This window comes from Rhynchophorus ferrugineus, unplaced genomic scaffold (assembly GCF_030347505.1).
Source record: "Rhynchophorus ferrugineus isolate W39M unplaced genomic scaffold, kcgeb_rfMv2 rfM7, whole genome shotgun sequence".
Taxonomy (NCBI): domain Eukaryota; kingdom Metazoa; phylum Arthropoda; class Insecta; order Coleoptera; family Curculionidae; genus Rhynchophorus; species Rhynchophorus ferrugineus.
In genome coordinates, this window is record NW_027472586.1 from 26,740,183 (window position 1) to 26,812,271 (window position 72,089).

The 72,089-nt window shown below is 32.1% G+C and overlaps 7 protein-coding genes across 7 annotated transcripts; 2 read left to right on the forward strand and 5 right to left on the reverse strand.

Moving 5' to 3' along the window:
• Positions 1-1,295: 1,295 nt before the first annotated feature.
• On the forward strand, positions 1,296-6,435 carry LOC143199872 (uncharacterized). Its single transcript, XM_076409990.1, has 3 exons — positions 1,296-1,414; positions 2,380-2,603; positions 6,178-6,435. Exons 1-3 carry the CDS (start codon positions 1,297-1,299, stop codon positions 6,226-6,228), a joined length of 393 nt encoding a protein of 130 aa, XP_076266105.1. The 5' UTR covers position 1,296; the 3' UTR covers positions 6,229-6,435.
• A 4,262-nt stretch (positions 6,436-10,697) lies between these two features.
• On the forward strand, positions 10,698-13,159 carry Osi14 (DUF1676 domain-containing protein Osi14). Its single transcript, XM_076410614.1, has 6 exons — positions 10,698-10,701; positions 10,814-10,977; positions 11,040-11,081; positions 12,242-12,393; positions 12,449-12,821; positions 12,888-13,159. The coding sequence occupies exons 1-6, from the start codon at positions 10,698-10,700 to the stop codon at positions 13,089-13,091; spliced, it is 939 nt and encodes a 312-aa protein (XP_076266729.1). The 3' UTR covers positions 13,092-13,159.
• A 3,664-nt stretch (positions 13,160-16,823) lies between these two features.
• Positions 16,824-17,612, reverse strand: LOC143200218 (uncharacterized). The gene has a single exon (XM_076410615.1). The coding sequence runs from the start codon at positions 17,610-17,612 to the stop codon at positions 16,824-16,826; it is 789 nt and encodes a 262-aa protein (XP_076266730.1).
• A 10,720-nt stretch (positions 17,613-28,332) lies between these two features.
• On the reverse strand, positions 28,333-29,099 carry LOC143200219 (uncharacterized). The gene has a single exon (XM_076410616.1). The coding sequence runs from the start codon at positions 29,095-29,097 to the stop codon at positions 28,333-28,335; it is 765 nt and encodes a 254-aa protein (XP_076266731.1). The 5' UTR covers positions 29,098-29,099.
• A 7,728-nt stretch (positions 29,100-36,827) lies between these two features.
• On the reverse strand, positions 36,828-37,615 carry LOC143200221 (uncharacterized). The gene has a single exon (XM_076410617.1). It carries the CDS (start codon positions 37,584-37,586, stop codon positions 36,828-36,830), a length of 759 nt encoding a protein of 252 aa, XP_076266732.1. The 5' UTR covers positions 37,587-37,615.
• Positions 37,616-43,861: 6,246 nt separating this feature from the next.
• Positions 43,862-44,623, reverse strand: LOC143200222 (uncharacterized). The gene has a single exon (XM_076410618.1). It carries the CDS (start codon positions 44,621-44,623, stop codon positions 43,862-43,864), a length of 762 nt encoding a protein of 253 aa, XP_076266733.1.
• Positions 44,624-45,573: 950 nt separating this feature from the next.
• On the reverse strand, positions 45,574-59,984 carry LOC143200223 (uncharacterized). Its single transcript, XM_076410619.1, has 4 exons — positions 59,444-59,984; positions 53,643-53,838; positions 45,755-45,791; positions 45,574-45,699 (listed from the first exon to the last, which is right to left on the reverse strand). Exons 1-4 carry the CDS (start codon positions 59,982-59,984, stop codon positions 45,574-45,576), a joined length of 900 nt encoding a protein of 299 aa, XP_076266734.1.
• Positions 59,985-72,089: the final 12,105 nt, after the last annotated feature.

A 72,089-nucleotide genomic window follows, 5' to 3' on the forward strand; every position in this document is an offset into this window, starting at 1 on the left:
CGACTACTACACAGTGTTATTGGACCGTTTGAAGGACGAAAAACGCATTTGAAGAAAAAGAAAGTAGTGCTTCAACAAGACAATGCACCGCGTCACAAGTCACTGAAGACGATGGCAAGAATCCATGAATTGAGCGTCGAATTGCTTCCTCATCCACCGTATTCTCTAGATCTGGCTCCCAGCGACTATTTACTGTTCTTAGATCTCAAAAGAATGCTCGCTGGGAAGAAATTTTTATCGAATGAAGAGGTGCCGAAAATGAAGCCTTTTTGGAAGCAAAGGACAAATTGTACTAAAAATATGGTATAGAAATATTTGAGAGTCGCTATAATCTGTGAATTACCATTGAAGGAAATTATGTGGAATAAAATAAATAAATTTTGCCAAAAAAAAATGTGTTTTACTATGGTAAGCCGGAGACTTTTCAATTAACCTGTTATATAACATAAGTTATGAAATGTGAAGCGATTAAAAGTGGTAGATGTTTTTCAGAAGATCAGAAATTTTTGGAAAGGTATATGAAAGAACAATTTTGTAATTAAAAATGTGCTATTTTTATGTGTTATTTTGATTCAAATTTATCTTTTTTCTTCTGCGAATCTCAAGTTTTTCCACAATTTTTCCACACAAAACGTCATAACAATCTAGGTTTGTTTCCAAAAAGCCAGCTCTAACGCTCTCCGCTATGATTCACAACGTTCCAAAATCTCGTCTTCTGATTCAAGATCTTATGGTAGACCCAACCACATTACAATAATTGCCTCGAAAAGTTGGATTTGGCAGTATGTTTTTTTCTAAACGTCCGTATATAAACGTAGTTATTTAATACTGCACTTTAAACATATATCGATAAACTGTATCGACGCAAAAACATAAAATTTACCACTTCTAAACTGGATAATGCTATGGACTAAACTATCATTTCAGTAGTTAGTAATTTTAAGTTTCGCCAAGACCAGCAATTTTTCTACTCGCGATTCCAATCGACCATAAATAGGCCAAGCTTCTGACTTTTTATAAAAACATACGAAATTCAGAGTTGTATTTAACAATACCTTCTCAATTTTAAATAGTAGAGTCGAAAATATTAATAGACAGCGAACATAATAAAGTATACTTTACAAAAAAAAAACATGAAGACTGACACAAAGCACAATTTTACAGTTTATAATCACATTGTGTTTAACAAGGTCTACTGGCCTCTTATTCGTATCGAAATTATTGTGAGTACGTCTCTGAATGTCATATAGCGTAGCCAAAGGGTTTTGTTTAACATTGAAAACAATCTGATTTAAAATGTGGTACAAGCTGCAGAAGGCTCTTTTAGTTTTTGTAATAGTTTTAATTAGCCTCACAAATTGTTTCTTTTTAAATAATGTTAATGATTTACGAAGTATACCAGACAAACAAACAGGTCAGTATTTATTAAAATTATTTAGTGTATAATTAATGTCCAAAATTAATTAGAGTTTAATAAAGGGATGGATTAAATCTGAGGCATATTTAGCTTTCACCTAAACCATTTGCTTAGTTCAAACTGATTACAATTTCAGCTTGTTTGTACCTCTTTTTATTGGATCTTGTTGAACCTTTTTTATGAATCATATCAAAACTATCACATCTAAAACCTCGACATCAATAGTCAAAAATTTTTCAATGATGGAGTACTCATCATTTAAATTGTACTTCTGTTTTAATTGGATTTTCCAAGCAGTAAAAAGATATATTTTTATTTTGTAACATTTAAAATTAAAGCAGATTTTATTTGTAACTTTAATAGGAAATTTAATATGGGAATAAAAATTCTATTCAATTTATCCCAATATTTTCCGAGAGGCTAAAGGTGTATTTTAGCGTTATGATGACGAAAACTTCTCTGATTTTTATCTAAACTTGATCAATTTTGAGATATTTTCTTAACGATTGCTTCATTTTCATTAATAGTTGACTGTAGCCAGTTGTCTTAATGGTTTGATCAATATTTGTAGTGCAAGCTACTTCGAATTTCGAACCCAACCTTTTTCGCACATTATTGTTGTTCGTGGACATTTTATTTCTGCCTGTTCGTAAGTAAAGTAAGGCGAAAATGACCTTCTAGAATCTCGCTTTTCAAACTGCAATAACTCCTGAATAAGCAAACAAATGGATCTATCGTTGCTCCTAGAATATTCTATGGGCTACTACCTTTCAAATGCGCTATTCTTTACTAATATGCGCTATAGTTTCACTAAATAATTATTACTAAAGATATGGCATCGTGAAACTATCTATTAAGATATAAAAAAATTCCTTTTCCCCAACCGTGTTGTAACAGGAATTATAAACGATCATATTATAAAATGTTTCTCGTAAAATCGATACAATACAATATAATTTTAGGAATCTCCTATGAATCCAGAAAACGCAAGAAAAAATTTAGAACACTCACGACATGGATTCTTGGCGCTCTCTTGGTAAAAATGATTATATTCCCAATAGCAGTTAAAGCAATGGCTGTAATGGCAACAATCTCGGTTCTTTTAAGTGGGATGAGTTGGATTACGTCCGCTATTGTTGGATTTATCAAACTGGCTAGAAGACCTCCCCACTTTGATCACCATGATGTACGTATACTTTCTTTATATTTTATTAAACAATTTAATATTGAGCTGTTAACACCTACGGAAATGATAATAATGTTTTTATAATTATAAAAATAACCCATTCAAACGACTCTCCTGCAAAATAATCTTCTATGATTGCTCATATCTCTAATCTCTTCATTTACTGCTGCCACGTGTAATATCAAAGATGATCGAAAAAGCAATTTGGATAATGTTAAAGCAAATTATAGAGCAAGAACATCGAATTCCTGTCTATCAGTTTGGTCTTATGAACAAGTATTCATTACTTGATCAAGTGTACTTCTTCGAAGAATCATCTTCGACAAGATTTGGCATACCAGGCTTATCAACGGTCTGCAGAAAATGTTACCAAAGCAGCATACCGAACTTCTAACGCTTACATCTTAACCAGAATACAGTAGTGCATATTAAATTTATTTATATACAAACTACAAATACAACAAGAACAATAACACTGTCTGTCGTTGTATAAGCAAATTTTGAAACCTTCTTAAAGTCTTCGAAAGATATCGTAGATATACTGAGATACTATAGGAACAATAATGTACACCAAGACATTTAGATACCGGCTATTAATTTGAAAATGAAAAAATTGGTAAAACGACATCAGGAAAGACTCCATTCTCATGTTAATACCATTGTAGGAATGTTCGCTCGGTCGGAATGAATGACTGTCGATGCGATTGCTTATCTCAAAACTCACTACTATTTTTGGAAGGAAATTGCACGAGAACTAAAAACACTGCTTGAAGAAACACTTTTTCAACAATTTCGTTATTGAATGATGAACATGGTCGACAGGAGAATTGACAGCATATTAGGTTAGGTAAAGGAAGTACGGTAGCGCTGTGGAAGTGGGTAGAATATATGTTACAAGGGGACAGAGAAAAGAAAAAGAGAGCGAGAGGTCGTCGTGGTGGTTTTTTATAGCCGGGAAACGCATGGTACCAATCCTTTGAACTTGGTGTAGGTGAATGCGTGGCGACCTAAAGAGTCGTAACGTTTACTACATCACTCCCCTCCTAGTGGAGCCACCGTGGAACGTACCTTTATGTGGTGCAGGTTCTGGAGTGCATCCGGAATCACAGAGTGAATCACCCAGGGACTGCTTATGAGATGGGGATCCCAACCTGAACGAGGTGTTTTATGGGATCAGCTGCTATCGAAGTTGTAGCAGGACGTCGTTCGTCTCGGGGTGTTCCAATTTGTTTGAGGGTACCTATAAGTGTGCTGCGTTACGTGTCCCGTTTCGTGATGCGAGGGTGTTCATGTGTTGATGTTATACATGATGGGCTTCTGTGGTTTTCGTCCATCGGGCTAGTCTCGTGGGATGTCGTCGACCATGTAATGTAGACGGTTTCTATTCCTCGTGCTGTCCTTCCATGCACGTGTCAAGCACCTGTCGAAAGGCTTATGTTGAGCTGATTTACCTGTTAGGCACTTTGATCACGTCGGGATCACCAATTGTAGGAATGTTCGTCGAGTCGGTCGGTCGGAATGAATGACTGTGCTTGTCCGAACACTCACTACTATTTTTGGAAGGTATTTGCATGAGAACTAAAAACACTGCTTAAAGAAATACTTGTTTATTTCGTTGTAGAATGATACATGATGTCGACGGGCGAATTGACAGTATATTAGGTTAGGTAAAGGAAGTACGCTAGCACTGTAGAAGTGGTACTGTTACAAGGGGGTAGAGAAAAGAAAAAGAGAGCGAGACGTCGTCGTGGTGGTCTTTTATAGCCGGGAAACGCATGGTACCAATCCACCGGCGTTGCCAACTTTTGAACTTGGAGTAGTTGAATGCGTGGCGGCCTAAAGGGTCGTAACGTTTACTACATCACTCCCCTCCTAGTGGAGCCACCGTGGAACGTACCTCTATGTGGTGCAGGTTCTGGAGTGCATCCGGAATCACACAGTGAATCGCCTAGGTACTGCTTAAGTGATGGGGATCCCAACATGAACGAGGAGTTTTACAGGATCAGCTGCCATCGAAGTTGTAGCAGGACGTCGTTCATCTCAGGGTGTTCCGATTTGTTTGAGGGTACCTATAAGTGTTCTGCCTTACGTGTCCCGTTTCGTGATGCGAGGGTGTTCATGCCTTGATTTTATACATGATGGGCTTCTGTGGTTTTCGTCCATCGAGCTAGTCTCGTGGGATGTCGTCGACCATGTGATGTTAACGGGTTCCATTCCTCGTGCTGTCTTTCCATGCACGTGTCCAGCACCTGTTGAATGGCTTATGTTAAGCTGGTTCACCTCTTAGGCACTTTGATCACGTCGGGGTCACCAATTGTAGGAATGTTCGTCGAGTCGGTCGGTCGGAATGAATGACTGTCGATGCCATTGCTTATCCGAACACTCACTACTATTTTTGGAAGGAATTTGCATGAGAACTAAAAACACTGCTTAAAGAAATACTTGTTTATTTCGTTGTTGAATGATACATGATGTCGACGGGAGAATTTACAGTATATTAGGTTAGGTAAAGGAAGTACGGTGGCGCTGTGGAAGTGGTACTGTAACAAGGGGGTAAAGAAAAGAAAAAGAGAGCGAGACATCGTCATGGTGGACTTTCATAACCGGGAACCGCATGGTACCAATCCACCGGCGTTGCCAACCTTTGAACTTGGTGTAGTTGAATGCGTGGCGGCCTAAAGGATCGTAGCGGTCGCACACCACAATATTGCTCTTGGATAACACTCGAACAGAATAGTAACATGATTAAAACGTGAATTATTATTACTATAGAGAAAAATGAGCTTATATCTCTTCTATATCTAGTTTTCAAGTTACCGTAAAAATAAATTATAGATTATTTGGAAAATAGTAGTATTAGTAACTAACAAACCAGAAATAAGAAAGAGCCAAAACTAGTGAATAAGCTGGACGTTTAAACAATTCGCACATTAATGTCTACGCATGTGTTATCAATTGACTAGTAGTTTAGAATAAGAATCCGAGTTTATTTCTTGAATAATTTATTGATAATATACTAGCAAAATTGCTTTTGAATCCCTAATATCTGAGTATTTACTTTATTTCTTGACTGATTTCTAAACACAAGCTCTCTTTCGAGCTAGATTCATACATGAGCTTGGAGCCAAGAGTTTCTTATTTTATTCCAGGTCATGATGCCTGATCATAATTATATATTATCTTATCTATACTACAATATCATATGCCTTTGTCCATTCAAGCTTGCTGTATATGGGTGTGGATACAATATAACAATTGTAATTATGTTGAATAACAATTATGTATATGGAAACCAATTAATGCTACTTTCTATATTGTTCTCAGGTGATAAAGTAAACTAAAATGTGCACATAAAAGAAAGAACCGATCGTTATGAATCATATTGAAAGTGAAATAGGTCACGCGGATGAAATGATGACGATATCATCGAAATTTTTTCGTAGGTCATTTGAATTTCAAGACATAACGGAAAACATATTATTAACGGAACAGTAAAATTGGAATAACGTTTCGCATATTTCACAATGACAATGTTCGAATCAGTTTTTTTAATAGAATAAAAATTTGGTTACAGGTTCACTATGTCCATGGACATGACGTTTGGGAGAAGAATGATAGAAGCTAATAGGTACACGAGACAAAATAGTTTATAAAAAGTAGTATGTATTGTATTATAATAAATATTTATTAAATTACTATTGAAATATTGTAATTTTTTAATGTTATGTATCTAGATTACATGTTCAAACAACCGGGTCACTTTTACGTTGACCTCTGACGTCATCATTCAAACCATATATTTCTCTATGTTTTACTCATTCTCATTCGTTTTTAAAATCTTTAATACCATTAAAGTAATAACTTTTAATATATCAAAATCAGTGATAGGATAAACTCAGTGATAATATATATATATATATATATATATATATATATATATATATATATATATATATATACTTTTTGACCCTAGAGATTTCAGAGTGAAAAACATAAGCAATAGGCTTTTAGAAACTTATTTTAAAACAAACTTCTGCAAAGACAAGAACAAATAGTAGTCACATGGTTCTTAGCCAATCCATTTAAATGTTTACAGAGTGACTGAAGATGTGTATTGTCTTTATTTAATCGCCTCCTTCAACCCCATTGGTTGTTGATAGAAATAAAAACACTATCTATTAAGTTTTTTACTGTTAATTTATGTGAAACCCAGATATCCAACTACTCTTGGCATCCAGTCTTACGCAAATAGCTCTTAGAACTGCTTTATAATCGATGTTTACTTCTGTAGCGATATCGCGCAAAGAAATATGTCGATCTTCCTTAACATTTTTAGTATCTTTGTCTTATTGGTATTAGAACAATAAATCAGTTTTAAAGTATTTTTTTTAATTTTAACCTATATTATGAAAAGTCAGTACAATATATTTTAATCAAAGTACCGTCCATCGATAGTCCTACATTCCCCATCTTTCCATCTCGAAAATAAATACTTCTTTTGAGATTACTCACGAATCTACCCATTTGGTATCCTCATAAGAAGTGAATCGCTGCTGAGATAACTGACAACTCGTACGTCGGAATAAGTAACAATCAGAAGGAGCTAAGTCTGGAGAATAAAGTGGGTGGGGTATCACTTCTCATTTTAATGTTTTCAAGTCTGTCTTTTACCAATTTTTCAACATGTGGTCGAGCGTTGCCATGCTGGAGAATAACATTGTTGTGCCTTTGCTCGTATTTCGATCATTTTTCGCGTAATTATCACCTCAAACACATCCTGTCAAAAGCACCACATTTAAAATGTCGAAATCAGTATTAACATGTTGAAGTCAATGGAGCATGTTTGCCGTAAACACCACACAGTGTTCGATGACCTTCAACCACCTTTTCCTTGAAAATGAGTTAAACAAGTACAATATCCCGCAAATGTGATTTATTCGGAACAAATTCGGACATTTTCAAGGTACTGAAAAAAATTGTTCACACTTCGACGTTGGTGAGTATTCAACATGAAGTTGGTTACAAAATTATCTAATGCGATTAATGCCCAGCATCATCTTCTATTGTAAATCCTTTAAAATTAATTTATATGCCTGATAAATATCACAATATGATCAAAATAACCCTCTGAAATCTTCATATTCAAAGTGCAACAACTTTTAGCTGAGTAACGCATTAGTTTTTTATCTGAAGTATTATCTGTAATATTACCATTCAGATGGCCTCAGGCATCATATAATAAGTGTTACTATAGATATATAACTCTAAAACCATTAGAAAAAACAGAAAATACTTCTTCCCCAATGTATTATGATAAAGTGTGAACAACTCATCACAATTCAATTCAATTTTGAAATACGTTACTTCATACGAATTATTAGATAAATTTAAAGTTAACAATACTATACTATACATTAACCTTTTAGCGTCTTTTTTAATGTCTTACTACTAAATTTCTTTGGGCACGTACATAAAGGTAAGTATTTTATTACTCGGCCAATCCCTGTCATACTAAAATATCTGGGCAGTGTACACGACTAAACGAAATTCTACTTATAAAGAACACAAGGAAAAAAAGAAACGTTTAAAGATTACTTTTAGATTTTCACTTTAATTTAATGTCACACATTATTACAGGCATATTAGCATATGAATACGAATAGACTATACAAATATATTTGTAAATCGATTATATTTTCCATATATCAATATCTCCATTCCCATATTCACTGATACTAGTAACGGAAGTTTATAAATTAAATCATATAGAGTGTTATTTTTACTACATTAATTATTAATATTTAACAAGTCTTTACAGATATCTTTAAGATTATATATTTTATTAAGAATACATATTTTTAATTTAATTTAATAAACTGTGAGGTTTCCAAACATACATTTAAACGTAATTTGTAGCAACGTGGTTAATTGGGTGCTATATATAATTAATCCTAAAATTACACATTTAATAGATATAAATATTTAACTAAATGAAAATGTTTCTCACAGTTTGACAAGCTGTCATATATTGCTAAGTGAACGTGACAAGTTCGAATATCATTATAGGTTTGAAACAGAACATCGCAGACCCATCAGTAAAAAATACTGTCACTAAAAAAAGGAAATTCAACTAATACTGATCTCCTATGTACTAACGCACACACACACATATATATATATATATATATATATATATATATATATATATATATATATATATATATATATATATATGTGTGTGTGTGTGTGTACATTCATATATATATATATATGTATATACATATATATGTACATATATATATATATATATATATACATTAATAATTTTGCGGCAGACTGCCCTTAATATTTTATTATTAAACATTTTATTATTGTTAATGTTAAAAATTGCAATATTCTTAGTTTTATAAGCATACTTGTATCGAAGAAATCATATTGTAGAATCTTATTTTATAATAATCCCATTCTGAATTATTAATCTAATTCTGTTACATGATTGTAAACAGTTACCACTGACATTTTATAACACTTTTTTCCACAATTAAAAGGTTTTACATTATGTGTGTATAGTTCAGATTTCTGTTATAATTTAAAACAAATTATATGACATTTTAATTTTCACCATTTAGGAAAAAGGAAAGAAAAAAAAGGAAAAAATTTAATAACTATGCATTATAGGCACTTACTTTTTGTCTTAAGAAATATGATTGAAATGCTTTGAAAGAATTAGTTGTCAAAAGGAAGATGACAAACTTGTTTGGTTAAACAAAAGCGATTTAACAGGGATACGGCAGAATTAATTCTTAAAATTTATAGTAATATTAATATATAATACAAAATATGATATATTTAGTAATAAAATATTATAGTACAGTTGGTCGATAGTATAAATAATATATTTTGTGTATTACATATGGCTAATACATTATGGCAATAATGAATTATAATTTGTATATAATTATGCAACCTCAAAAAAAAACATTACAATCTATTGTTTTGCAGTAATGAAAATTAATCGTTGGCCATTGATTAGTTGTAAATATATCTAATAGAAAACAGATTACTTAAGGTATAAAATTTAATCGAGATATCCAACTGTATTTCAGTCAAGAATTAAAGGACCCTATCTCACAATTTAAAATGAATCAACAAATTAGATGTTACTAACGTTTTTAACGATCTGTAAATAGTTAATTTTTACGAAATAGGAATTTTTCGTACCTGTCTTTTATCCTCTCTCAATAATGGAAAAATAGCAATAATAATCGAAAGATGCGTAGATATAAGAATATACACAAAATATTTTCACAAAATTTTAAGTAAATCGTTTAAATATAACTCGAGATCAAAAACGAACCATGAAGTTTCTATAAGATTTTAAGGTTCAGTTCATTTGTTTCACACACACACTCACACTCACACATTAATCCCTGAAACGTTAACTTAAAAATGAACAATTCCTGAAGATCTTTCAGTTAAATATACTAACCTAACATCTTTAGAGACAGCAGCTAGCAATTTTGAGCCTGACAGCAACTATATGAGCTTCATTACCATCGGCGATGCCCTTGAAGCTAACATCGATGTAATAAATGATCTAACGAGAAATTTTCATATACCGGCTTAATTATCTTTTATGCGTCTTGGCGATAGTCATTGGCAAAGTTTTAAAAAGTATCACAAAATTCGGTTAAGTTCTAAAATAATTCGAATATAAAATATCCATCCAAATGATGTATTCTTGCAATCTTTGAAAATGTACAAAAATATCATATAATGATTAATATTTCCGGTTTTTATAACATTGTTATTGGTTTAACGTGCGTACTGGAATACTAGGAATCTCAGAAAAGTGAAATGAAAGACTTATTTAGAATTAATTTGTAGAATCGATTTCTTCTGAACGACGAACCTTTTTCGACCTGTCCAAGCGGGAACCCGCTAATCACCCGAACGCAAGTGAAATTTGAACAAACAAATTCTTGTGTAACTAAGCAATACAGTTATGTTGATTCCATCCGGTTCTTTTTTTTTTGTTTCGGGCACCCAAAAGCAAATATTTTACTTTTGATTTCACTGGGTCAATTCAGACCAATGGGTGGGCCGGTTACCACTTTACATACAATAAGTGACACCTTCCCGTATTGTGATCGAAATAAGGGGGGTTTTGAACATATAAATATTAATGGTAATGTTTTGGAGATAAAAAGTCGACAACCGCTGCTCGGTTATCGTACAAGGTCCAGGTGTTTCGACGCGAGAACAACAGTGTTTATTGATTGTGATCAATCCGAATCGAGTGAATCATTTCGTCATGAATCAGTTTGTTAGTTTAGCGTTCGTGCTTCTTGCTTTGGGATCTATTGTTTCCGGGGTATGTTCAGACGCCAGCTAGTAAACCGATGCTTCAATATTGTTTAATTTTTTTTGTTCCAGGTTCCTTTCCCGAACAACGTTGAGATAAACACTATTCCTTCGGTAAGCTCTTATTATTGCTTGTTATTTACGAGTTAATTGTTTATGAAATGAAGTCAAAAATAACAATTTTAAACGATAAAATACGGGGTACATTAGAGTGATATATTAACGAAACTCTTTCCTTATTTGCAAGGTACATGTAAGTCATTATTTATGGAATATATCATTTTTCAAGTGATGAAATTTTGACTGATTTTTGATGACTCTCTCACATAGATCCGATTTAGTCTCAGGAGTAATCGTGGCTACATTGATTTTGTTGGCATAGGCTTATTAATATCACACGACTTGATAGCTAATTAACGCCACCTCTTCGACATTTAAATACACGCCAAACAGTAACTTTTTTCAAATAAATTACCATCTGGTAAAACTTTCATGGTTTGGCTTCGTCCCAAATACAACATTTATGTTCGTGAACAAAGCTATGCTCCTAAAAAATCGGGTCTCGTCCATAAATATACAAAAACTGGAGTTTACCGAATTTTAATAATACAATTTAATCACTTACGCCGCTCTTTTATATCTAGCTATACATACATATATATATATATATATATATGTGACTAAATAACTGACAACATGTTAAACAGTTGTCACCAAAACAGCATTGCCACCACAGGCTGGCAACATCTAACCGCCCCTATTGCAAAACCCTGATCTATATTAAAGCTATTTTATTTAATAAATTATATTAACTTAATTTAATAAACTTTTCTGTGATCTTTCCAAACGTACATTTATACGTAATTTGTAGCAAAGTGGTTAATTTGGTGCTATATATAATTATTCCTAAAATTACACATTTTATAAATATAAACCTTTAACTAAAATTGAAAATATTTCTCTCAGTTTGAAGACTGTATAATATTTTCCAAAACAAGGTGATACTAAAATCAAAAGATATCGTCTGATATTTATAATAATTACAATAAAAGAGAAGGTACATTTTAAAATTATTGAACAAGTATATTAAATAATGTTATGAAGCATATGTTTTTATCTCTAAGGCCACCTTAATAACACAAAATGCTAGATACTTAATTAAAAAATATATAATATTAATATAAATAGATAGAAATAGATAATATAGAAATATATAATATTTATTATAGAGTTATATTAATTAATCTCCTTTTTATCGTGTTTTTTTTTTGTAGGAAACCGAGTTTTCAGCTGACTTAAACAAATGCGTTCTTAAAGACGACGTTAATGAAATAGCTGGATGTGCCACAGAAAGGATTGTTCGGTCTTTAGATATTCTTACGTTGAAAGATAACGTCGAGGTCCTTCCTGGTGTTTCATTACTGAGGTTTGTCATCAAAAAATTAACTTAACCTGCTTTAACACGGTGTAACATTCTACAGTGATGGTACCTCAAATTTCCGCACTGGAAAACAACTCAGTCAAGAACTGGAAGAAGCTAAAGGAAGCCAAACCTCAATGCTCGAACTAATCGCCAAGTCCGTATCCAGATTTTTCGCTGGTAGGACCTTGAAAGTCAAATTGCCCGATAGTGAAACCATCAGCAGAGCTTTGGTAGAGGGTCGCAAGAAGATGAACAAAAATAAGGGAGGTTTTATGATGAGTGCTATGGGAATTGGTGCTGCCGCTGCCGCTCTAGTACCTCTATTCTTAGGCAAAGTCGCTTTAATCGCTGCTAAGGCATTGATTGTTGGAAAAATTGCTCTTGTTCTGTCTGGTATTCTTTTGATTCAAATGTTCTTCGGAAGAGGAAAGGTATTTATTAGATAAATCGAAACTGTGAGTAAAAATATCTTATACCTCACTCTATTTACTTTTCAGAACACTGCAAGTGATTCTTCAGGCTGGTCATCAGCTTACAGGGAAATCGCGCCAGTATACGGACCTCCCTCGGCAGCTTATTCTCCACCATCTTCAGGCTATGGTGCTCCGTCTGCTCAGTACCCTTACTCGAGATCATTAGACGTGAATAACGACGACAATATCCGATACAGTCAAGAACTGGCTTATTCGGCTCAAAAATAAGGAACAAATTACTTAATGATTATTTATAAAGTTTATTTATTTTATTTATTTTTATTATAAACGAATATATTTTTATATTTAACAATATGTTTAATTGTGTAACGATCCTCCCAAATCCTTTCAACAAATATTTAAGGCTCTTCAATGTTAAATGCGTATTAATAAACGGTCTTGAAACGAGCTAGAGATGAAATAATTAGCTTAAGATGAAACAATATCTATACATGTGACAAACAAATCAAAATGAGAAGTGAACATTATCGCTGAGCACTGGCTAGGATTACGATAGTTTAATTAAGAAGAAAATGCTGTGCATTCACTTACGTAATTACTTAGGTAATAATATCCAATTACTGGATAGTAATAACCACTTATTAGCGTAATTGAGGTGTACTAATCGATCACTAAACTACTAACTAAAACTATGATATTTTGTTTCATTTTTTCGTATTTTACACTACCTAGCTTATTTTGAAGCACCAAAATTACTAACAAAAATAACAGTCCAATTGTAGTTATGGTACACTGTAGCTTCTGCAATAACAATCAATGCTATCTATCTGTAATTTGCGAAAGCCTATTAAAGAAATATAGCCAAAAACTACCAAAATAGCTCAAAAAACCACAAAATGATTTTGAAGGGCCTTAAATTGAAATTGAGTGAAATAGCAGACACTATAAAGTTATCAACTGAACGTGTACATCATATCATTCACGAATATTCGGCTATGAGAAAGCTCTATGCAAAGTGGGTGCCGCGCTAGCTCACTTTTGACCAAAACGACGAGTTGATGATTCGGAGCAGTGTTTGAAGTTGATCAAGCGTAATAAACCCGAATTTTTGCGTCGATATATGGCAATGGATGAAACATGGCTCCATCATTTCACTCCGAAGCCCAATCGACAATCATCCGAGTGGACTGCACACGATGAACTCCAAAGCGTGGGAAAACGCAAAATTGGCTGGCAAGATTATGGCGTCTGTATTTTGGGATGCCAATGGAATAATTTTCATTGACTACCTTGAAAAAGGAAAGACCATCAACAGCGACTATTACATAGCGTCATTGGACCGTTCGAAGAACGAAATCGTCTAAAAAACGACCGCATTTGAAGAAAAAGAAACTGCTGCTTCACCAAGACAATCTGCCGTGTCACAAGTCAGTGAGTACAATGGCAAAAATCCATGAATTGGGCTTCGAGTTGCTTCCTAGTCCACCGTATTCTCCAAATCTAGCTCCCAGCGACCATTTTCCATTCTCAGATTTCAAAAGAATGCTCACTGGGAAGAAATTTTCGTCGAAGGAAGAGGTGATCGCCGAAACTGAGGCCTATTTTGAAGCAAAGGACAAATCGTTCTACAAAAATGATATCGAAAAGTTGGAGGGTCGCTATAATCAGTGTATCACCCCTGAAGGGAATTATGTAGAATAAAAAATAATAAGTTTGCCAAAAAATATGTTTTAGTATGGTAAGCCGGGAACTTTTCAATTTACCTGTTATATTATATCTTCTGTACATAAAACAAAAATAACTACTATGGCAACATACGCAGACGACACGACAATCTTAATCTCTCATGAAGATGCAGCCATAGCATTAGTGAACCTACAAACACACCTGAATCAAATACAAATGTGACTGAAAACAATGCGTATTAAAGCCAAAAAAAAGAAAATATGAATATATGAACATAGCAAATACTTATTGCCTCTGGGCAGATTTTAATATACAATATGATATATATATGATTGAATGAAATACGGTGGATTAGGAAGAAATTCGAAGGCCAATTCATGGAATTTTGCCATTATTTTCACTGACTTGTGACACGGCGCATTGTCTTGGTGAAGCAGAACTTTCTTTTTCTTCAAATGCGGCCGTTTTTAGGCGATTTCGTCCTTCGAACGGTACAATAATACTATGTAATAATCGCTGTTGATGGTCGTTCCTTTTTCAAGGTAGTCAATGAAAATTATTCCATGAGCATGGCCAAATACAGACGCCATAATCTTGCCAGCCGACTATTGCGTTTCCCCACGCTTTGGAGCGGGTTCATCATGTGCAGTCCACTCGGATGATTGGACTTCGGAATGAAATGATGGAGCCATGTTTCATCCATTATCAGATGTCGACGCAAAAACTCGGGTTTATTGAACTTGATCACCTTCAAACACTGCTCCGAATAATCAACTCGTCGTTGATGTTGGTCAAAAGTGAGCTCGCGCGGCACCCCCTTTGCACAGAGCTTTCTCATACAAAAATATTGGTGAATGATATGATGTACACGTTCAGTTAATATCTTTAGAGGGTCTGCTATTTCATTCAATTTCAATTTACGGCAATTCTAAATCATTTTATGGATTTTTTAAAATGTTTTCGTCGGTAACAACCTCTTTTGGGCGTCCACTGCGTTCACCGTCTTCGGTGCTCATTTCACCACGTCTAAACTTAGCATACCAATCCTTGATGGTTGATTTTCCTCGGGCAGTATCCGAAAACTCGGCGTCGATCCAAGTTTTTGCTTCAGCTGTATTTTTCCCTTCAAAAAGCAATATTTTATCAGCACGCGAAATTCCATTTTATCCATTTTTTTCACCATAACAAAAGTTGCTTCACTCAAAATGCTATTATTCACAAAGTAATGCTCCGACGGCTCTCGAATTTATACACACACCTTTTAAAGGTTAGGGCTAACTAAAAAAAAACGTATGGATTTAATTCTAATAGCGCCACCTATGTGTCAGGCCGGGGACTTTTCAATGGACCTGTTACTTTGACATCTTAAAATTATTTAATTTTTTGATGTTTTTGATACTGAACAATATTTTCTGTAATTTTTTTTTCATATATTTAGCAATAGGTGGGGTAACAAGTCTTCTATCCATACTAAATAAGAATTTTGGTAAAAAATTCATAACTATGTCTCTTTTTTTATTGATCTTATTTTTATAGGCATAGTCAATAAAAAAAAATGGGAGTTACACGTTTGGTTTCTAGGGTATGATACAACCAAATACGAATTTCATGATATATTTATAATATCTATCTCTCTATCTAGTCATTCACCAGATTTAGGTCACTCAGACTTCTATATTTTCCCGAAACCGATTTTAAATAAACGAAGAGGTAATAGATCCTCGACTTAGGTATTTTTCAAACCATAAATTAGAGGATAGCTAGAAAAAGTGCATTGCCAATGCCGTTTGGTTTACCTGAATTTAATAAACAACCTAATATAAAACAACAAATAAATTTTAACAAAAAAATATTAACTTAAAAAAAATAATAACAAATGACAACCAATTTTTTAAATTATTTATTATATTCGTAAATATACTAAGCAACATTGCAGTTTTAATTGCTATAAATTTTCTATTGGGTACCACTGCCAACTTGCTGTTATTTTTTGAACCACTTGAGTCGTTACGCATGGCCAACAAAACAGAACACTTACTTGGTATTACGGTCTATCAAACTAGATTAAATTGTTACCTTTCAACAACAGATGTCTCTAACAGGCTATCAAACATGGTGAAATCTCTCTCTCTCTCTCGTTGTTTGTCTTTCACCGTTCAGTTTACTTTTTTGTAATATTAAATTTTCCAATCCGAAGTAAAATAGTATGACATAAATATAAAAACAAGATGTTCAATATGAATGAAATAAGTTTTATTGGTATAAATAAAATAAATAAAATATAATCTAATAAAACACGTGAGTTATTTCTTATTAAGCTGGTTTATATCCTGGCTGCAGGGCTAGGGGTAAAGGATCATCGAAGCTTCTTCCATATCCCGAGTGTCCGTGGCCGCCATCTTCGTGAGAGACTGAATGAGAATGAGATGAAGTATAGACCGGTTTTGCAACAACCTCATAGGTTGTCTTACCACTGCTTCCCGATCCTTTTAAAGCGGATATCGCTGATAGCAACAGCGAGATCATAGACGCCATTAAAGCCTTTCCAGCCAAAGCAGCTAATCCACCCATGGCTAGAGCAAACAGGGTACCTTTCATCATGGCGCCGGCAGCGAGCAAATATCCCATTCCACCGCCGCCTCCTTTGCCGCCTCCAAATCCACCTCCACCACCCCTCCTACGCGCCTCCCCTTCTTGTTCCTTCCAGAAGTTTAACTTAATCGAGTGATTGTTAATGAAACCCGTGACCTTTTTCATAAGAAACGCGTCCAGCCTGGCTTCGGGATCATCGGGAAATTCTCGTCCCAATTCCGCAACTAACTCGGCCGTGTTTGTCGATGCGGTATTGTTCTCCTTCACTATGGAGACACCGGGTAAAACGTTGTAATCGTCATCCTCATTGAGCTTGTCCACCCACGAAACTATGTCCAGCTTCAAACAAGTTAAACTATAGGCAGAGTTGCAGTTTTTGGTGAACGTCTTCGGATTCTCGTTGGCGAAGCTGGTGGTGATCGCAAGCACACCGAATACAACACAGCACTTGATCATCATTTTTTCAGCTCGATGATTGATGATGGAATGGTGATGCACATCGGTCACCATCGGGTATTTATAGCGAGGAAAATTAAAAGTGAAAAACGGATTTGATGAAAAATTCGCCATTCTCCGAGATTCATACAAGTAAGTAGAGCAATAAATCATCTAGAATGCATAAAAATGCACCACTCATTCGGGTTGAAGAAGAATCGCCAATGGCTTCTAGTTTTCCTTGTTTATTTTTAGTAAAAGGGGGTCCATTGTTGAACGCTAACGGATACTCGAAGGATCATTAATTTGATTGAATGACCACTTCGTGGCTAATGCAACTCATAATGCAATCAGTTTAATGCCGATGGTGCATCGAGTATGACGCGTATGCACTTAAATTCTCTTGTAAGTAGTTATTTACATTTATGTATCCGTATACGTAGATTACAAGTAGATTATACGAAATTCTAAACATAATATTTTATATATCTAGTCAATATTATTATCTTATTATTAAGAAAATTAATTCAAATAATTTATAACCAAATTACCTGACTTCAAATGAATATAATATGAATTAAATATTTAATTAGTTAATATAAATGAAATAAATTATTCACTAGATATAAACCTATTTTCATTTTTGTTCATGCTGATAAAAAATATTAACAAGATCACAATTTATTTTATTTAAAGTACTTAGAGGAGTAGTATTTACAGGAGTGATCTTAACATATTGGTTATGCAAATTTAAAATATACTGAACATTATTATTAAATTCAAATTCGTGACACAATGTATCATATTAATTAAAAGACCAAGACTTGCCAGATTGTCAGAGTTTTTATATATATTCCTTTTGTATTTTTATATCACAATAAAGTTGCAGTTATTTTTAATATTTCTAATTAATATCCAATAATGTAAACAATGTCCCTATAATAAATAAGAATGAATATATATAAAATAAATACTAGTATAAACAATCTACTTTTCCAATAAAATATTCAGTAGCAATAAAAAATAAATATAATAAATAATATACCATAAAAAATAACGAATTAAACTAAATCTGTGATATATATATATATATATATATATATATATATATATATATATATATATATATATATATTGTTATACTATATAAAATATTCCCTTAAACTTGCAGTTGATACATTTATACTGTATTGAATGTGTACAATCATTTAATGGAGTATTATATTATAACTAGTGATCGTCCAGTAATCGCAATTCGACCATTATTTATTTAGTCAATTATGTTTATCACGTAGTCGAGTAAAGAGAACAATTTACAAATGATATGTTATGTAACTAAAATTTTCTTTACAGTATTTTCAACATAAGATCAGAAATATATTTGTTATATATTAATTAATTAAATTAACAAAAATAATTAATTAATTAAATATGTGTCCGTACAGTAAAATATACCAAAATATATACAAACTATTTTAAGAATCAACAGTCACTAAAATGTTTTAATTGCATATAATTAAATCTAATTTCCAGTTTCAATAATCAACAAAGTATTGTTAAGTTTAAATCACTACAAAACTAAACACTATAACAAAATTATCATAAATAATTTTATTTCCAGAAATGTAACAACTTTACAGCATCAACTTTAAGTATATATGACCTTCCTTTACTTATATGATATAAATATGTAGTAATATGGAATATAACTAGATAATTAACATAATTAGGTAATTTATTTTTTACATTTTCGAAATATATATTAAAGGAATATATTTAAAATCAATAAAGTAACTAATGATTTTTTAAAACTTAGGTCTATAAAGCAAATAATCAGAATAATTGATACAAAATTCTAAACCTAAAATGTCACATAATCACATATTTTATTATATTAATCGTTAAACACACACACAGTTTAATATTTATCAACGCTAAATGTTTACAAATTTACAGATAGCTCATCTTTAATTTGCCTTCTATGGCTTTCATTTATCTATTGTTGTCTACTCCGTCTTATATCCTATGTGGTAGCTAACAACCCACCGACAAATAAGGAATTGAAATTTTATGGAGCTATTTTAATATTCCTTTGAAACATTCATTTTAATTCTTGATGCACAAATTAACGTATTTATTACCTGCTTACCTTTTTACCCTTGCCCTTGATATATTGGTTACACTTTTATATTCCATTACTGCTTTGTTCAAAAATGCTTTTACTAAAGAAACCTGAAATGAATGGGAAATTAATACCTCTAAAATTTACAGAAAAATCTCAATAACCTTTAGAATTATCTCTACCACAATGATATACTATGTCTCCAGAATCACATTAATTACTATCACTCCTTAAGCACGAACATTTTTTTGTCTGTTCTCTGTTTACTAAACATCAAATTCAATCAAAAGCCGATTTCGAAAATTCTAAATATCTTGTAATCAAAGAGGACAGGCGATTCTTGTTATTCTCGATTCTTATTAATCTATGTTGGGATGAAATTGTCCGCATATGACGGGTTTTTCTTTCGCAGCTGCATATATCTTCTGACAGAGGCTACACTATTAATTTGTGCTCGCTATATTTTTTTTACTAATTGCATCTTACAATAGATATGCTTACGCACAAAAAAAATCGTAAATTAAGTCTGAACACACCTACAATCTTAATTTACAAATTAATTTATTACTTCTATTCTGTTTTACTTGCATTAATACACAAGCAAGGTGAGAATGGGATTAAGAGTAATGTATATCCCAAATTAAAATAAAATTAATCTACTCTATAAAAATATAAAATATTACTTTACGTTATCATACTGTTCTTAATCGTCTTTTTATCTAAACTTGCCATAACTCTTTAAGTCCCAACAATATGGGATTAAGGTAAAGTAACACAAAATCTTAAATGACACTACTTAACACTAAACAAGTTCATTTAATAATGTTATTACATACTCTCTTACCATTTTAATATCGTTTTAAATGTAAAACATGGGGATTTGTACCTATTAAAAATTGATTCATGTGATTTTGCGATCGAACCTTACCGTGTTTTGGTCTTAAAAACTACGCGTCCGTAGTTGATTTACGTACAACAGAATCGACGAATAATCTACCGTACAAGAGTTGGACCTGGCAGCGTGTCGAATAGAGCCTAAATATTTGTTTATACAAAAAAAATTCTAAAAGAGAGCATAATTTTAACAGGTCAGTTGAAAAGTTCCTGGTATACCATAGTAAAACACATTTTTTTGGCAAAATTAGTTTTTTTTATTCAACATAATTCCCTTCAGTGGCGATACACTAATTATAGCGACCCTGCTATTTTTAAATACCATTTTTGTAGTATGATTTGTCCTTTGCTTCAAAATAGGCCTTAGTTTCGGCGATCACCTCTTAATTCGACAAAAATGTCTTCCCAGCAAAGATTCTTTTGAGATCTGAGAATAGGAAATAGTCGCTGCTGGCCAGATCTAGAGAATACGGTGGATGAGGAAGCAATTCGAAGCCCAATTCGTGGATTTTTGGTATATTTTTCACTGACTTATGACACGGTGCTTTGTCTTGGTGAAGCAGCACTTTCTCTTCCTTCAAATGCGACCGTTTTTCGGTGATTTCGTCCTACAAACGGTCCAATAAAGCTATGTAATAGTCGCTGTTGATGGTCCTTCTTTTTTCAAGGTAGTCCATTCATAGTAGTCCATATAGACTGTTGCGTTTTATCACAGTTTGGAGCGGGTTCATCGTGTGCAGTCCACTCATGACAGATCACCACAGATGACTGTCGATTGGACTTCGGAGTGAAATGATGGGACCATGTTTCTTCTATTGTCATATCGACGCAAAATCTCGGGTTTATTACGCTTGATCATATTCAAACTCTGCTTGTCGTTGTTTTTAGTCAAAAGTGAGCTCAGGCTGCATCCACTTTGCACACATTATTCTCATACTCAAATATTCATGAATGATATGAAGTACACGTTCAGCTGATATCTTTAGAGAATCTGCTATTTCATTCAATTTCAACTTAAGGTCATTCAAAATCATTTTGTGGATATTTTTAATATTGTCGTCGGTAACAACCTCTTTTGGGCGTTCACTGTTTTCTGTTTACTTATATGTAGTTATTACAACGGTTTCTATATGCATATTTTTATTTTAAAACATTTTTGTTTGTGTCAAAAATCTAATTTAGTGAGTCCCTTCTTTATTTTTTGAAGTCGGTTCAATTATTTTCTTAAAAATATTTAGTTGTTCTCTATTTAGTGTTAGATATTTACTCAATAAATTACTCAGGTGCTTTATTAAGTATTACAATGAATAGCCCAAGTAAAAGTACAGCCCGTATGAGGAAAAATATGAATATAGAAACATTGATTGAATATAAGGAACGTTTCAGGCCCTCAGCTCTGCTACATAGCCTATGTGATTTAGAAATGTTCCAACCAAACCAGAACAAAAAAAACTGTTCTACTTATTTATTTATAAAAAATATGATAGTGCAATTACCATTATCAATACGGAAATTTTAATTATTAATATTCTAATTTCTTGATAAAAGTATCAGTCATTATAGGTATGGTAGACAGATATTGCATTGCTATGTAATATTTTATTAAAGTAAAATATAATATAATAATTACATTAAATTTATTAATAATTAATGACTGCTAAACTTACAATACACTAATTAATCTACGATACAAATAAAAATAAATGCTTTCCTAGTTTTAATATTTAGGAAAATATTGGATAAAAGATATTGTTTTAGATTTATTCCGAAACGGAATGTTAAATAAAATAAGAATATTTTTTCATAAATAAGTTAAGATTACATAGCATACAAACTAAGAACGTTGAAAGTAATAACATATTAATGAATATAAAATTGTTAATCTAAACTGTCTTCAATTTGAACAAAATCGGTAAAGTTAATCATAAAAATAATACTAAACAAACCTGCACAGATAATTAACTTTTGTTAAGCATATGATCGAGGAGAATATTAAGTCGATAGCGATAGAAGAGAATTACCCTAGTTTTTATTTAATGATACCAAACGATCGATACTTTCATTATGCTTAATGATCTTCTTCGGACGGATCACTCAAGAACCGATAAATAGCTCTACTTTCTCTTAATGCCACTATTCATACTATTTATTCATCTATTAATAGTATATATTGTATCAAATCAAAATATTGTATCAATCAAAAAATCAAGCTCATTTTCAAAAAATATAACATTTCTGAGAAATGAATAATGTACTGATTGGAATTTTTATTGTTAAATCTAAAATCTCTTTGTTATTGTTATTTTAAAGTAATTGGTATTTTTTTAACTGTTTCTGTGAAGTTTCTATCTTTTTTAATAAAAAGTAGATTATTAGTTTCCTTTAATAATGCTTTTAAAACTATACATTAAATATTTGTTTCAGATTGATTACAATATTCTATAGAATCAATAAATTGAAACGGATTAATTTTGAAAAACAATTTCATTTAAATTTTTGTCACGGCCGATTTATTATAGATGAAGACGCTATACAGTACATTTTGTAAAATATCATTAATAATATAATAAATAAAAATGTTTTTTAAATTGTTTATATAAATCCTAACAGTCTAATTTTAAATCAAAACAAAATCGTATAGTTTATGTTTTAAAAACACAGCTAGAAATGTCTTCGCAATTAATTGTTTTGTCTGAAATTTGTATCAGAGTACACGAAAGTAAAAGAGCCAGTTTTACAGTTTCACACCAGTCACATTTATTTAAATACTAGTCCTACAAAGAATTTAGAAATGTTGTTGTTTTTTAAGTTAAGTTTAAACATTCGTTATTTATCTACGTTAAAAAATGTATTTAGCTACTATGTAAGTTCCAATGATATAGCTCTGACTTCTCTAGTCAGAGAAGTCAGTCGCTAGTTCTCGAGTCACATGTCCCACCCATCACAGTAGAATGCTCCTTATTGATGTTTATGTCAATGTACAAAAATTATCAAGAAAGCTTTAAATAGCTGGTTTATTGAACATATTTTAAGATATTCAAGATAACTACGCACATTTTGGTACTCAAGTGGTTACTATAAATCCAATAATTTACCACCAATATAAAGTTCTTCTTTCAAATAATATACACGCACCCTCCTTATACGAAAAAAAAACTCGAACCAAAAAACTATTCAATTTGAATAAAGTTTAAAGTACCACAAGAAAAGGGCAAATTATTTTGAAAAAAAATTTGAGACCAAAAAACACTCTCCAACCACACAACAACCAATAGTTCAATTTCAATCAGTTCAATCTATTCAATTAAAGTAACTTAAAATACCAATGCAAAGAACGCATTGATTGCACACCATGACACTTCTACAGTTCATTACATTCCAACCTTAATAATTATAATTATCCAAAAGAAATGAAGGAAATGGTAGGTTATAAACAAAAATTACGAAAGAAACGGTAATAAAACAGAATACCTGAAAATCAAAATAGTTTAAACAATACACCCCAAAGTCCGAAAATGGAATTACAGGAAATTAAAAACAAAACCATAAATGGCTATCTGAAAAATTTAATAGACGATAAAGAAACTGATTATCTGGAAAGCCACAAAATATCCAAAGCGCTCATGTCTACACAGTCCACCTATAAGAGGCCTATGTGGGAATTGGGTACGTGACAATCACCAAAAAAATATTTAGAAAAAACGCTCAAACCAAACGAAACTAATATTGATTATAATTTGCCGGACATAGAAGCTGAAGCGGAAAATTCGATGAATGAATTAGTCCCGCGGAAAGAGCTAACCAAAGAATTACTGCAAAAACTACCAAGAAAGGGAATTATAAAACTCACCAACTTGATCAATACAGCATTTAGATTAAAATATGCCCCAGGCATTTGAAGGATGGCGGAATTTACGATTCCAAAACCTGGGAAACCACCAAATGAAATAAAAACCTATAGACCTACATCACAGCTGCCAGTAATATCTAAGGTTTTTGAAAAACTCCTGTTGAAAAGAGTAAACCCGATCACAGGGCGAAAAAACCTAATACCAACACACCAGTTTGGGTTTATTAACAAGCATTCAATAATTGACCAGGTCCACAGAATAACAGATGTTATTGAAAAAGCCTACGAAAATAAAAATCTATATTCTTATATGTAGCACAAGCCTTCGATAAGGTTTGGCATGAAGACCTTGTTCATTAACTACAGAAAATGTTACCAAAACAAAACAACGAACTTTAAAATCGTACATTACAACCAGAATGTTTAGAGTTAAACAAGAAGAAGCTTACTCTACAATATAAACAGCTAAAGCAGGTGTACAACAAAGAAGTGTACTGGTACCAATGCTTTATCTACTCTACACATGTAATATACCACAAATGCAAATACATTTGCTGATGATACTGTGATTATATCTATCGGAGCCAATAGTGAAGAAGCCTCACGAAAATTACAACAGGCAAGTGACAATATAAATAATGGGACACAAGCTTGATAATAAAAATGAATGAAAGCAAATCTCTTCACGTGCAGTTCACCTACAAGCACCAATAACATTAAATAATATTATCATTCCATATAGCAACAACGCTAGATATCTCGGAATAAATCTTGATGCAAAACTTCTTGAAGAAGAGAAAGAACTGCAATTGAAATATAGGAAAATGTACTGGATAATTGGAAGAATATTATCAGTACATAATAAATTACTATTATATAAGCAAATACTAAAACCTATATGGACATACGGAGTTCAATTATGGGGATGTTTGGGCAAAGAGTAACATAAATAAAATATAAATTTTTCAGAACAAATTCCTGAAAGGTGTTGTGGGCGCACCCAAATACTATAGGACTGACTACCAACATCGAGACCTTCAGATGCCCACAGTCAGTCAATATATCAAGAGAATTGCAAGGGGGCATGAGGAAAGACTCCATTCTCATGAGAATATTGAAGTATTGCAGCATAAAAGTTATCATAAAGACAAATTGTAGGTTAGTCAAAACAAAAAACAGTAGCAAATTAAAAGACGCACAATATAATCGTATAGATTTGTTCATCAAATGAAGAGTTCTGTGATGAAATCATCTGACAAAATAGGTTATCAACCATTTCAGTACTATACCAGTTGAGAAGCAGACGTTGTGAAGTTGGTGATGATGGTTTCATAATATCCTATTGTCATAACCAACACATTTTCAAGTACATGTGACATTATTTCATGGATGATGAATTTGCTTTATCAACTTTAATACCTAAGAAAGCAATTGTTTCACAGATAGAAATGCAATACAAATTAACAATAATATTCCTTAATAAGATAAAGTCCTGATAAATTATATGATACTCCTGATTTCAAAGAGATTATTGTTTTCGAATAATCTCTTTATCGATTGGTCTTATATCTTTTAGATGTATTTTTTTGGCTTTAGAACAAATTATTATAGATAAAGTTCATTTTGATTTTTTTAAATTACATAGCTGTTAGGAGGCTTTTTACAACCTATATTTTGTGTAGCTCCGAAAATTGACCTTTTCTTCTGAAAATGACAAAACGGCATCTTACGATGGTTTCATTAGACGTGTGAAGACGGCGATCTTCAATGAGGTATAGACCTTCCACTACTTTTCTACACTATTTCAAAAATGGATGTTCAGATACTGTTGTTGAAGTTTCGAATATTATTCGCATTTAAGAGCCACTTGGCTTGTGCTGAGTTCTGCATAGACTGTTCAAAATCTGAATATATTATCCAGGTAAAAATGTGTGCATAGACGAATTTATGACTTTATTATAGCTTGGTAGATTAGTCGGCAATATATACAAAATAAGCGTCATATATATGGTATAAAATTGTACATGTTGACTGAACCATCTAGCCTTTTTTAAATTTTCCATATATACTGGTACCTTGAATGATTTTGGAAGAAATGGTCATACATCTAATGTAGTATTACATTTTTTTTGTAATTTCTACAATAGTTACATATTTTTACAAGATATGTTGGCACGTAAAAAACATGCAACAAAACACTGAGAGGAAACATTTTCCAAATAAAGTGAAGCAGAAGAAGAAGTCAAATTAAAAAAATCGTGTAGATTTTTACAATAATCGTACAAAAAAGCAGTAGGATGGTACAAGAAAATTTGATCCAAATTCTCCAAATGCTTTTTTAAACTCATATTTTCTTTAAACAAAAGCAATAGAAAAATGTCCTTTTTTGATTATCGGTTAGAAATAATTAAAGTTTTTGACCAAAAAATTTACATAAATAACCTCAGCATAAAATTCTTATCTACTTTATAAGTTTAGGTTTCAATATAAAAGTTGGGGTATTTAGGGAAGACACTATTCATGAGCACACAAGTTGTGATGCAGTATATTGCCTAGATCTATGCTTCAGAGAGTTTCATGAAAATATGAAACCATTGTGTGCATTTATGGACATAATTTTAATCATACATAGTTCTTGTTCCAACATAGTGGAGTTCTTGCTTATTTCTCTCTTGTTTTACAATGAATACTGTCTTTTTTCTTAAAAAAATATTTTCTACTTCTCAATACATATTCTATATCATAAAATTGCTTTTTATAACTAACACATCAAGTATATATTATGGGAAAAACTCGTATAGCTATACAGGATAAAAAGTAAACCACCAGACGAGAGGTGTTTAAATGTGTTTATTGTACCCACAAATAAATCATGAATAAAGAGAGCTATCTGAAAAGTAGTGCTGATAGTCAACAAGTGCGAAACTCGGTGAATAATATTTTACAAAACCAATAACAGTGACATACAAACTTATAGAGCTTTGAAAAATAAATTCCTTCTTAGCCAGTGGATCCTTGAAAAAGATAACTGATATATTATTAATTAATTATAATAATAGCTATGAAACTAAATCTCATAAAAACTTCTAATAATATGAAAAAAGCTTAAAAATGTAGGTTCCACATATAATAATAAAATATAATAGCTCTTTAAACAAATGTGTTTAAACAAGCTAATTTTCAGTTTAGAAAATGTATTATGGGAAAACTCGTATAGCTATATAGGGCAAAAAGTAAACCACCAGACGATGTGTTTAGATGTATTTGTTGTACCCACAAATAAATCATGAATAAAGAGAGCTATCTGAAAAGTAGTGCTGATAGTCAACAAGTGCGAAACTCGGTGAATAATATTTTAAAAAACAAATAACAGTGACACACAAACTTATAGAGGTTTGAAAAATAAGTTCCTTCTTAGCCGGTGGATCCTTGAAAAAGATAATTGATGTATTATTAATTACTTATAATAATAGCTATGAAACTAAATCTCATACAAACTTCTAATAATATGAAAAAATTTAAAAATGCAGGTTCCACATATAATAATAAAATATAATAGCTCTTTAAACAAAGCTGTTTAAACAAGCTAATACAGGGCAAAAAGTAAACCACCAGACGAGATATGTTTAGATGTGTTTGTTGTACCCACAAATAAATCATGCACAAAGGTAGCTATCTGAAAAAGAGGGCTGATAGTTAACAAGTGCGAGACTTGGTGAATAATATTCTACAAATCCAATAACAGTGACACTCTCTTCGAGCGCAGGCTATGGATTAATTATGGCTAATGGTTTTCTTCTTTTTGTGAAAAGGATTTTCAATGAACGTTTTAAGACACTGAATAAAATGCGTGTAGTACTTAACAATTTCAAATACTTTATTAACAAAATAAATAAATAATTTAATACAATCTAAATAACTCTTCAATATTAGTGATCGGGATCATAATCGTTTTGAAGACCTAATGGAAGAGGTTGACTGAAACTTCTTCCATAACCTGAATGTCCGTGACCATAGTCCTCGTGTGACACAGAATGCGAGGACGATGACGTATAAACCGGCTTGGCCACTACTTCGTAGGTCGTTTTGCCGCCTCCCCCCATGCCTTTTAATCCTGAAATGGCAGCAAGCATGAGAGCAATCAAGGAAGCCATCAAGGCCTTTCCCGCGATGGCCGCCAATCCGGCCAGTGCCACCGCCATCAATGTGCCTTTCATCATGGCGCCAGCTGCCAACAGCATCCCAAGTCCACCGTCGCCCCCTTTCCCGCCCTTACCGCCACCACCACCGAATCCACCGCTACTTTTACGAGCTGATGCTTCGTCCGTGTTTTCGCTCCACAACTTCAACTTAATTGAATGAGAGTTGATGAACCCGGACACTTTTTTCAGGAGAAACGCATCCAAACGGGCATCCGGATCATTAGGAAATTCTCTGGCCAAGTTGACTACCGCCTCGGTCGAGTTAATATCCGCACTTGAATTAGCATCGCGCACTAAAGACACACCAGGAAGCACACTGTAACCCTCCACGTTATTCAACTTATCCATCCACCCGACGATGTCCAGCTTCAAGCATGTCAGCGTGTAGGACCTGTCGCAGTTTTTCGAGAACGTCTTCCGAAATTCGCCATTACTGTCATCGATTAAACCGAAACCAACGAAAAACAACAGGACGAGCGCGTGCTTGGGCATTGTTGGTCGCTGTACCGAATCGGAATGATGATCCGAAACAAAATCGCGTCGATATTTATACTGCAGGAAATTTACTCGAAAAAAGTATTAATTGTTGCCGCGCACAGACAAAAAAAATTGTCCATTCGCCGAGATAGATGAAAGTAAATAGAGCACTAAGCGATTACTGAAAGGCAACCGTGAAGAGGCCAATATCTAGCATCTGCATTCTGATTGTAACGAGAATACCATTTATTTCGTTCTTTTTTCTTGCGTTTGCTAAATTTAGAGTAAAAGCATCAGCGTTGTTGAAGTTCCATTTAAAACGCAATTAAAAAAAAAACGATTCACCAGCAGAATCCCTTTCATCAGCTGGTTAATTTAGCATGTCGCTGGCCTGTAAATTTAGTTCAGGTTTTGCTTTGATGCAAGTATCATCATAATTGCAGTTGCATTTAATCAAAGTGTTCATTGTTGACCTGCCTTATCAAAGTTCACGTAAGTATCCAAATATTATACACATCATTTCACAATACATATAAATTTGGATAAAAAATAATTTCGGTTTGCCCTAAAAGTCTCACATATCACATCAGAGTTTATTGAACATTTTAGCAGCATTCGTTTACTCAGTCTAAAGTTATAGCACTTTGAAAAATAAGTTTCATCCTAGCCAGTGAATCCTTGATAGCTTTTTCAAGGAAATAAAACTAAATCCCATAAAAGCATTTAATAAGACAAAAAAAGCTTAAATGTAGGTTCCACATATAATAATAAAATGTAATAAACCGAGTGTCTATTAGAGAATAGCTCTTTAAACAAAGCGGCTATGAAAAGAAGACCATAAAATTATAGGACAATAATGTATGAAAAATATCATATCTGAAGCCCAAAGAAACTTCACAAGGGATTACATTGACGCTAAGGAAATTAATGCTACATGCTTGGTGATTTAGATTTATTTACTTCCAGCTGGTCGAAAGAATTACAAAAACAAGAAAAGGAGATTGCTGGTTGTACATTAAAAAACTCTCTTTTCTTTCCTTTCTTGGACAAAAAACTCACACAGAGATACTCATTTTCGACCATCTTCATAATTGTCAATGTTAAGTAAATAAATAGAGTATTAAAAATAACAGGTTAGTTGAAAAGTCCCCAGCCTACCATAGTAAAATAAATTTTTTGGCGAAATTATTTTTTTTTATTCAAGAAAATGCCCTTGCTTCAAAATAGGCCTCAGTTTCAGCGAGTCATCCCTTCATTCGACGAAAATGTCTTCGCAGCGGGCATTCTTTTGAGATCAGAGAACAGAAAATTGTGGCTGGGGGCAGATCTGGAGAATACGGTCGATGAGGGTGCAATTTGACGCCAAATTCATATATTTTTGCCATCATTTTCACTGACTTGTGAGACGGTGCATTGTCTCGGTGAAGCAGAACTTCCTTTTTCTTCAAATGCGGCCGTTATTCGGCGATTTCGTCATTCCAACGGTTCACTAACGCTATGTATGTACAGACGCCATAATCTTGCGAACCAACTGTTGCGTTTTCTCACGCTTTGGAGCGGGGTCATCGTATGCAGTCCACTCGGATGACTGTCGATTGGACTTCGGGAGTGAAATGATGGAGCCATGTTTCATCCATTGTCACATATCGACGCAAAAAGTCGAGTTTATTACGCTTGATAATCTTCAAACACAGCTCCGAATCATCAACTCGTCGTTGTTTTTGGTCAAAAGTCAGCTCGCGCGGCTCAGACTCACTTTCCACAGAGCTTTCTCATACCCAAATATTCGTGAATGATATGATGTACACGTTCAGTCGATATCTTAGAGTGTCTGCTATTTCATTCAATTAACAACCTTTTTTGGGCGTCCACTGCGTTCGCCGACTTCGGCACTCATTTCACCGCGTCTAAATTTAGCATACCATTCCTTGATGATTGATTTGCCTGGGGCAGCGTCCGGAAATTCGGCATCAAACCAAGTTTTTGTTTCAACTATATTTTTCCCTTCAAAAAGCAATATTTTATCAAAACGCGAAATTCCTTATCAATTTTTTTCACAATAACAAAAGTTGCTTCACTCAAAAAGCTATAATTCACAAACTAATGATCCAACAGCTGTCGAATTTATACGCGCATTTTTGAGGGTTAGGGCTAACTAAAAAGCGTATGGATTTAATATTAGTAGCGCCATCTATGTGTTAGGCCGGAACTTTTCAATTGACCTATTATAGCGGCATGACAATAATCCGTTAATTAGTTTAATTCATGCATTTCGTGTGTCACCAAAAGGCCCTATATCGAATGTGAATCGGCGATCACCATGAAGTGAATTTTCTGGTATTTCTTTGCTTATAACCAACGAACAAAAATAGATCATCTGCCGAAAAAGAATCTGCAGAATTAGTTAAAAAATTAGAATTCAATATTAGTTTTTTTTTCTTTTATAACATTTTTTAAAATTAATTATTTGATAATTTTATGATTACTGTAATCACTTAGATATTATCTTAAACATAATGAGTGGAAACAACTATTTTACTTTTAACAGGCAAGATTTTAAACGTGCAAATTAGGGTCGGTATAAATAAATTTTCTGTGATCAAGTACTTCATCTGGTTCTGAATTATTCTAAATAATATTTTCTTTATATATGCTTTTAATCCTGTTATTCTAGAATAGCTACTTTCTCTGTATTAAGATTTTTTTTTCTTTTTATGACGCTAAAGTGGAATTCTTATTTCTTACATTTTTTTATACGATGTAGAAATTGTAGCAGTTCGAGTAGGCAATTTTGTAAAGTCTAATAATATTCCTGTTTTTCCAGCTTCCGTAGAATTAAATTACTTAAGTTGATAAGGACTAGAGTACTAGAAGAGTTAATTAATTAATTTATGATATTTCCATCAACATCAAGTCATATATTTCAAGAATATTCCAGTTTATGAATCACCGTAATAATATTTCTGAAGGTCAGCTAAATATCCATTTAGGGCACCTGTTATCTCTTCGTTTGATAATAATTCTTCCCACAGGGATAGTCGCGGGATCGAATCCTGCTGCGGCATGTTCATAATTTTTTTTTGTGATTTATTATAGTTTATAATTGTGACTGTCCAAAAGGCAAGAATGCAAAATTCAATTAGAAAAATGATCCTAGTTGCGCCAGTAACCAGGCTGGATAAGACCGGATCTCTTCTGAGATAATTTCTTAGTTGGCCACTCGTCAGTCGGTAGGCTTAATACCGAGGATCATGGTTCGAAGCCTACGTTAAGTAGTCCAGACCAACCCTAGCTTTTAAAAAGGATACGTTAAAATGTAATTAAAAAAAATTCACAATTCTCGAGAAAATGGCAAGGGCAATTAAAGGAACTGAAATTTAGCTAAAATTAATTTCATTCAAAGATTACAATATTAACTAACAAGCTTAGATTTTTCGTTTAGTAATTCGAAGGGAATCTACGACCAAAATTCCTGTTGCGGTTCCGTTAAATCACGTCAGTTCTTTGGAGCCCAAGAGCCGTTCACGCCATTCTTGTATCTTATTTTTATTCCCAATTATTGTGATAGAACTAAATAAAATAGAACTTGCATATGTTTCTTTTTTCCATAGCTCGCGAATAAGGAACACATATCGTGCTGTATCTTTGAATTTATTTTTCGGTGTTTTATTTATTGTTTGAAAAATACAAAATATGTATCCAGGCGTATTGGAACAATATTATTCAAATATATATTTTCATAAATTTATATTTATAAATTAAAATTTATATAATATTAGTAAAATATATTAGTATATTATATAATATATTATACAATATATTATATAATATATTGTTCAATAGCTAAGTTTGCGGAGGCAAAACAAGAAAAATAGGAAAACAGAGACAATAACAGCCGGCTTGGTTGGCGCAGTGTCTCACAGTGTCCACCTAATATTGCGATAGTTGCGGGTTTTAATTCTGCTGGGGCATGGCCGTAAATTTATGTTTGTGATTGTCTCAAATTTGTGATTGCCTTAGACAAGAGTGCAATATCTGACAAGGAAAATGATACCAGTTACGCCAATAACCAGGCTGGGTAAGACCGGCTATCTTCTGGGATGATTTCTAAGGTCACTCGCCAATCGGTATGCTTAATGCCGAGGACAGTGGTTCGGAACCCACCTTAAACTGTAAGTCCAATCGAGATAAACCCATAATTGGTAAAAGGAGACTTTAAAATATATATAAAAAAGGAAATAACAACAATAAACAGATTTATACTCGTAAAAATTACTTTATTTTTCAGTATAATTTCTATAAATTTCAATACACTTATACCAACAATCCTCCAATGTATTAGTTTTCTGCATAAACCGCAAGATATCCATTTCCGATTGATAACATTTTCTTTCTTAACTAGAACTCTCTTTGGGGTCCCAAAGAACCAAGTTCACCCCACTTCTTAAATTCTTGTTTCGATTCGAGACCATTGTGACAGATCCATTTTCCACCTAGAGTGATTAAACGATGCAAAATCCTTATAATTTCTTTAAAGCCTCATTCCGATATTTTTTGTTCCATCAAAATCAACAGCTTTGTCATCTTAAAACAAATATAATTCTCAGAATGAAGGTTTAACTACTATTATCAGTCAGTCCATTTTCTAAAGATACGACAGCGTTCATTTTTGTACATTATTATAAGTTCCAGTATTTCTTTTTATGGACATCTTAATGTCTATTACAACTTGATCTCCCAAAATGGTTTACGAATGATGTAAGACCTGTCACTAACAAAGCCATCATAATACCAATGACGGCTTTTGCGACAAGCACTAAGAATCCGGCTGAAGTAAGCGAAAGTACCAATAACTTTGTGAAGAACACGGCACCAGCCAACTTCATATCGATTTCTTTATTACCCTTTCTCTTGTGTTTTTTCTTATTTTTGTGTTGTTTCTTTTTTTTCTGTTTATGCTTCGACGTAATAGGTTTCCCGTTCTTGTGCTTTTTTTTCTTCATTCTTTGCTCCTTTTTCTTCTTATGTTTGTTCTTGTTGTGTTTCTTTTTCTTTTTCTTTTTTGCATTTTGAACACTAGTAGAGTGTAATATCAGTCCTTCTTTTATAGATAAAATTATTGGTAAAATGTTATTTGCCTCCCATAATATACTCTTATTGCTGTTTTCATTTTCTGATTGTTTGTTTTTATCAATTAAAGAATCAAGCTTTCCATTACTTGTATTATTATTTCCAGATACAATTATTTTATTCGCCGAATCAAAACACGTTGAATTATTGTAAATGTTTTCGCACCCTTTATTTTTCGTAACGCCATAGTCACTATTCGCAACAACAACAAAATCACTACCAACAACGAAATAAAACAATGAGAAAACAAAAACCATAACCACCGTTGACTCACTGACAACAAACTGAAATAAAAAACAGTAAACCAAGCTTTTTATTCCGAAGAATTAACTTTAATTAAAAACAATTTGAATTTAATTTATCAAACATAAAATCAAGGTATCATTAGTTATGATTTACTACCGTAAAAATATGTTCTTTTCTTGTAGAGCTAACAGTAGCTGGGCGTTTTAGAGAGCCATTAAATAAATGAACTAAGAAACTTAATAGCAAAAGTCATAAAAATACGCTACATATTTATAAATTTTCAGAAAACCCTTAGCAGCTGCAACATCATTAAATTTATTTTTAATATTAGGCCTATAAATTAGTTTCAAAAAGTTTTTTTTTAATTTAAAGCATTATTGTGAAAAATCGGTACAATATATTTTATCGAAAGTATTGTCCATCGATAGCCGATAGTTTTTCTTATCCTACAGGCAATTTATGGATTCTATCACGAAAGAACCATGTATATCATGGATCGACCCATTTTGTCTTCATAAGAAGTATAGCGCTACTCAGACAGGTCACAACTCATATGACAAGGAACAAGTAACAATTAGTTTGCAATATATGGTCACGAATTGTAATGCTGAAGAATAACATTGTTGTACCTTCGATCTATTTCGACCGTTTTCGCGCAGTTTTCGGCTCAAAGGTATCACTTGTAAAAAATTCATCCCTATTGACGATTTCATCGAGTAATGCCTTCAAATCCTAAAGTTTGGTGGGTTTGTTTGGTTCTGTTCTGAATACTGTGTGTCCTCTGTGTAAAAATGACCACTTTTAACACATCAAAACCATTACTTACATGTTGAGATCTTCACAAAGCATTCGATGCATTTTCCTTCAATCTTCAATGCACTCAAAATTCTGTTCTACTTCAACAAAATTACACATACTGAAAAGTGAAGCCTGTTAGTGAGACTTCATCATAAAGTTGGTTAAAGTGTACCCGATGCGATTTAATATACGGTAACACCATCAGTTGTAAATACCTTAAAAATAAATTATAGGCCTGAAACATTATTTATTAATAGTCTTCCTTATCACATGTAATAATTAACTATTTTATTGAGTACTTTTCAACTCCAAATTCCATTACATGGGGAAACTTGGAGTTAATTATATATATATATATATATATATATATATATATATATATATATATATATATATATATATATATATATATATATATATATCACTACATAGTATAAAACAAAGTCGCCTTTTCTGTCCCTATATCCCTATGTGCGCTTAAATCTTTAAAACTAAACTTTTGATGCGGTTTTTTTCAATAGATAGAGTGATTCAAGAGGAAGGTTTATATGTATAATGCATGCATAATATACTAAGGCAACATTGCTAATTTTAGAGGTTTCTAACGTGATGTCGTAAATTAACCTATTTTTTAGGCTTATTTAGCAATTAGCAAAAACGCTGCCTAACCCTACGAGTTAGATCAAATTAATGTACTACAGTATTGTACACCATAAAAAGGTCTACAAAAAAGTCCGTGATGGTATATGTTTATCTTTTAGGGATAACCCACATTAACCATTTTTATTGTTTACTTTTTACGTGAGAAAATAGCTTATTTACGAAGCTATTTTAAGCAATACGGCATTAATCCTTATCGAATTAAGTACCTTAAATACAGTGTGCAATTAATATAGATCAATATGGTTCCTTACAGCATGTAAATTAAACAAATATTTTCGAAGATATTACAAATTTAAAATTTGCGTTTAAAAATGTGTAATGTAATAAAAATTGTATGAATTTAGATATTCCAAAGATAGCAGGAAATCTTCATAGTAAGTATACGGGAAGAGGAATTGTTTTACTCCAAATTTAATGCGTGCAGGCCAAGGGCAGTAATGAATGAACCAAAAATACTGGATCGATTTTAATCATGTTTTCATTGAGTGACATAGGCATATATATTTTATGCCCGTGCAAAGTCGGAGCGGTCCGCTATGTTTTTATATACAACGTTCATATTTTTTCTGTAGTGTATTTAATTTAGTATCAGCATTGCACCCGTGCGAAGCCGGGTATATATATTGTTCATATTTCAATATTGATGTTCAATATTTCTCTATATCTTTAGTTTAGCGATGAATTTTACTGAAAAACCTAGCGCAACTATTGTTTAATATCACACAATATTATTGAACGGTCTATAGCCATTCACAATAAAATTCTTATTTGGCAAGTATATAACGATAAAAACGACTTATAATGATGAGAAAATAATAAAATACCTTAGAATAAAATGACTTTAATTTAGAAATATCAAATAAAATAAATACAAATAAATAAGTTCATTAAATATCTATCACAATCTATTACTGGGGAGAGTATCCTGGTTGAAGTCCTAGGGGTAACGGAATCTCGTCCATGCTTCTCTTGTGTCCATAACTACCTCCGTCCCAACCCTCGTGGGACACTGAATGAGAATTGGAGGAGCTGTAAATCGGCTTGGCGACTACCTCGTAGGTGGAGTGCCCACCGCCGCCGTAGGAACCCTTAGCGGCGGCTATACCACCGAGCACCAGGGAAACTAGAGCTGTCATTAATGCTTTCCCTGCGAGAGCAGCCAGACCCGCTACAGCCAATGACAGAAGGGACGTCTTGAACAAAGCAGCTAATCCCAGAAGTTTCCCGAGGCCGTCGCCGCCTCCTTTCTTGTCCTTTTTACGAGCAGTCACTTCGGAATCGGATTGAGCTGCACTCCAAAGGTTCAGCTTGATGGCGTGGTTATCAAAGAATCCGGCCACTTTTTTCAATAAGAAGGCATCCACACGGGCTTTGGGGTCATCGGGAAACTGTCTCGCCAATTCCGTTGCTATGTCACCGTTGATATCCTTCACACTTTTAATTTCACGCACAATAGTTACACCAGGTACTAAGTCGATGTTATCGTTGTCACTGATTTTATCCACCCAGGTAGCCACGTTCAACTTCAAGCACGTCAATGAATAAGCGTCTTCACAAGTTGTCCCGAGAGCCCTTTGGAACTCCTTCCTGTCACTGACCGAAGCCCCCGTCGAGGTCCAACACACGAATTGAACGAGAACTATCACTGCCAACTGAAACGAATTCATGTTGATGCTGCTTCACGTGTTGACGAGTCCTCAGCCGGGTCTGATGATTTGCCAAAAATCGACACGTATTTTATAGCGGTGTCGGGCGTTAGAAAAAAATCGCTCCAAGGACCGAAATGTTCGAAGAAGTAGAGCAAATACAATAGTGAGAGTAAATAACAGGGGCTATTAAAATTAACTTATGTGTTTCCATCCATCTAGGTGAAGAGAAAGGTTTTTTAACATATCCTAAATCTCATTTTGAATATTCAATTTTTTTTTGCGCTCTCGTCCCGAATCTGATTAGTAATTAAAACCGATGCACTCCCTTCCGCCGTTTCTGTCATCTGGTGGATGGTCAGTCCGATTTCAGCAACCCATTCACGGGCCAGTTGTCGATGGTCTTTCTCTCGATGGTTTCAAATCGATTTTATACCTGATCAATTTACGAATCATTGTGCCAACATTCAGATTAGATGTACCGTTTAAGAGGTTTATTCAGTTCAAGTCTAGACTAGTCGAAACACAAAAACGTTAATTTTAAAGTATTATAAATAATATAGTTATATCGATAATTACAGATAGAAGTTACTTTAAATAAAAAAAAGATGTGGAATTAAAATTAAAAACAAGCAATTATTAAGAGGTGTTAAGTAACATCACAATTATAATTATTATGTTACTTTGTCATTTCCATACAACGCTAACAGTATTTTGACGTTATACACAGCCATTAAAAATATGAAGAAAGTAACATAACAGCAAAAGTTATAAAAATACTCTACATATTTTTTCAAAGAACTGTTAGAAGGAACTGCCATATTATAAAATTTGCTTTTAAAACATCAATTACTTGTGATAGTTTTCCAATCATATGTTATTATTAAAATGTTGTTTTATTAACTATTTCATTTATTTATTTTTCAATTTCTAATTCCATTACATGGGGAAAGTTGAAGTTGAGACCAACTAAGGACTGTAATCTATTATCTTACTAACCACTTATCTTCATAAATTAACGTTTCAGAATATGAAAATAAAAAATCCTTTTAAAAATAAATTTATTTTAAATGAAAGCTATTCATTAAGAAGATTTTCATATCAAAGTATTAATTAGTGTTGGGAACAATCGACTGAAATTGACTATCGACTTTTTAGTAATTGACTACTTTTTACTATCGACTGTTTCAGTCGCTATTTTTGGCTCGACTGACTTTACTACTTTTTACCAGTGACTGTTTCATTCGACTGTTTTCAGTCGTACTTTTAGTTACTATTTTTGGTTCTACTAAAATATATCCAATTTTTGGTTACATAGATTTATATATATATATATATATATATATATATATATATATATATATAGTTAGCATTTTAGTATGATACTTTTCAAGATTGTTAATGCACTTGGGTAAAAAGGTTAAAATTGTGAATAATAAATTTTTTTTCTGTGATTAAGGATATGTTTAATTTTTATATAGAATTTATGATAATTGTACACCTTTAGTTTTTAGGTTTGGTTTAAGTTCTATTGTATTGTCTATATTTATTATAGTATATTATCTAAAAATAGCAATTAACACATTACAATATTTTATTGTATTGTATATGGCTTTAGCTTCTTACTCCGTATTGCAGATTTTTTTTTCCAACAATACGTTGTCCAATTTGTTCAACTGATGCCTATAGACATTAACAGTTTCATTCAACGGTAGTGTAAGAGAGACGGAGATGTATAAATTCCTTCACGATCTAACCTTAACAAAGAGAAGGAAAAAAATATAAAAAATAAATAATAATTACTGAACACTATTATAATAAAACATAACATGCAATTTATTATTTAATTTTAAACGAAGTAGAATTACTTTTATATTTGAATGTTCCGTAGATCTGTAAAAAGGAATGGAATTTCTCTATGGAATGGAATAATACCCCACAAATGTTTTATTGTATTTTAATGTGTTAATTGCTATTATACTATAATAAATATGGACAATATATATATATATATATATATATATATATATATATATATATATATATATATATATATATATATATATATATATATATATATATATATATATATATATATACATGAGAAACGGTGACTGAACATATATATATATATATATATATATATATATATATATATATCCGTTAATAATGGACAATATTATTAATACTACAGGTTATTTATTTTTTAAAAATGTATTTTCTCCTTTTAATCCTATTCTCCCTTATTCCTTACCATTATATTAAGTATATATATACATTATTATCGGTCACATTGTAATTTATTAAGTGTTATACCTAATATTCAGTTTGTAATAATTATTATATTAAAGATATGAATGTTGAATATTTAAATAATTTATGCATTAAATTATCATCGTAATTACTATAATAACTAATTTACAATATTAATGTTCTAAAAGACCAATGATTGTCATATGCTAAAACATTAACAAGCTACTAATCAACTGAATTAGTTTTGTATTATTATTTATAATTGTGTAGATTTTCTCTTACTATAAATAATTAGTTCCTGTTAAAACTGAATCTATAATCGTATGCCCTGTTCCAGTTTACACCTTAACGGTGGTTAATTATTATCTCTAATATGTTATATAGTTCTAAGTTCTCTTAGGTTCTCAAGTATTGGTTTGTTAATTGATCATGATAATGTTGATCGCCAATTGGTCGAAATATTCTAAAGGTATAGTAATCATGTATATATTTTTTTGAATTTGTTCTATTACGTTATATAACAGGTCAATTGAAAAGTCCCTGGCCTACCATAGTAACACAAATTTTTGGCAAAATTAGTTTTCTTTTATTCAACATAAATATGTTCAAGGGTGATACACTGACTATAGCGACCCTCCATATTTTTGATACCATTTTTGTAGTATGATTTGCCCTTTGCTTCAAAATAGGCCTCAGTTTTGGCAATCACCTCTTCATTCGACGAAAATCTCTTCCCAGCGAGCATTCTTTTGAGACCTGAGAACAGGAAATAGTCGCTGGGGGCCAAGTCTGGAGAATACGGTGGATGAGGAAGAAATTCGAAGCACAAATTATGCAGCACTTTCTTTTTCATCAAATGCGCCTTTTTTCGGCGATTCCTTCAAACGGTCCAATAGCGCCATAATAGTCGTTGTTGATGATCCTTCCTTTTTCCTAAAATACAGACGCCATAACCTTGTCAGCCGACTGTTGCGTTTTTCCACGCTTTGGAGCGGGTTCATCGAATGCAGTACACTGGGATGACTGTAGATTGGAATTCGGAGTTAAATGATGGAGCCATGTTTCATCCATTGTCACATATCGTCGCTAAAACTCGTGTTTATCACGCTTGATCATTTTCAAACGCTGCTCCGAATCATCAACTCGTCGTTGTTTTTTGGTCAAAAGTGACCTCGCGCAGCACCTACTTTGCACAGAGCTTTCTCATACCCATATATTCATGAATGATATGATGTACATGTTCAGTTGATATCTTTGGGGTGTCTGCTGTTTCATTCAATATCAATTTACGGTCATTCAAAATTATTTTATGGATTTTTAAAATATTTTCGTCGGTAACAACCTCTTTAGGGCGTCCACTGCGTTCACCTAATTCCACCACGTCTAAACTTAGTAAACCAATCCTTGATGGTTGATTTTCCTCAGGCAGTGTCCAGGAACTTGGCATCAAGCCAAGTTTTTGCTTAAACTGTTTTTTTTCCTTCAAAAAGCAATATTTTATCAACATACGAAATTCCTTTTTATCAATTTTTTGCACAATAACAATAGTTGCTTCACTCAAAATGCTATAATTCACAAACTAATGATCTGACAGCTGCAAATTTATACATGCATCTTTCGCATGTTAGGTGTAACTAAAAAACATATAGATTTAATCCTATTAGCGCCATATATGTGTCAGCCCGGGGACTTTTCAATTGACCTGTTTTGACCATAGATATATTATATTTTCAATGAGCGTGTACCATTTGGCCAACAGTTTGAATATATTTCCCATAAAATGTTAACGAAACTGTTAATATATTGCGTTATTCTTTAAAAGGCATAATTAATAGGCCCTATTCACATTTATTTCTTGTTATATTTATACCCTATACTCTATACACATTTATTTCTCTTTTAAGGGTTTTATTTTTTAACATTAACATATACAGGATTGGAACTACTTTTTTGCCTACAGTCTTTTAGCATTTCCTAAACACTCTTGAACTGAATGATCGAACTTTACTTGTTGTGTGATGCACAGATGTGCAAAAGCAGAAAAATAACATAAAATTTTATCTTTTTCGAATGTTTGCCGTTAAAACTTTATTATTGTTATCGCTCATGCTGGTGTAATTGAACAATGAAATCCTTAAAAGCTAAAGAAATCAAATATTAATACTATACAATATTTTCAAAACATTATTGTGTGAGATATGGCCAATATATCTTAACAATACCGATATATATAATGACACCTGACATGAATATTTTTTGAAATATCCAACTTGGATGGATATTCATAAAACAAATATGAAGGTTATCTAGACATTACTGAATCTTTTAACAAGTTCTTGCTTTACGTACTAATATACAAAATAAATAGCATTACAAAAGTTATATATTAAAATGTTTAGGAAATATGTAATAACATATTCATTTTTACTTAAAAAAAATTAAATGTTTAAAATAATTGTGATAGGTCTTAAATATTGGTACTTACCTACATACTAATATTACGGTTTTTTCTTTTACTAATGACTTTTTTTATATCGTATAAAAATGCAAAGTAAGCATTATTTTGCTATCTAATGTTGTTACTGATGGTCCTCAAGTGAAAGGTAATTTTGTCACAATGAATTGTCATTAATGACAATTAAGGTTTTGCCTTGTACTTGACCTAAATCTAATAAATGTTCGTTATTTTTGACTAACGGCATGAATTTTACATTATCAACAATTTGTATTTTGTTAGTTTGAACCCTTTTCAATTCCTATTTCTTGACTTACATATATATTACATACACACAAACATGTTAATATTAGGATAATAGAAGAAATATGCAAACTAAATGACTTTTTCATTTATATGAATATTAATTATTAATAGTATTTCTTTACTTAAAAGTAAAGTTAGTATAGTAAAATGTTAAATAGGGTTTGAGATTTTGCTTAAGAATCTTATGTTTAACACACATCTATGCGATGATTTAAAAATAAATCTGTTATTCCAAAGCTTCTTGGTTGAGTAATTATTGTGTGCTATTAATACGAATGTAGTTATTTGTATTTTAGTTTCTACTCATATAATTAACTATTAAAGATTATTTTAGCATCATAATTATGAAAAAAATAGTGTATAATTCGATTATACAACAATTTAGTCATTCAGTCAACGAATCAATTTAGTTTTAAATTTAATTTTTGGTAGTTTTATTCACTGCTACATCGCAAAAATATGGGACATTTAACTTCATAAACAGTAAAAGAGACTAGAAAGCGTCATGGTTAATGCATTACCTTCTACTGTTTCGAATCTTGCTGAACCTTAAGGATATAAATGTCAATATAGAAAGGGCGCGAAGATAGCACTGCTCTCATGTCAATAACCTTGCTCTGTAGGACCAGACGCCCGATATCATGACCTCTAAGTTAACCAGTTGGTAGATATAATGAAATGGGCGATAATTCGAAAACGACGTCGAGCATTAAATTCGGTTCAAATATAATAACATAAATGAATAAAAAGAAAACCATTTTATATAATAATATTCGTATGATTTTAGTTTATGTTAGGTGAAAATATATTGAAATAATTGACTTTGAATGGTGATGAAAATCAGAGTTAGATAAATATGACAAATTCCGTCAAAATGTTGTCATGCAATGGTTAAGGCGATAGAACAATTGCCATAGTTGCGGGTTCGAATTCTGCTGGGGTATGGCAAATTTGTGTTTGAGATTATAATTAGAATTATCCATTAGGCACGAATGTAAAATCCAACAAGAAACATGACCCCAGTAACCACGATGGTTAAGAATGGATCTTTTTGGATGGTTAATAAATTGTTCACTAGTCTTGGAATATTAAATTACCTGTACAGATAAATCATAGTTGCTAAAAATGAGACAGTATAATATACCAAAACAAAATTTAGTATAATACGAACTATATTTATTTGAAGTTACAAAACTATATTACAATTAAAATTTAATATATTGTACAATAAATAATAATTTATAAATAAATAACAATAAATAACTTAAAGTTAAACATGTTTCTATTTGGGAGTATATTCAGGGTGTAACCCCAAAGGCAAAGGTACTTGATCTAAGCTTCTTTTATGGCCATAATTGCCGCCATCCCATCCCTCATGGGACGTTGAATGGGAATGGGACGATGTATACACCGGTTTGGCTATGACCTCATATGTTGAGTGCCCACCTCCACCAGAGAGGCCTTTGAGAGCACTAATTGCCGACAGTACCAAAGCTATTAAACCAGTCATGAGGGCTTTTCCGGCTAGTGCTGCCAGACCTCCCATAGCTAACGCCATCAGTGTACCCTTCATCATAGCACCAGCAGCTAATAACATTCCCATCCCACCATCTCCTTTCTTGTCCTTTTTCCTAGCGGTAACGGCGGCATCAGCTTGAGCCGCATTCCAGAAATTCAACTTGATGGCGTGATTGTCGAAAAATCCGGACACCTTTTTCAGGAGGAATCCATCCAGACGAGCATTAGGATCATCTGGAAACTCCCGAGCCAGCTCGGCGGCGATATCACTACTAGTTTCCTGAACACTGCTGTTCTCTCGTACAATGGAGACACCGGGAATAACGTCGAAACTGTCGTCGTCACTAAGTCGGTCGACCCAAGTAGCCACGTTCAATTTCAAACACGTCAGGGAGTACGAATCGTCACAATTTTTCCCGAAAGATTTTTTGAAATCGCTCCTTTCCACCGTGTTCGTCCGGACGTCTCCAGCGATGACTAGCGCCATGAGGGCACTAACGACGATTGCGGTGAACCGGGCGTCCATAATGTTGCTAGACCGTCTGAAATGATTCTGACGTTCGACCAAAAATACCAAGAGAATATATAGCGGAGCACCACATCAATTAGTAAAAAACCTAGTTATGCGAGACCAGGTAAGTAGAGCGGGGGGGTAGCGACAGTGACGGGATTCAATTTCATTTAGAGTGAGTACCAGCCACTCGGCGAGTTGCTTTTCATGTCTGGCCCGTCGCACAATCAGGAGAAAGGAGGCAGTCTTTCCCGCGCAAACGTCACGGACCAAGAATCAAGATGTGTCGGCCCGATACTCTACCCTAATATTAAACTTTTCCTCGCTGTTGTCGAAATTTTGAAATTTCGTACTGAACCGGTTACCGCATTCATTTCTCCTCATTCTAATTACGACGAATTGGACGCGTTCCTGATGTTGTTCTGATAAAACCACCAGCTAGAGATAATTATCCGCTTACAGTTACAGAAAAAATTATTTAATTTTGTGTTAAACGGTGTGCGGATGCAAAGGCGAATAAATTGTTCTAGAAAACCATTTTTCTAACTGTCAACAACACTCCACATAATTAACAGAAAGTATTGAACATAACTGTATAAACACGCCGCCAAATTGTATCTTACACGTAAGTATAATTACTAAAAAATATTTCATATATAATATGCATATAACATATATTATTCCTTCATAAACCCATTCCAGTATTGATTTAAAGCAAGAGGTAATGTTGTTACAATATAAACCTAAAATCGATAAATCAAAACAATGATACTTGTATATCTTTAAAAATATTTACAAATGTCAAGTAATTTTTTAGAAATGTAATATTAAATAAATAATTGATGGAAGTTTTTAATAACTCAATCATAATATGAGATTCTAAACAGATCAATCCTAGATAGCAAAATATTAGGAAGTCAACTTGTATCATACATTTAGATCCTTTATTATAACGAAATTATTCTTTATAATCCTATACAATTAGAGATGAAATAATAGGTAGCCAACCTATAGTACTTTAGCTGTTTAACGACTTTCTTAAATATAACTTCCCCACTCTGGGCTCGGTTGTTTACTTTTCTGATGCTACCCTGGATATTCGAATACTGAATATATCTCCAATTATTTGCATTACATTCTAACTACGATGAACTCGATGTCTTCTGAATGCTGTTCCTTGGTGCTAAAGAAAAAAAATTGTCCTAAACTGTATTCGGATTCAAATGCAAATACATTTTTCTGTTACCAACACTCAACTTAATTAACTGAAAATATGCTACCAAATTGTTATACGAAAGTATAACTAAAAATATCTTATATACAATATGTTTATGCATATATATTATTCCTTTATAAACCCGTTCCAATATTAAGAAATTATTTAAAAATGTACAAAATTATTCTTCTTGGTCCTTTATAATCACAACACCTAACAGATTAATTAACAATGAAATAATACAGATCCAACCAGTAGTTTTTCTGTGGTCTAGCCGCTTTCCTATATTTAACTTCTTCACTCTGGTCTCAGTTTTTAACTTTTATGACGGTATCCTGGATATTCGAAGACCGAATATATTTCCGATTATTTTCTTTACATTCTAATTACGATGAACTCGATGCTTTCTGAATGCCGTTGCTTAAAGTTACAGAATAAAACCTTATTCTAAACTATATTTATATGCAAATGCAAATACATTTTTCTATAAAACCATTTTTCTGTTACCAACACTCAACTTAATTAACAGAAAATACTGAACAAAATTGCTTGAACACGCTACCAAATTGTTTCTTACACGAAAGTGTAACTAAAAATTATCTTATATACAATATGTTTAGGCATTTATATTATTCCTTTATAAACCCATTTCAATGTTAATCTAGAGCAAGACGTAACCTTATTATAAAATAGACATAAAATCGATTAATCAAAACAATGATATTTGCATAACTTTAAAAATGTTAAGTAATTATTTTAAAATGTACTAAATTATTCTTCTTGGTCCTGTATAATCACAACACCTAACAGATTAATTAACTATGAAATAATAGAAATCCAACCAGTAATTCCTCTGTTGTCTAACGTCTTTCCTAAATTTAACTTCTTCATTCTGGTCTCAGTTTTTAACTTTTATGACGGTATCCTGGATATTCGAATACCGAATATATTTCCGATTATTTTCTTTACATTCTAATTACGATGAACTCGATGCTTTCTGAATGCCGTTACTTGAAGTTACAGAAAAAAAACTTATTCTAAACTATATTTATATGCAAATGCAAATACATTTTTCTATAAAACCATTTTTCTGTTACCAACACTCAACTTAATTAACAGAAAATACTGAACAAAATTGCTTGAACACGCTACCAAATTGTTTCTTACACGAAAGTATAACTAAAAAATATCTTATATACAATATGTTTATGCATATATACTATTCCTTTATAAACCCATTCCAATGTTAATTTAGAACAAGACGTAACCTTATTACAAAATAGACATAAAATCGGTTAATCAAAACAATGATATTTGCATAACTTTAAAAATGTTAAGTAATTATTTTAAAATGTACTAAATTATTCTTCTTGGTCCTGTATAATCCCCTAACAGATTAATTAACTGTGAAATAATAGATATCCAACCAGTAGTTTTTCAGTTGTCCAGCGTTTTTCCTAAATTTAACTTCTTCACTCTGGTCTCAGTTTTTAACTTTTATGATGGTATCCTGGATATTCAAATACTACATATACCTGTGACTATTTCAATTAAATTCTAATTATAATTAACTCCACATATTGCTAATGTCGTTCCTTACAGCTACAGAAAAAATATTTACTTTTGATCTAAAGGCTGTGCGGATGAAAAAGCAAATTAATTGTACTAGAAAACGATTTTAACATAATAAACAGAAAATAATGAACCTAATTACTTGAACAGGCTACCAAATTATTTCTTCCACGTAAGTATAGTTACAAAAAAATATTATTCCTTTATATGCACCCATAGTACTTATACGTAACAACAATTATTTACCATTCAAGGATAGAGATAATATAATTTCATTGTTATAACATCATTGTATGAATTTGCAAATTATTCGGTGAAAGTTATGTTGTTGCAGAAAATGAAAGTTCGCTCGACATTAGCCCGGATTCAGCTTCCCAAAGGCTCATAAAAAAGTTAATTTAATCAAACTTGGTGTGGAATTTGTCAGATCATAAAAAATTTTCTGTTACAAATATATATACTAGCGGTTTTAGCATCAACTTCTGGGTTAGTTATAAAACGTTAAATCAACAGGTGCTCATTGTTGTTATGTATAACTTATTATAAAGCAGACGCTCGATAGCATAAAACTCAATAATAAAATCATTGCGTTAATCTAAATACAAAATTGTTACATTTTCCATTTAAGTCAGGTTATTTTTCTTCTGGTGAACAATAATTATCCCTATGGATATATTTGTTTTTTTTTTAATTTTAAATCGTAATAATTCATAATAATATTTAAATATACAGTGTGAATACGATACGATATTATTTCGTTCAAAGTCTAAACTGTTTTAGTATCAACTAATTCAATGTAAGGACCTTCTAACTTTATCACAGATAGTTTCTGGTCCATACTTTAATAAGTTAAATTTACTGTCTAGCATCTGACCAACTTAAAGTCCATTTCTAGAAGCATTCAACTTAAAATGCCAGATTTGGCTATTATTCCGGCTTTAGCCCTTTTAAAATTATTTTAAAGTAATAATTATTATAATTTTGTATCCATGCTCAAAAGGAGTTCAAACCTATGACTATCGCAGCAATAGGAAGAACGTGTCGTCGAATTGATACCTACAGCTACCAATCTAAAGGTATTTTATTGACGATAATACGGCACAAGTCTCAAGCGGTATCCAAGTCTAAACAATTCGGTAGAGTTGTGAATTAATTCTACAGGATTTATAGTAGATAACGTAATGTCACATCAAATACTTCTTTAACTATGCTCATGCTAATGCCATTTCCTTAGATTCTACTTTCAGTTTATACCATTTGTTTGTGAAGTAACCGTGGTTTCATCTTCGAAGATGACGGGTCAATAATCTAATTATGAGCCAATAAGACAACATTTACAGTGAATATACTTCATCAATCAACATGTTTGAATATAATGTGAAGTAACTAAGTGTACATGTTGCAAAATATCAAAAGAGTAATAAATTAAAGATTAAGTAAATTAATCTACCAGTTGATTTGTATTAGCCTCAAAACTCATGACAGCGTTTGTTATAGTTCTGTTTTTAGTCGTATTTATTTCAGATCTGCACTGAAGCATATAGTTTTATGGTTCCAGTTCATGAAATATTTGTTTTAATTTCCTTATCCTATCAAATATTAGAACAACGTCAATGGCTACCGCTTCTAAATCTCACTATATTATTCATTAAAACCATTCTAAAACGATTGTAATTAGGCATATGACATAAAATTTTCGATTTTCACTTGTTAATAGGTTGTATTCGGTCAACGCGTATGGAGTCCACCGTCTAAAATTTATATTTTTTTTATTTAGTGCAAAATATTATTTTGAGTAACTATTTGAATTGCAAGCTCGTGTTGCTCTTGAATCTAGTTTGAATCTAGCAATGAATCCATTTCATTTGTTTAAGAGGCAGTATCAAAACTTCTACTTATTAGGCGTCATAACAAACTCTGATATTCTGAGAGCTTATTCATTTTGCTGAGATATGTCACACTCTCCTATTTTTAATATGTATTTAAGCTCAAACATTCCTTAAAAAAATCTTCGGGGATATTTAATACATTTTTGTCGCACATTATCTATTTTTTGTCCTATGTAATCATTTGATTCAAAAATAGCCGGGTTTCCTATAGCGTTTTATGATCGATGTTTAGTTCCAAAACAATGTCACGTGATATAATATATCAGTTTACCTAAACATGTTTAGGAATTTCACCCGACTTTTTTAACAACTGTCAAAAGAATTAAAATCATTTCTGCTACTGGGGTTCACTCATAACCATAAACATTTCTCAATTTTCGATCAGTCTGATTCGCATTTTTCCCTTTCGCAAGTGTAATATGACGAAAATAAGCTGCTACTACATGTATGCAATAACTGTTGACTTCATAAACAAAACATTCTAACTACATTTGATATGGTTTCATTCAATAAGTGTTAGGATAACTTAATTAGAAACAACTGAAATTATTTTCCCCCAATTTGGCTGACTAATCAGCATCTGTTAAACTGTTTTAGAAAATTTACCTAGTTTTAGATCAGCCATTGTTCAAAACCAACTAAAGCGTTTGAAATTATGCTTTTTCTTAACGAAATTTCTATTTATGTATGGAAAACAAGAAGAGGACATCTCGTGAGCCGGAGAACATCTTGTAAATAATCAGACAGGCTTTGAAAGTAATGTATTTCTAACGGGAACAAGAAACGAACGAAAAAAAAATTGAAAAGAATGTATTGGAAATCACAAGTACATATTTCAAAGGAAGAAAGCGTGAAAGTACGAGTGTGCGGATTTGATACATAAATATAATATTTATAACAAATTTAACATCCTATATCTCTCTTTCTCTCTTTCTATTTGATAAATTATAAATTGATGAACTACATTAATAATTGCAGGAGATTGAATCAAAGACGATTCCTATTAGGTACTCGTTTGTTAAAAGCGTAAAATGGTTTAATTGTTCTATTAATACTATCGTTATTTAAACTCGTTCTAGTTATTGATGAAACTATGTATTATTATATTGTTGGGATGTATACTCATAATTTTATGTTTAGGAGAAATCTTTAAATAATTTTAGATATTTAAGATACTGAAAAAAGAAACGATACTTAGAAAGTATATGGTTTCAACAACAAAAGATATTTTATTATTTATATTTATTTATTTTCTGTAATTTGATACACTTACCAGATATAACAGGGCCAATTTATCTGTCATTCAATTGATGTGACACCCATCTTCCCATCTTTTGAATTTACCCCATTACTCATAATATGTAGCTATTCGCTTTTTGAGCCACATTTAACGCTTCTGGCAAATATTTTGGATTTCTGCTGAGTCTTCATCCAATAACTCTTGCATCTCCTAGAATGTCAACAATCTGCCAGTTGGCAATAAGTACTATTATATGATTTCAGTAATATAACTAGCCTGTCATGTAGAAGATCACTTCAGTAGGTGATCTACTATACAACTTATAATCTAAATATTATTCTAGACACTATTTTAACTTATTTTGAAGTCTATCCTAACTTATTCTAAAAACTATTCTAGCTTATTCTAGAGATTATTAATTCTCACTCTATGCGTCTATTAATCAGTTCGTAGGGTAGTTTACGTTTGAGCCTACGCACTTCATTGCCATCGCGCACATTTAGCTCTTTGACGAGTCCATTGGGATGCACTAATAGTCTTTCAGAGTACTTCGCACTAACACTCCGAATCTCACTCGTCCCCACACCTTGTCGAAAGTTGTTTCTTAAAGTTTTTGTTAATTTGGTTGACTAATCTATATATTTATTCTATTTTTCCGTGTTTATTACGGAAGCAAAATTAATGGTTTGGAATAATATTTCTCTCCTCTGATATTATTTGTGTATCTTAATGTATAATTGTTCGAATAATTTAGAGATCACATGTAACAGGCTTATAGGACGATAAGACGAGACGTCCCCTGTTTTTTTCCCAAGTTTAAGAATCAATTTAAGAATCAGCATGGCATGGCAACTGTGTTGTTTTTTTCTGTTGCGGATATTTCATCTTTAAATGTTTAGAGAAAACGTCCGCTTTATTTTTATAATTCCTAGCCTAGGTGTTGTTGTCAATTTTAATGGATGGATTATGTCGATGAGGTATTTTAATTTTTTTTGTTACTTTCCAGAGAGCACATTTCGTTGCATCAGTTGGGGTTAAATTTTCTAAATAGTTTTGAATTGCCTGTTTTTGTTCCTTATTTATTAGCTCTTTCAGCTTTTTGTGGCCTTGTTGAATATTCTCTTGTTTTCTTCTGTTCTGATTTGTTGCTATATTTTTCGCAGTATTCTCTTTTCGGCCTGTTGTATAGATTTTAATATATTTTTTGTTGCTATTTCTGTATCTATTTCTGTTTTGAGAGGTAAATTTTGAGATATTAAACTGTTCAATTTCTCTCTAAATAATGGCCAGTTGGTTTTGGTTTTATGCAAAGAAGGTTGTTTTGTGTTGTTGAGAATATTTGAATTCACTATTATAATAACTGGTGAGTAATCTGATGATAGATCGAAGCATGATTCAGCTTTGCACGTTTGAGTGTCAATATTTTTTATAACACAAAGGTCTATGGTATCGGGAATTTTATTTCTATCTGACGGCCAATATGTTGGCTTACTGGTAGAGATATGCTATAAGTTAGATGCCTTTATTGCTTAGACCAATTCTCTACCTTTGGTGGTATTAATCTAGAACCCGACATTACATATTTTGCATTATAGTCTCCTCCGGAAATGAATCTATTACCCAGCGTGTTAAAGAAACCGTGGTAGTGTTCTGCCTTGTTGTTATGTTTAGGCGGACAATATATGTTAATACACATTTTCAGGCATAAAGCTTGACATTTTCAAAAAGGTATAAATCCATGACGATGTTACTTTCGCAAAATATAAGATGTATATATATGAAGCTCGATGTCAGTAGAATACAATAATATGGGTGTCAAATCAAAACAATGCTTAAGCCTAGTAATATCTGTTAAAAAAATCGATAGTAATACCTGGTACTTCAACATTTCTCCAATGGGATTGTTGGCATAATTTCTGCAATTTCTGATAATAATTATTCGAGTGAGCGACAGATTCTTTATCAGAGTAAGTTATCTTCCGAGTCATTGTTTAATATTTAAAAATAAAAAATAACAATTGAATACATCAATTTAAAGAGTTCCCCAAAAAGATTATATAAAACGAATAATCGTAATAATACCATAGCTGTTAGAAAAACTTGTGGCTTTAATAAGATAATATCTATTAATATCTGAATTATTGGCTTCTTGATTAAACTTTTAACTTGAATTAACTTTTATTGAATAAAAGCTCTTGCTGAACACTAGTTGACTACTAGCCATTTAGTTCAATTAAATCGAGATTTTAGCCTGCTTCACAAGTGTATTTTGGGAGTGTCTTGAGATTTATAAACCGCAAAGTACTCCCTACTAAAACAAGTACTACAAGACCAACACCAGCTATAAATAACACAAAGCCATGAGAGACATCTCTGTAATCATATCAGTATCCGAACTCCCGCTATGGAGATCTAATTTATAACCATTGCTGAACTTCGGTTACTTCCAGTCAATACAGGTAGCTCCAATCCGGAAGCTAAATATTAAAACCAAAAGAGTATTTAATTGTAAGATACAGTATATTTTTTAAATCAATTAGTTGTTCATTTTTATGATTATAGTAAATAATACATAATAGTAAATAAGAATTATATATACTTATATTTGATACTCTGAATTTCCAACAGTCCTGAAAATAATCCTACTCATCGTAACATACATTTCTTATAATGTTCAGTGATGTAGTGATTTAGATTTATTAATACTTGATTATTAACACTTAATGGAAATTAGATTTAATTAAGTGTTATTTAAAAAAGTTTAGTGAGTGTTATTTCTTGAGATAGTTTGGCTGTATTTTAATAAACAAACTGTAATATATATCAAATATATTTATAATCTTATATTGAAAAGGGTGCAAAACAAATTTCAGTTATATTGACATATCATTTTTAGTATATTATGAGAGAAACCTGATTAACTTTTGTTATTTGGATACTTAAAATAAAAACCCTGTATGACATTTTCGTTTATAAAATATATTAACATCTATACTAATATTAAATTAAATCTAATATAAATAAATTAGTTAATGGAAAAGTAGAATCTTCTCTTATTTTTTGTATGAAGGGTTTGATAGTAGAAACGGTGGTGGTAAATCAAAACTTCTCCCATACGAAGAATGTCCATAATGGCCTTGTTCATGAGACTCGGAATGGCTAACAGACTGAGTGTGCACCGGTTTGGCAACCACTTCGTACGTTGTTGATTTGTGACCACCCTGTGTTAACGCTTTAATTCCGATAATGCCGGATAGAACCAGAGATATGAGACCCGTCATCAAGGCTTTCCCGGCTATAGCGGTAATTCCACCTAAAATACAAAAAAAACACGTAAATAATCTATCCTAGAACTTGCGATAAGATATAATTGACAGAATTGATTTAATGAATCACAATGAAAAACAGCAATAATATATCTGCTATAAAACTGCTATTTTAAATAGTATTATGTTTCAACTGAATGCGTATTTGTTTTATTGAAGCTCATAGATTTTCGGAATCCAATTCTTAGATAAAAATATTGATGATCCTTATAAACTAATTTTTAAAATCGACAATCTATCAAAACTAACCTATCCTAGCCTATATTATTGGGACGATTTCTGAATTTAACTTCTAAAAAAATTAAAAAATTTGAAAATACAGCAAAATAAATTAAAAATTAACTCATACACATCCAAATAAAATTTAAATTGAACTTAACATCGAATTTGTACTTTTAAAATCAATTAATAAATAGTACATCAAAATTATTAGACAACCTAGTATATAACGCCAAGAAATATTGAAATAATATATGGTATAAGTAATACAGTATTAGCCTTTTAGTAAGTCAGACCTTCCAATAAGACCTTTCATGTGAAATAATTTTAAAAAATGTTTCCAAAACATAGTACTTTTAACAAATACTACATAATACATACTATTTAAGGCACATTATTGTTTTTTATTTTTTGCCACATAAATAAATAATATTAGACGTTATCTATCTTTTGAACGAAGAAACTCACAATAAAATCTCAATTTTAATTCAGGAAAAATACTTGATGCTTGCCCACAAAGGATAAATACAATTAAGAATGCTAAGGTCCGATGCACGACGCATTGAATCAAGAACTGAAACGCGAAACCCAATACAAATCCGAAGCATTAAGAGATACGGTTCAAAGGAATGTTCCCCTTTTCAATCATTAACAAAAATATGCAAAAATACTGATGAAACTGTTTTATTAGATGCTCCTGGTGTAACCCAAAGAACGTTTTTAATATGAATGATTTTCGCTGTCGAACATCTCATTCAGCGCTTATGCTGTTCTTGAACACGCAAACTAATGAAACTCCAATTTGCAACCTTCCAAGGAATTCAGCTATAGCCAAAGTGTTGCTAATTGATGAATGTAACATGACACTAGTAATAATAGGTATTTAGAATATACATATAGATATATATATGAATGCGAAACCCAATAGAAATCCCAAGCATTGAGAGATACAGTTCAAAGGAACGTTCCCCTTTTCAATCAGTAACAAAAATATACAAAAAAAACTGATGAAACTGTTTTATTAGATGCTCCTGGTGTAACCCAACAAACGTTTTTAATATGAATGATTTTCGCTGTCGAACAACTCATTCAGCGCTTATGCTGTTCTTGAACACGCAAACTAATGAAACTCCAATTTGCAACCTTCCAAGGAATTCAGATATAGCCAAAGTATTGCTAATTGATGAATGTAATATGACACTAGTAATAATAGGTATTTAGAATATACATATAGATATATATATGAATGCGAAACCCAATAGAAATCCCAAGTATTGAGAGATACAGTTCAAAGGAACGTTCCCCTTTTCAATCAGTAACAAAAATATGCAAAAAAAACTGATGAAACTGTTTTATTAGATGCTCCTGGTGTAACCCAACAAACGTTTTTAATATGAATGATTTTCGCTGTCGAACAACTCATTCAGCGCTTATGCTGTTCTTGAACACGCAAACTAATGAAACTCCAATTTGCAACCTTCCAAGGAATTCAGCTATAGCCAAAGTGTTGCTAATTGATGAATGTAACATGACACTAGTAATAATAGGTATTTAGAATATACATATAGATGTATATATGAATGCGAAACCCAATAGAAATCCCAAGCATTGAGAGATACAGTTCAAAGGAACGTTCCCCTTTTCAATCAGTAACAAAAATATGCAAAAAAAAACTGATGAAACTGTTTTATTAGATGCTCCTGGTGTAACCCAACAAACGTTTTTAATATGAATGATTTTCGCTGTCGAACAACTCATTCAGCGCTTATGCTGTTCTTGAACACGCAAACTAATGAAACTCCAATTTGCAACCTTCCAAGGAATTCAGCTATAGCCAAAGTGTTGCTAATTGATGAATGTAACATGACACTAGTAATAATAGGTATTTAGAATATACATATAGATATATATATGAATGCGAAACCCAATAGAAATCCCAAGCATTGAGAGATACAGTTCAAAGGAACGTTCCCCTTTTCAATCAGTAACAAAAATATGCAAAAATACTGATGAAACTGTTTTATTAGATGCTCCTGGTGTAATCCAAAGGACGTTTTTAATATGAATGATTTTCGCTGTCGAACATCTCATTCATCGCTTATGCTGTTCTTGAACACGCAAACTAATGAAACTCCAATTTGCAACCTTCCAAGGAATTCAGCTATAGCCAAAGTGTTGCTAATTGATGAATGTAACATGACACTAGTAATAATAGGTATTTAGAATATACATATAGATATATATATGAATGCGAAACCCAATAGAAATCCCAAGTATTGAGAGATACAGTTCAAAGGAACGTTCCCCTTTTCAATCAGTAACAAAAATATGCAAAAAAAAACTGATGAAACTGTTTTATTAGATGCTCCTGGTGTAACCCAACAAACGTTTTTAATATGAATGATTTTCGCTGTCGAACAACTCATTCAGCGCTTATGCTGTTCTTGAACACGCAAACTAATGAAACTCCAATTTGCAACCTTCCAAGGAATTCAGCTATAGCCAAAGTGTTGCTAATTGATGAATGTAACATGACACTAGTAATAATAGGTATTTAGAATATACATATAGATATATATATGAATGCGAAACCCAATAGAAATCCCAAGCATTGAGAGATACAGTTCAAAGGAACGTTCCCCTTTTCAATCAGTAACAAAAATATGCAAAAATACTGATGAAACTGTTTTATTAGATGCTCCTGGTGTAACCCAAAGGACGTTTTTAATATGAATGATTTTCGCTGTCGAACATCTCATTCAGCGCTTATGCTGTTCTTGAACACGCAAACTAATGAAACTCCAATTTGCAACCTTCCAAGGAATTCAGCTATAGCCAAAGTGTTGCTAATTGATGAATGTAACATGACACTAGTAATAATAGGTATTTAGAATATACATATAGATATATATATGAATGCGAAACCCAATAGAAATATCAAGCATTGAGAGATACAGTTCAAAGGAACGTTCCCCTTTTCAATCAGTAACAAAAATATGCAAAAAAATACTGATGAAACTGTTTTATTAGATTCTCCTGGTGTAACCCAAAGGACGTTTTTAATATGAATGATTTTCGCTGTCGAACAACTCATTCAGCGCTTATGCTGTTCTTGAACACGCAAACTAATGAAACTCCAATTTGCAACCTTTCAAGGAATTCTGCTATAGCCAAAGTATCGCAAATTGATGAATGTAAGATTACACAAGTAATAATAGGTGTTTAGAATATATAATAGTTCATCTAGAGCAATTTTAAGATAAAATTAATAAAACTATTTCATTTTTTTCACGAAAGCGGCGAGAGTAGTGGCTCTGGTGGCAATTTGGGTGAAAATTTAAACTTAAATGCTTTGCAATGTGGACACGCAACATTTACTAGTCGAATAGCAACGGTTTGCTGTAAACTGTAATTGATTGCCACGTTTCAATGTAGCTCGAAGGGAATTACGGGCAAAATGTCTACTTTACTCATATCAAATTCATCGATTCCATTCAACTTCATTTCACACTACGGGTTACTCATCAGTTTGATTTGCTCGTATATATCTTTGACTTGAAACATTTGAAACATTACGAGTTTTGCGACCTAAGTTTATACGTCTAATTGATGGCATGTCGAAGAACCAAATTAAAATGGAAACACCTCTAAAATTGTTTCTCTCTCTATAACCATGTATACTACATGTTTGTCTATCAAAACTTACTTACGAACTTTCAATATAAGGCATAATTGCGATAGATAGAAAGAGATTTTGATAGCCTTTGAAATGTAATAGAACAAAAGGTAGTGCGCTTACTCGGTCAAAAAGTATTACGTTTCAAAAATGGAAATTCGAGAAGAAATAGTTTACTACGGAGGAAGGAAAAATGCAGCAGAGGATCCTAAGAAGTTATTTGGCTTTTAGAATATTTAATGTTTAAGTTAACGCTAATGAATGAACTAGTTTGCCCATTTCAGTTCCGTTCGATGTTAAATATGAACCTCGCCCTGGTCTTTATAATCATCGAAAAAATTAACCAAGTTCTTAAAAGCAACAAGAGAGAGAAAATAGGGCAGTCAATTAAGACCATAAAATAGTTTTGAAGTATTTGCCTAAGAGTGGATACCAATACTCATAATAATTAGCTCAATACTTGAGTTCAATGTGAACTGGCCGTGAAAAATATAATGGATCAAGCTTCAATATGAGGATCGCTGTTGAATCAAAACACAATCAAACCATTTTTAAAGCGAATTATTACCGAAATTAAAAACTGTATCACGTATAATAATAACACGTGAAGAATTTTGTAATCCAAACTTGGAAACGTTACACCAATGTTTTCAAAGCCCATATTAAAGTTAAGGAAGGTGATTCTAATGGTGAATTAGTGAATTCGAGAATTATTATTAATAATGAGTGGCGCGAACGCGATTCCCAAATACAAACCTCAACTGTCAATCAAATGCGACTGAGTCGAATCTAAAAAACCTGCCAAAATGGATCAATAGAAATGGCGTTTTGTCTTCCATCAACACTACGCTAGACAATAAACACCTTTGGTGGATTGACAAAAAGTAAGCGATAATTTGCTATAAATGTGTTAAAATGTCGTCGATAAAACAGAAATATCATTGATCAGTGTTTGAAATGTATATGAATATATGTGTGGTTTCAAAAAAAAAACAGAAAATAGATACTGGAAAAAAAAATACGATACTGGAAATACTCAAAGCTGTTCCAAAAGGGATTTGGATGAAATCTAAAAGAGACTACTTTGATCTAAAAAATATTAATGCAGATGATTTTTTTTGTCATTTCAACAGATATTTATAATTTGGCGACTACAACAGCTATATAACGTTACGATCACAATATGTCTAAAAATATTAATTATGTTATTAAGATATTATTGAAATATATTATAAATATAATGTATGTAATTATAAATATACCGTTAATAGCTGAATAAGTAATGTTATTTCGAAAAATATAGTTTCCTGTTATATTTTAAATAGACCTGGTACAGTAGTGAACTTATTCATTCTAAATCTATTTCTGGAGAATCATTCTGAAGAAATATATAAATAAATAAACGATGAAAATCTAAATTGTGTTACTCTAACATAGTGGATGATTTCTTGCTTGAAAAGAAATGCGAATAGTTAACTAATAAAAGACATAATGTTGCCATCGCATAGATATAATCTGTAAGACTCATAAAGTGTCTGATTGAAAACTACTTCATTTACAATCCCATTTAGCACGTTATAATTAAAATAGTACCACGATTTTTTTAATAAACAGTTATATTATTCCGAACCTGGTTTAATATAACCATTCGAGCAACTAAATGATATAAATAAATTATCTTAATCATATATTCTTACCCATTGCCAAAGCCATCAACATTCCTTTCATCATAGCTCCTGCAGCAAGCATCATACCCATACCCCCATCTTTCTTCCCCTTTTTTGCCCTGGCACTCTCCGCCATCTCCTTATTCATAAAGTTTATACGTAGCGAGTGTGTATCTAAATATGTACTGATTTGCTTGTACAGAAAGGCATCCAATCGACCACGAGGATCATTCGAGAAGTCCCTGGAGAGCTCCATCATCTCGTTGCTGGAATTAAGCGATACACTATTGTTCTCGCGCACCAATGATATGCCTGGAAGGACATCCAAGGTCTCCTCTTCGTCCATTGTATTTACCCAAGAAACGATATCAAGCTTTAAACATGTCAAGGAGTAAGTATTGGAGCACTCCTTCCATATGGTCTTCTTTAGATGGATCTTATCCAAAAACTTTTGCGATTTTGTTGTATTATTTTTCAGATGAACATCTTCAGAATGATCTAAACCAGCACTGTATATGATAAAATGTACTACGAGAAGCACCAGTGATTTGAGAATAGTCAGAGATGTCATGTTTACGATTGAATGAGTATTATAAATGAAAATCTCATTTATATGGCTCGTTTCTGGGAGGCAGTAAAGGAAAAATGTAACAAGCGGCATAAGTGAAACTAAATTTATTATTTGGTCTTTGTGTGTCGGGTTTATTACGGCGTTCATAGAGGCTAAAATTGCAGTAAAACGGTCGTGAAATGTGTATTCGATTCTAACGATGTCGTCTAACGAAGGTTATCGAACTTTTTAAACTCAATATCTCGATATATGTGAAAAAATAATGGTAATTAAAACGTAACTATTCAGATGTTTTAATTCTTTTTATTTCCTTCTGTCGATTTGCTTACTGAGCATTACCTATTAGTCAGAAAGAGAGTCTAAAAATTCGACGCCATTACTAATTCACGTTTCATAAAACCATTACTAAAATTTTACCATTAAATGTAATTTGAGTTTAAGGGGACAATAGACTTTGGACCCACTGGGTGCTACATTCGCGAATTGCTAAACGTGTGCGATTTTAAAAATGGTTTTATTAGTTGCTTTATTATATATTAGAGTTCGAAAATACAAACCAGCTGCCATGCCAGTACTTGTTCATAAACTGTAAAAAGAGAATGATACTGAAAGTAAACGGGTTGGGTGTAAAAATTCGTAAAGACATATAGTTTACGAAAGAAAAAAATACCAATTTCTATTAAGATAACTTTCTTGTTCACGCACCTCAAAAAGTGTATCATCATGAAAATACATAGAGCTCTTAAGTTTTATCTCTTAAATACTTGGGTTGGATGTAAAAATTCTTAAAGACATATAGTTTACGAAAGAAAAAAATACCAATTTCTATTAAGATAACGTTCTTATTCACGCAGCTCAAAAGATGTATCATTACGAAAATATATATAGCTTTATCTCTCAAATACTTAAGAGTAATAAAATGAAGAGGTAATAACATAACTGATTAGATGCAAAAATTGGAAAATTCTTGGAAAATGATTAAACTGAACTTACACTGAAAACTAAAGTCATTTTTTGCAACTAATTGATCAATTGAAAATTCCCCGGCCTGACACATAGATAGCGTTACTAGAACCAACTCCATATTTTTTTCAGATAGCCCTAAACTTTAAAAGATGCGTGTATAAATTTGATAGCTGTCAGATCATTAGTTTGTGAATTATAGCATTTTGAGTGAAGCAATAATGCTCACTAGGAAGAAATTGTCGTTGAATGTATAGGTGATCGCCGAAACGGAGGCCTATTTTGAGGCAAAGGGCAAATCGTACTACAAAAATAGTATCGAAAAGTTGGAGGGTCGCTATAATCAGTGTATCGCCGTTGAAGGAAATTATGTTGAATAAAAAAAACTAATTTTGACAAAAAAATATATTTTACTATTGTAGGCCGGGGACTTTTCAATTGACCTGTTATATTAATTTCTGTTTCATTACGTCAAACTTATTTAATACCCTAGTATATTTTTGAAATTTGATCAAAATCCAATTTTTCATATGACTATCATCTGAACGCAAAATAGATACAGGTCTTTATTTTTTGGACAGCCATATTATCGCTGTGACAACAGTGGGCAAATTATATTCTTATATCAACTAGACTAAAAATCCAATAGAACTGCGACTGATATTGAGAGATGTTTGGCTTGCGGATTAATTTCCAGAATCAGCTGATAAGAATTCTTAACCATAACAATAGTAAATATGTAGAATTATTTTATTTTTTTTATTTTTTTATGTTTTTCAATTTTGATGCTTTTGTTAAATATTTCAGCTCTTCTTCAAACATAATTTTTGTAAATAAATGTTTCCATGAAGCCGTCCTAGTTTTAGATTTGTGGAATAATAACGTTTCAAATAATGAAATTGTGAAATAATGGAATTTCAAATGCGCGCTACAACATGACGTAGTAGTTTTGGTCGCAATGGATATGTGTTACGGTAAACATAAATTTCAAACATTTAGAAAAATAATTACGTATCGACAATGTACGAACGAAACGTTGTCACTGAAGTCAAGTGAAGTAAAAGAAACTAAGCAGATATCTAGTTATATTATAGGAAAGAAATATATGTTAAAGCATGTCCAAACACATAATTTGTAAAGTATATGATGAAGTATTGTAGTTGCACTTGCTTATAAGATTGTTGGCTAATATTAAATGAACTTCGAAATTATAATGTATGCATTTTATTTACGCAAATGTTAGAAGGAAATTTGATACAATACAGAGTTGCATCATCAAATGTATATAATTTCAATCTTCTTTTGTGTTGAGGTATGATAGAAATGCTGATAACATTTGAGTTTGGGTCTCATTTGTTTGGTTAATTCTTTATATTAGAATAATTTTGTTCAACTGAGTAAAATGACTATTTTGGCAGCCCCGTCAAATACATTTGCATCCATACAATTTTGATTTTACTTAGCAAATATAGATCACGTGATTTGAATAATATTATTCTGGTAATTCCCAAACAGCGATTGTGCTATTATTACCTACTCTTTAGATTTTTTACCTTCATTTATTAATTTTATGGATTATAATGATAATATTTTTACTTAAAGTTCTTCAATATTTTATATTTCATGGTTAATGTGCCTGGAATACCCACTAATTTCAGTTATATAAAAGTTCTAGTATTCTTTTTAAAACTATTATTTCAGTGACGGTCACAGAGTACAGCTATTATCGACGAATCAATTGTGGGCCAATTTAGATTATTTGCCTTGAAAAATCCCGGTTAAATTTGTCCATTTACCTTGTCTTTCCCTTGGTTGCACAAAACTATTTTTTTAACTGCGAAATATCCGATAAATAATCCAAATATGGTTAGGAATAAATAAGTGACGTCACTGTTTCCTAACGCTTACGATAGATGTTTGACTTTAAATGAAGACTTTTATTTGGTGTTTTTAAAAATCTGTCTATAGTATATTATTATAAATCATTGTGATTCTGTGATTCTTTATTCCAGTCATCTAATCTACTCATGGCTTCGGTACAAAAATCCTGCTTACATTTCATATTTTGTTCGTGAAATTTTGGTAAAAATATCACAATACTGAAAAAACTCAAAGCTATCACCAAGAAGTAGTTCCAAAAGAGATTAGGATAAAATATAAAAGGGACTACTTGAATATACTACTTGCAGCTGAATGAATGAATGTATTATTGCTACTTGAATATCGCAGCAGATATACCATACATGAAAATATTTGTTATATTATTAAAATATATTGTAAAATATAGTGAGATGTATGTTATAGTTAACAGCAGAATAAATAAGTCATTTTTTTAAATAAAGCTTCCTATTATTTTGCAAATACATCTTGTACAGTAGTCATCTTATCCATACTGAGTCTGATTCTGTAGAACCATTCTGAAGAAATATATAAATAAATTTTTATATGAATTCAGCATTCTTGATGTAAATATATATATATATATATATATATATATATATATATATATATATATATATATATATATATATATATATATATATATATGTATATATGTATGTAATAATGATAATCTAAATCGTGTTACTGTAATATATTTGATGATTTCTTACTTCAAAAGAAATGTGAATAGTTGACTAATCAAAGGCATAATGTTGCCATTGCGTAAATTTAATTGAAAATCGTAAAATCGCTGATTCAAAACTACTTAATTACAAAAAGTAAATAATAAGCTAAAATAAATGAAATAATAGAATAATAAATAAATAATTACCTTAGAACAATTTAATTGATATATAAGTGATATCTTGGCAATTTATGTTATCATTAAAATAACTAATTATCACAATTATTCAATTGCACATTGATGTAAAAATATAATAAATATATATCGTCATGTAACATTTTTTTTATTTACCTTACCTTTCCATCCATAACTAAGCCATAACTGCACTAACTAAATAAATATAACAATTTGCTCTCCAATTATATGACATCAACATATTTATCTAAATTATTTTATGTATAACAGGTCAACTGAAAAGTCCTCGACCTACCATAGTAAAGCATAATTTTTTGGCAAAATTAGTTTTTTTTTATTCAACATAATTCCCTTCAAGGGTGATACATTGATTATAGCGACCCTCCAAATTTTCGATACCACTTTTATAGTACGATTTGTCCTTTGCTTCAAAATAGGCCTCCGTTTCGTCGATCGCCTATTCATTCGACGAAAATTTCTTCCTAGCGAGCATTCTTTCGAGATACGAAAACGGGAAATAGTCGCTGGGTGCCAGATCTGGAGAATACGGTAGATGAGGAAGCAATTCGAAGCCCAGTTCATGGATTTTTGCCATCCTTTTCACTGACTTATGACACGGTGCATTGTCCATGTGAATCCCAAAATATAGACGCCATAGCCTTGCCAGTCGTCTGTTGCGTTTTCCCACGCTTTGAAGCGGATTCATCGTGTGTAATCCACTCGGATGATTATCGATTGGACTTCGGAGTGAAATAGTGGAGCCATGTTTCATCCATTGTCACATATCGATGCAAAAATTCGAGTTTATTACGCTTGGTCATCTTCAAACGCTGCTCCGAATCATCAACTCGTCGTTGATTTTGGTCAACAGTGAGCTCGCGCGGCACCCACTTTGCACAGAGCTTTCTCATACCCAAATATTCGTGAATGATATGATATACACAATCAATTGGTATATTTAGGGTGTCTGCTATTTCATTCAATTTCAATTTACGGTCATTCAAAATCATTTTGTGAATTTTGTAAGTATTTTCGTCGGTGACAACCACTTTTAGGCGTGCACTGTGTTCACCGTCTTCGGTGCTTATTTCACCACGTCTAAACCTAGCATACCAATCCTTGATGGTTTTTTGCTTCAACTGTATCTTTCCCTTCAAAAAGCAATATTTTATCAACACACGATATTCCTTTTTATCCATTTATTTTACAATAACAAAAGCTGCTTCACTCAAAATGTTATAATTCACAAACTAATGATCCGACAGCTGTAAAATTTTTACACGCATCTTTTGAGGGTTAGGGCTAACTAGAAAATATATGGATTTATTTCTATATACTTTTCACTATATCTTTTCACAGGGACTTTTCAATATATCTCAGAAACAAATTGTTCTTTTTTCATTATTTTGACAGTTCTTTTTTGTTAACTCTAAACATTGCGACTCGGATGTAAGGTTTTAGTGTTTTAGAGTCCAGGGTTTTTCTTTAGTAACAATTTCTGAAGTTTGTGGAGAGATATGGCTTGGACAATATAATAAAATGAATAAACATTTTCTTTCTTCGGGAAATAAAAGCTATATAATTTTTATGCAAATGGTGAAACTTAAGGCGATATAATTAGACAATATAGCTTACCATTCCAAATTATTATTTCTCTATTTCTCTATAACCCAGAGATCCAAATACATCTAATTATATCTGGCCTCAAGGGATTTAAATTGTTGTATATGATACTACCTAAAATCAAAATCTTTTGAAGAAAATTTAATAATCAAAACAGATTAGAAAAGCAGCTCCGAAGGTACCTTATTATACTTTTGGACATATTTTATCCAATGAGAATTCAGCTACTCTCAGTTTTGAGACAACATGCCATACAACTTGTTCAATCGACCTCATATTACATCTATAATAACAATTTCATTCGGTTTTAACAGTTCGTAATTTACTACACCTTATTTATCCTACCATATGTAGAGCAAGTCTTTGTGACTACAATGCATTCCTCTTCGATACAGATGTAGATTATTCTCTTTCACTATGGCAGTCACTAGGCAGTTAATGAAAATTATTCCATGCGCATACCAAAATATAAATGCCATAACCTTGCCAGTCGACTGTTGCGTTTTCCCACGCTTTGGAGCTGGTTCATCGTGTGCAGTCCACTCGGATGACTGTCGATTGGACTTCGGAGTGAAATGATGGAGCCATGTTTCATCCATTGTCACATATCGACGCAAAATTTTTGAGTTTCCAGGACTTTAGCGTTCAGATTGTCGTAACATATCCGTTTTTCATACCCATTCACAATACGTCATGAAATACTCTTCTTTGTCGAGTGAAGAGTTAATTGATCAGCGACTAATTTGCCCAAAAGTCCCAAAACGGAATTAACAACATAATTCAACAAATCAAACAACAAAACTAATGGGTGTCGAAAATGCAAACAAAAACTCGTTTTATGTAGATAAATATCATAAGCGTCGAATTTAACAATTATTACTGAGTTTAACGTTGACAATTCGCTTTTTGATCAATATATATATATATCGCTGATCAAAATTCATGCGCACCTAATGAATAGACATTCTTCATCAGTGTCAATGCAATAATAATATGACAATTATAATGGTGGTATATACATGAGTCAGTTAACTTTTTTCTATTTTTTTATCTACAAGATTTAGTTAATGAACGTAAATCCTTATAACTGGCCACAAAATTATTGAAATTTAATTTGATTTCCAATATAGACAAACTAAAGAAAGTAGGGAAAATCTAGTATTTACTTCCGACATACTCAGGATGGATTATCTTCTTGAGACTACGAGCAAAAGCGGCTAGAGAATTAATCGAACCTAAGTGTCAATGAAAAAAGTGTTACGCCACTGAAAATTCTATTAATTAAAAAAAAAATCACTCGTTTAGATGAAAGTAGATAAAATCAGACCATGTTAGAAGGATGCCGATATAAGATGGCCCACATTCTCACGATTATTTCTTCTTTCTTCTTCACAAATCGCACTCAATCCAAATTACATTCTTATCCATTTTTAATCGGAGAAACAGCAGTAATAAAAACGATAATAACGAAGTAGATTTGTTGTATGCGTATAGAATGGAAGATTATTTTATTCGATTGGCATTCCTTCTGTTTCTCGCTGTTAAATTAATAAAAAAATAAATTAAGTCTAAAAATAATATTAAATTTTTCTTGTTCGCACATAATATTTTCTCTAAAAAACTTAATAATTAATTAACTTAATAATTGCCAGATTCCGTAGTTGCTTTGTGGGTGACCTGTAAAAATGTACTATTCAAAACAAAAACAAACTTTATTTATTATGGTTTCGCTATTTTATAATAGATGGTGCTAATAAAATGTATCTCGTAATCAGTTTCAGTTTACGCTTTCGTTCTTGATCAAATACCTAAAACGATGACGTCTACCTATAAGAGACCTGCGTGGAAACTGGACGCGCAGTAATCAAGAAAAAAACAGAAGCTGACCATCTAGACGTTCAAATTAGCCAGGCTGGAAGAGGTAACTAAAGCTATTAAAGAAATCACCAAGTTATGATTTAATAACAGAAGAGTCACAAACAAATACAAACACAAAGCTCACCAACTTTATCAATGCAGCATTTTGACTAAAACATGTTCCAGGCGTTTGGAAGTCGGGCTATCGGAAACAATAGCAAAGATGTCACATGAAAATTACAACAGATAAATAACAATCTAAATAATTGGACTCAAACCTTGAATATAAAATTTAACAAAAACCGTTTACGTCTAATCAGACTGCATAAGCACCAATAACATTAAATAATACTACCATTATATATAGTAACAACGCTAAGTATGTTAGAATTAATCTTGATACAAAATTTCGCCAGAAGAAACATGTACAAAACAAAAGGAGGAGTTGAATTATAGGAAAATGTATTAGCCATTTTAAATAAAATCTCAATTATCAGTACATAATAAATTGCTCTTATACGAGCTAGTTTTGAAACTTATATGGACGGCATTAAATTATTGGGATATTCTGCAAAAAGTAACATAAATACAAGGCAAGTTTTGCAGAACAAACTCCTGAAAAATATTGTATATGCACCCAGATACTACTGATAGACTGTCACTCAAAAATCAAGAGAATTATAAGGAGACATGACGAGAGACATCAATATCGAAGTAATATAAATAACTCTTGGATTAAACCAAAACAGGACACAGGCTCAAAATAATCAAACTATTTAATATGGTGTAGTGTAGTGTAGTGAGGCAAATTTAATAAAAAAAACATCAGTGTTAACATATAAACATTATTACACTAGTGACTAAGATAGGGCCGATGGGTCCTCCTAGATATACACCTAGATTTAGTTTTATAACAAGTTATTGCAAAGACATTGTAGCTTAGTCTGTAACGAATAATAAGAATGTAATAACTAAATTGAAATAAAAAAGTTTACGCTAGATAAACAAAAAAGCTAACAGTTCGTGTTATAAAAACATATTTGACAGTTCTGTGAATGGTTGACTCAGTTTTATTGTAAATGACGTCACAGACTATTTCCTTCAATAAAGGTGTCAGCGTAAGCTAGGCTTTTATGATTCTGATCTGGTAATTTCGATGTGAAATATGTTCCATGCACTGGAAGGCTAATTGCTGAAAATGGGCATAATTTAATTAATACTGAAAATAACCATCAAGAGTCAGAACTGCTCAAAGGTGGCCAAATCAGGAAAGTTTTTCTATTATCTGGAGGCTACCGTTAAACTCTTAATCGAAACTCTTTATTCGAACCTACACAATTGAAGCGGTTGAAGGAACCAATCACACAGACGCGGCCAAAGGCCAAGGCCAAGTTTAGCCACTAGGACAGGAATTTTGTTTCAAGACAACGCCAGAACACACACACACATAAATTAAAATTAGCGAGAGGCTCCGGGAGCATGGCTGGGAGTTATATGTATTCAACTTTTTGTGCTATCCTAGTGATGACCACCTGCGTCTGTTTATAACGAACTATTTGGATATCGAAACATTCGCCTCAAGAGAGTATTTTGAAAACCGACTGTCCCGGCTTCTATGGGAGAGTCATAATGGATTCAAAATGGCAACAAGTTATCGAACAGAGCACATATTTGATTGAAATCTCATCATTCCAAGTGTGTTAATATAACTATCCTTCAATTAATTCAAAAACAATTTTTTTACGATACCCATTACAATAATTCTACTTCCATCTATTATAAATAGAAAAGTTTCTATGTATATTGCGAATGTTCAAGTTGTAAGCTCTTTCGGTTGACATAAATTGTCATAGTCATGTTGCTATGGTAATCATTTACTTGTCGTTATTAAAGAAATTATAATCAGAGATAAAACTGTGATTTACCATCATAGACAATTTTGGACAAAAGTTTCGCGACGTCCAATATCTAGGTGCCTCTACTTTGAAATATTACTTGTTTGAATGGCTATGGTGAGGGCCAGAAAGGCATTTCATAGATCCATGTCGTTTATTTTGAGCACAATTTTCTGAATACAGACAAAGAAAATGATACACAGAACAAAATGTATAGGTTGGAGTTGTTTCGTCATATCTAGATTGAACTATTTTCCTCCCTACCCATGAGGAAGTGTTCTCGGCGTGCTCCTTTATGTAGTGGTATCCCATGGAGGCCTAATCGACCTAATTAACAATTGTGTATTCAAGTAATGTATTTTACTTTCATTAGAGACCAGTTTTATCTTTTTATATTTAATTCTTGTTTCCTTCGATGGAGTCTATTTTGTCAAGTCATTTTGATATCAATATACTTTTGTATACTATTCAATCACTGAATTCTCCCTAGTGTATCTACAAAACAGTTAGTATTCATTCTCGTTGGTTATTACACCATTATATTTACACCATTTATATCCTATATCACCTAGCAGTGTACGAAGGGATGTTCTACATGCTTCAAATACCTTATCTCATAGTTCTAAACTATCTATGGATACCTTCCATATAGTTTCCCCTGAAATTAATTAATTAAATTATGTTAATATTGAATAAGCTACTCACTGATTTTATACATTTCATATATTTGGTCATCGATTCATCACCCGCTTCGTATAAGGACCATTTTTTATTTATTCGGTGAATCCAAGGTGATATTTTGCCCGTACCCATACTAATATTCAGTGCAGCTGCAACACATTAAAAATATTTTAAATAAAAACCACAGCAACTTAATATTTAACAGCAAAAATGCTTACCACTCTAACGAATTTTATGGCAAGAGGTAACCTCCATTAGCTCGTTCCTGTTCAAAGTAACTGGTTAGAGACGCATTCTGTTTTGTCTGGCTTCGGCATTGTATTGAAGAATTTTGTATAGGGCGACTTTGACAGGCTGGTTCGGTTACATGTTCGAACTTATCAGACAGCATTGTATCACTTTCTAATTATAATAAAATGAAAAGGAAAATATTGTCTCTTTCTAAAACGAATTTACAAATTGCGGCAGGCAATACATTAAGTATCTTGATGACGTACGTACAAAACTTCTTTGGATAGACTATATATTGTTTCCATATAAAGGTTTTATGTTTTTATTGAATATTATGTAATAAATATTATTCAGAAATTAAATGGTTTCATATATACTTTTCCTTGGTGAATGAAATAGGACATCAGGGATGTCACATGCCCAATATACACAACAAATTATGTCAAAGAAGCAATCAGTTGTTTCATAGCCAATTATTTTTCTTACAGATTCCTATTATAGAGATTTAAATTGACCAATTAAATTACTTGAATGGGCGCCTATAACCACACCTAGATATTGGACGTAGCAAAACTTTTCTCTAGAGACCGTTATTGAGTTTTCTCTCTACTACTCTATGATTATAATTATGATATGTATTTCTTCAATCTCAACCACTGCAGGAACGCCATTCACCATTTTTTAATATAATGCAAAGGAACTTGTTATCAGGATCCATAGAACAAGATAGAATATTACTTATAACAAATAACTGAGAATTAAACAAGAAGCGTTTTTATCAAGTGATATTGTTCAAGAATGAACAATAAAACTGAAAAAGGACAATATTGTCGTAATATTATATCGAAACCTAACATAACAGTATTTTTGTACCTAAGGAATAATTATATTACTATTTAAACATAAATATTTTGTAATCATATTGGAAGTTCCTAATTATGATAATATTCATTAAATTAAAACAATAAAATCCGTTATAAAATACAAATAAATGACTCACATTACAATGACAAAGTACTTTAATACTTTATTTTTCATGTCAGTACAATAAGTAAATTATCAAAAATATTACCTCTTTTTAAATATTTATGATGTTCTGCTCCAAGAAAGTTTATTTGTTGAGGCTATTGCAGTATGAAACTCCAAGAATGAGAGGTATCTCGAGAAGTTGAAAGAAAAACATTAAAAAAATCCTAAATATCTGATAACAAAATGTTTTTCAACATGTGAACTTAGGTATTTAAGACAATATTGGAGACAGCAAGTTTTTACGATGAAAGCAGATGAGAAATGAAATCTGGATTATATTGTCCCTTGTGTTATTGTCCAGTCTATTAAAAAAGGGGACTAAGGATTGCCTCTATATCGTAGAAAAAAAAACAAAGTTACAAGATCACTATAAAAAGTCCTAGGCACCAAGTTGATACAATAGTTTAAAGATTATCTAATGAGAAAATACCTATTTTTATGTACAGTAGCGTTCCTCGTCACCAAACCAAGTGTGGCACAAGATAGCATTTGCTTGTTTATTATCTGTTCTTTATTTGTTACTATATTATTTATTTAAAATACAATATTATTAGTCAATAGTCTAATAATACGGAAAGGTACTATAACAAGTCAATTGAAAAGTCCCCGGCCTGGCACATAGATGGCGCTACTAGAATTAAATCCATTTGTTTTTTAGTTAGCCCTAACCCTCAAAAGATGCATGTATAAACAGCTGTTGGATCATTAGTTTGTTAATTATAGCATTTGGAGTGAGGCAACTTTTGTTATTGTGAACAAATGGATAAGAAGGTATTTCGCGTGTTTATAAAATATTGCTTTTTGAAGGTAAAAAATACAGTTGAAGCAAACACTTGGCTTGATGCCGAGTTTCCGGACACTGCCTCAGGAAAATCAACCATCAAGGATTGGTGTGTTAAGTTCAGACGTGGTGAAATGAGCACCGAAGACGGTGAACGCAGTGGACGCCCAAAAGAGGCTGTTACCGACGAAAATATTAAAAAATTGCGGACTGGACTGAACACGATGAACCCGCTCCAAAGCGTGAGAAAACGCCCCTGAAGGGAATTATGTTGAATAAAAAAA

Excerpts from the sequence above, each read along its gene's own strand:
- Osi14 (XM_076410614.1), top strand. Across the intron at positions 10,978-11,039 it reads TGGGATCTATTGTTTCCGGG|GTTCCTTTCCCGAACAACGT; the intron begins GTATGTTCAGAC and ends TTTTTGTTCCAG. Across the intron at positions 12,394-12,448 it reads CCTGGTGTTTCATTACTGAG|TGATGGTACCTCAAATTTCC; the intron begins GTTTGTCATCAA and ends AACATTCTACAG.
- LOC143200218 (XM_076410615.1), bottom strand. The coding sequence starts at position 17,612 with ATGGTGACCGATGTGCATCACCATTCCATCATCAATCATCGAGCTGAA.
- LOC143200223 (XM_076410619.1), bottom strand. The coding sequence starts at position 59,984 with ATGACATCTCTGACTATTCTCAAATCACTGGTGCTTCTCGTAGTACAT. Across the intron at positions 53,839-59,443 it reads GTTGATGGCTTTGGCAATGG|GTGGAATTACCGCTATAGCC; the intron begins GTAAGAATATAT and ends TTTGTATTTTAG. Across the intron at positions 45,700-45,754 it reads CAGAAGACATCGAGTTCATC|GGTAGCATCAGAAAAGTAAA; the intron begins GTAGTTAGAATG and ends TCGAATATCCAG.
- LOC143200222 (XM_076410618.1), bottom strand. The coding sequence starts at position 44,623 with ATGGACGCCCGGTTCACCGCAATCGTCGTTAGTGCCCTCATGGCGCTA.
- LOC143200219 (XM_076410616.1), bottom strand. The coding sequence starts at position 29,097 with ATGCCCAAGCACGCGCTCGTCCTGTTGTTTTTCGTTGGTTTCGGTTTA.
- LOC143200221 (XM_076410617.1), bottom strand. The coding sequence starts at position 37,586 with ATGAATTCGTTTCAGTTGGCAGTGATAGTTCTCGTTCAATTCGTGTGT.
- LOC143199872 (XM_076409990.1), top strand. The coding sequence starts at position 1,297 with ATGTGGTACAAGCTGCAGAAGGCTCTTTTAGTTTTTGTAATAGTTTTA. Across the intron at positions 1,415-2,379 it reads TATACCAGACAAACAAACAG|GAATCTCCTATGAATCCAGA; the intron begins GTCAGTATTTAT and ends ATATAATTTTAG. Across the intron at positions 2,604-6,177 it reads CCCACTTTGATCACCATGAT|GTTCACTATGTCCATGGACA; the intron begins GTACGTATACTT and ends ATTTGGTTACAG.